The sequence below is a fragment of the Humulus lupulus genome, chromosome 2 (assembly GCF_963169125.1).
Source record: "Humulus lupulus chromosome 2, drHumLupu1.1, whole genome shotgun sequence".
Classification (NCBI taxonomy): Eukaryota; Viridiplantae; Streptophyta; class Magnoliopsida; order Rosales; family Cannabaceae; genus Humulus; species Humulus lupulus.
In genome coordinates, this window is record NC_084794.1 from 13,744,255 (window position 1) to 13,816,343 (window position 72,089).

At 37.9% G+C, this 72,089-nt stretch overlaps 2 protein-coding genes and 1 non-coding gene across 7 annotated transcripts; 1 reads left to right on the forward strand and 2 right to left on the reverse strand.

Annotated features, from left to right (window-relative positions):
* Positions 1-17,200: 17,200 nt before the first annotated feature.
* On the forward strand, positions 17,201-24,751 carry LOC133817334 (probable sugar phosphate/phosphate translocator At1g06470). The gene is made up of 13 exons (XM_062249821.1): positions 17,201-17,543; positions 18,058-18,869; positions 19,027-19,196; positions 19,412-19,497; positions 19,634-19,683; positions 20,814-20,881; positions 21,592-21,692; positions 21,841-21,853; positions 22,077-22,261; positions 22,462-22,548; positions 23,027-23,121; positions 23,829-23,987; positions 24,382-24,751. Exons 2-12 carry the CDS (start codon positions 18,358-18,360, stop codon positions 23,944-23,946), a joined length of 1,485 nt encoding a protein of 494 aa, XP_062105805.1. The 5' UTR covers positions 17,201-17,543; positions 18,058-18,357; the 3' UTR covers positions 23,947-23,987; positions 24,382-24,751.
* A 7,428-nt stretch (positions 24,752-32,179) lies between these two features.
* On the reverse strand, positions 32,180-39,482 carry LOC133817335 (uncharacterized). 5 transcript variants are annotated; one of them, XM_062249827.1, is made up of 16 exons: positions 39,337-39,482; positions 39,081-39,153; positions 38,381-38,659; positions 38,198-38,277; positions 37,704-37,804; positions 37,434-37,556; positions 37,190-37,259; positions 36,770-36,856; positions 36,617-36,682; positions 36,393-36,485; positions 36,080-36,136; positions 35,848-35,976; positions 35,662-35,752; positions 35,089-35,177; positions 33,656-33,849; positions 32,180-32,571 (listed from the first exon to the last, which is right to left on the reverse strand). In XM_062249827.1, the coding sequence occupies exons 3-16, from the start codon at positions 38,601-38,603 to the stop codon at positions 32,484-32,486; spliced, it is 1,491 nt and encodes a 496-aa protein (XP_062105811.1). In that variant the 5' UTR covers positions 38,604-38,659; positions 39,081-39,153; positions 39,337-39,482; the 3' UTR covers positions 32,180-32,483. The 5 variants fall into 5 exon arrangements, with proteins under 5 accessions (XP_062105811.1, XP_062105808.1, XP_062105810.1 ...); XM_062249824.1 differs by having other exon boundaries at positions 38,381-38,712; XM_062249826.1 differs by having other exon boundaries at positions 38,381-38,718.
* Positions 39,483-67,675: 28,193 nt separating this feature from the next.
* LOC133820493 (small nucleolar RNA R71) lies at positions 67,676-67,782 on the reverse strand. Its single transcript, XR_009886901.1, has one exon. It is a non-coding gene; the product is annotated as a small nucleolar RNA R71 (small nucleolar RNA).
* Between the last annotated feature and the right edge of the window lie 4,307 nt (positions 67,783-72,089).

Sequence of the window (72,089 nt, forward strand, 5' to 3'; positions counted from 1 at the left end):
TCATGCATCATATTCAACCACTTGACATGGCTCAACAATAGTCATGCATGCCACATTTAATAATCCAACAATCATCAAGAATAACCATGCATGTCACATATACATAGGGTGCAGTTTCCTTACCTAAGATTCGAGCTAGAATCAATATAAGAACGACCCTTGAGAACGATCAACCTTTAAGCCCTTAGCGGTCACCTAGTCATAACCAAATATGGGACACCATTAATAAAAATGATCAACATAGGTTTTCAAACCAATATCTAGCCTCCGAGACATCAATCCAAACTAATCCAAGTAGTAGGAACCATCCCGAGGCCTAAAACTATGTTCTCGGGGCCAAAACACACAAACGGACTCAACCCTGCTCAAGAGTCGCGGCCCTGGCACCTTGTGCCGCGGCCCCCAGCAAATCCTAAAGCAAGCGCCACGACGCCCAACACCAAGGGCCGCGGCACCCATCAAGAACAAAACCGCTCCACCTGCTTCTTCGAGCTAGGGCTGCGGCGCCCAAGAATAGGGCCGCGACCCCCAACCCAGAGCCATCCCCAAACACGATTTTCAACATCCCAAAGCCTCCAAAATCATGCCTAAACATTACCAAATCATCAAATCAAAGTTCCCAAGCTTCCCAATGGTCCAAAAGCATCAAAACCCAAAGCTCAATCGAACCAAGAACTCAACGATTCACAAAATCCAATTCTATGCTTAGAAACTCTAAAAACTCAAAACTTTAAACTTAGATTACCTTCGATTGGGTTGTTTTCCGTCGAATCCTTCGGTTAAGAAGCTTCTAATCTTTCCTAGGATCGCTATGCCTCGACCCTCGCTTGATTCTGACTCCTAGAACTCAAGATTCCTTCAAAAAGGCTTCGAACAGTAAAATGAACTAACAAAGGAGAGAGGAAATGTTTTCTAATGTATGTTTCTATCTGACAAGCTACTTCAAGCTTAAGTAACCTCAAATAAAACCTAGTGCTCGGGGTCCCAAAAACACTCCCAGGGACATTATAGTCAAAACTTCCAGAATTTCCTCCTAACCTCAAATACTCCCAATTTATCATCAAATAAACATTCTTATTACCCAATAATTGACACCGTTATAACAAAACCACTAACTCATAATATAAGATCGTCTCATGCCGAATAACTCGAATATATCTCCATAATGATGAAATCTCATTCACAAATTACAATATGCACCCAATTTTACAAATATGCTCTCAACATGCCAAATTACCAAAATGCCCTTATAATTATAAATACCCCCATATGCATGCATTTATCATCATATAATAATATAATTCACATTAACATGCATATAATCATTTAATACCATAATAAATCAATTATGGCCCTCCCGGCCTCCTAATCAAGGTCCTAACCCTTATTAGGAAATTCGATGCATTATAATTTTCTGAGAGAGTTTAGAGAGAGAAACTATATATTTTTCTACTTACACTTAAGAAACTCAGTTGGCTCAAGTTCATCTGATCTTAAGTGTAGGATATATAGACACGTTTTTTTAAGTGGTTCAAAGGTTAAAATCATTCTACTCCACTAGTCAGTATTATTGCTATATACTGGATATTTGATTACAGGGTCTTTTTTACAAGAGAGAATCCAACCCTTATTTACTCCCAGGGTCTCCATATTTATAGGAGAACGCACCTGGGAGTTGGTAAGAAGGTCATCCCGTGACCTTCTTACCTATTGTTATACCCAGATTTCGAGCCGTAGCAAATATGACCTCGAAAGCTGAGTTCGCATTAAATGGTCTCGTGAGGGTTAAGGGTATGCTCTACGATTGTAAATCGGAGCCTGCAAAGTATGGTACAGACCTCGAATATGGTGACCTCGAAATGATCTCGATCTCGAAGGATAGCTCTGTGAGCCCCTCATCTTCAGAAGCAACCTCGGAGCAGGGATCTCGAGCTCGATATGCCATCTCGAAAGAAATGTCAGCTCGGGAAGTGTCAGCGGCTCGCACAATGACGTGAAGCCTTGGAGATACGCAATGACTACCTTGAATATCTACAAGTGTTGTAGATATGGGATATGATCCTCATTTATTGATGTAAATCCCCAAAAATCGTGGGATATTATTTAGTCAGTTATGCGTTTCCTGATCTTTGGGGAACGTTTCCTTCTATATCTGATTATTGGCATTTAAGGCTATTTATTTTTATTCACAAAAGAGTAACTACCCAAAATATGTGGGATAGTATTCTGCATCATTCTCTATAAATAGAGAAGTGATGCACCATTGTAGAGGACCGATTTTCTGATTCTTGAGAGAAAACTCTGGAGAATTCATGCTAAAGGATTGTTCAGAGATAATCTTGAGATTAATAACAGAGACTCGTGGACTAGGCAGATTTAACTGTTGAACCACGTAAAAACCGCGTGTCTGACTCGTTTGTTTGTTTTAGCCATTGTCTTTAATTGTTTACGTGCTCTCTTCTTTTATCTGTTGGCGAAAAACGGCGTCAACAGTTTGGTGCTTTCATTGAGAGCCTCAAGCATCCATCCCTGAGAGATTCATGGCTACAAACAATCAGAACACTCCTGAAGAAAATTACCCAAGGCGTCCTGGAAAACAGCCAATGGAGAACCCGGACGCTGATGAAAGGAGTGGGTCCTCTGATTCCCGGGGACCACCTCCACAACCAAGGGATGAGGACATGTACTATAACCCTGAGCGTTATGTCCCTATTGTAGAATTGGAGAATCGGCAGCTGAAACAACTGCTGGCAGATGCCAACAAACGTAACGAGGAGTTGACTAGGATAGCCGCGGAGGCGCAGGTGGCTCAGCCCCCACCTCCGCGCGAAGACCGAGCCCCTCCTCCAAGGGACGTGCACGTTCCTCCCCGGAAGCCCCGTGGACGTCCACGAAAAAATGCTAACACAAGGAGGCCAGCTCAGCCTCCAGCACCAACAGAGCCATCTGCTCCTTCTAGGCCTCAGAGGAGTACTCGAGCTCGGGTCCCGCCTAATCCACCTGTGGAAGTGCCTGCAGGAACTGAGAACAACCAAGCTCCTGTCGAGGCTCGGACTCAGGTTCCTGGTAGCGCACCAAACGCAACCGGCCCATCTCGGGCAAATTCTGGACCTTCCAGGCCGAGGCAAGGACGGCAACCACCGTCACCTATACGGTTTCCTCCGTCTCCCATAAGATATCCTTCACCTCCCCGCAGGAACGCTCAACTTGGTCGAGATCAGGATCAAGGGCGTACAGGGGAGAGACAAGGAAACGGGGAGACGTTCCAGGGGCGGAAAGGCGCGCCATCCGAGAGAAGTCAGACGTCCCGATCTCGTACTGCAGTGACGAGGCGACATAGAAAGGATCCACCACGAAATGACCGATCGATGAGTTTCACTAGCGATGAGTCCGGAGAAACAAGGTCTGTCAGTAAACACGACCGGGGTCGTAAAAATACTGGGAATCACAAGAGCCATCCCGACCTGCGCAATCACCTGAATCAGAGCAGGGGAAAGGGAGATCAGACAAACCCGGATCTTAGGAATCATCTGAATGGGCGTAGAGATCCCTCACGGAGACGCGAGCCTGGGATCGCGATTAATGACTATCAATTCCAAACACCGCCTAAGGACCCAGTACAAGAAAGGATCGATCAGCTCGAAAAAGCCTTTAGGCTTTTGAAGAATGAGCGAGGAAACGGTCGATATGAGGACTCTGATGAGGAGCTCGAGCCGTTTGCTCCCAATATTTCTAACACTCAGTTCCCCCAAGGGTTCCGGATTCCTCACGTCCCAGCGTTTGAAGGAAAAACCGACCCATGCAGCCATCTGAGTACATTCAACACTATTATGAGAGCTAGTAACGTGGGTTACGAGCTCAGATGTATGTTGTTTCCAACATCATTGGCCGGGCCTGCCAAGAGTTGGTTCGAGAAGTACAAGAGACATTCTATAACTTCGTGGGATCAATTGTCTAGAGACTTCAAGAAGCAGTTCCGGGCTATGGTGGGAGTCAGACCCGAAGCATCCACTTTGACTAACGTCCGACAACAACCAGGCGAAACACTAAAGAGCTACCTGACAAGATTTAATCTAGAGGTCGCCCGAGCTCGTGACGTGGATGACAACGGGCACTTGATGGCCATCCGAGCTGGTGTTTTACCCGGGAGTGCACTTTGGGATGACATACAAGGGAAACCGGTGAGGTCGATAACCGAGTTTAACAGACGGGCGCAGAAATTTGTTAATTTAGAGGAAGCGAGGTCAACACTCAAAGCGACCTCGCAGACCGAAACTACAACGATAAACATTAACTCCGCCTCAACCTCGGTTGACCCTCTAGTTACACAGCCTGCCTCGGAGAATCCTTCCAAGAGAAAAAAAAGCGAGGGAAATAATCCCGAGGCTGATGGAGGAAAGAAGAAAAAAGGAGAAAGATATTTCTCCGTATATAAAGTGCATACCGAGCTCAACGAGTCCCGGGAAAACATATACCTGGCTAATGAAAACCGGGTCCCCTTCAGGCGACCGGATCCTATGAGGAATCAAAAGTCCAAGAGGGACTCCAGCAAGTATTGTCGATTTCATAGGGACACCGGCCACACAACTGATGAGTGCCGACAGCTCAAGGACGAGATCGAAGGATTGATCTCGAGAGGTTATTTCCGGCAGTATGTCAAAAACCAGAATACTGGACAGGCTACTGCCAGCCAGAGAGTAGCCGCGCTTCCGGCAACACAGAATAATAACTCTCGATCTCGGGATGAGGATAGGCCTCCACCGATAGATGGAGAGGACGTAATAACCATCTCGGGAGGTCCTCATCTCGCAGGAGGGGGCAGAAATGCTCAAAAACGATATGTGAATGAGCTGAAGACAAGGGACGGGTCTCCATATGAACCCGAACCAAGGGCACCAAAAAGCCAAAGGGTTGAGACTCAGCCTATAACCTTCACCGAGGAGGATGCCTCTCACGTCCAGTTCCCTCATCATGATCCACTCGTCATCACCCTACAGCTTGCCAACAAAAGAGTGCGCCGAGTTCTCATAGACAATGGGAGCTCAGTTAACATTCTTTATAAAGCAACCCTAGAGAAAATGGGGCTCTCCCTTCGCGACCTGAGGGCTTGTGCAACCACTTTGTATGGCTTTTCTGGAGAAGGAACCGCCTGTATGGGGTCCATTGAACTCCCTGTGACCTTGGGAGACTATCCAGTCTCGGTGACCAAGATGATGGAGTTCGTGGTAGTAGAGTTACCATCTGCCTACAATGTATTGCTCGGGAGACCCGCCCTGGTCGGGCTGGGGGCAATTTCATCTGTAAGGCATCTAGCCCTTAAGTTCCCAACTCCAAGCGGGGTCGGAACATTGAAAGGAGATCAACTGGCAGGAAGGGAGTGCTACAACATTTCCTTAAGGGGAAAGAAACAAACAAGCGCGCAAGCACTTGTTGTCATACAGTATAAAGACGGGACAGTTCTAAAAATTGACGAGGAGATCGATCCAAGGATTGAAGAGAAGATTGACCTCCAACCTTTGGAGGAGCTCGAAGAGGTTCAGCTCGATGAATCTAGTCCCTCGAAAAAGGTGAAGGTCGGGAAACACCTCCTAGACGAATCAAAATAGCAATTAATTTGCTTTCTGAAGAAAAACCAGGATGTCTTCGCGTGGTCCCACTCTGACATGGTGGGAATAAGCCCTAATGTAGCGAGCCACGCATTGAATATAGACAAAAGCTTTCCTCCGAAGCAGCAAAAGCGAAGGCAGCTGGATGAAGACCGAAAGAAAGCACTAAAGGAGGAGGTGGACAGGCTGAAAGCAAATAATTTTATAAGGGACGCTTTTTACCCTGATTGGGTGGCCAATCCAGTGTTGGTCCCGAAACCCAATGGGACATGGAGGACGTGCATTGACTACTCAGACCTCAACAAGGCCTGCCCGAAAGACTGTTTTCCCCTACCGAGAATTGATCAGCTCGTGGATGCCACGGCGGGGCATGGTCTGATGTCATTCATGGATGCCTATTCTGGATATAACCAGATTCCCATGCATGCCCCCGACCAAGAGCATACAAGCTTCATTACGGATAAAGGGCTCTACTGCTACAATGTCATGCCATTCGGACTCAAGAATGCCGGAGCCACGTACCAGCGGCTCGTAAACATGATGTTCTCAGAGCAAATAGGGAACAACATGGAAGTTTATGTTGACGACATGCTCGTAAAGTCTCAACTTAACAAGAACCATGTTGATGACCTCGAAGAGTGCTTTGGCGTGCTCAGAAAGTACAACATGAAGTTGAATCCTCAGAAGTGCACTTTTGGGGTGTCTTCAGGGAAATTTCTGGGTTTCATTGTCAACTCTCGTGGAATCGAGGCTAATCCCGATAAAATAAAGGCCCTGATCGATATGCCTTCACCTCGAAAGCATAAAGATGTTCAAAGCTTGACTGGCAGGATGGCAGCTCTGGGCAGGTTCATTTCGAAGTCAACGGACCGCGGTCTCCCGTTCTTCAACTTATTGAAAGGAAGTAAAAAGTTCGAATGGACAGACGAGTGCGAGCTAGCCTTTCAAGAGCTAAAAAGGCACTTAGCCGAACCACCTATCCTATCGAAACCTGAGACGGGAGAAGTACTGTTCTTATATCTCTCAACAACTGAACACGCGATAAGCGCGGTGCTCGTCCGAGAGGAAGAGAGAATACAGAAACCCGTCTACTACATCAGTAAAAGATTACTGGGGGCAGAGTCAAGGTATCCACTGATGGAGAAACTCGCCCTCAGTCTGATCCACTCATCTCGAAAGCTCCGCCCTTACTTTCAGGCACATCCTATCCATGTATTGACAGATCAACCATTAAGGCAAGTCTTGTCCAAACCAGAGGCATCTGGTCGACTCCTTAAGTGGGCTGTTGAGCTCGGAAAATTCGAGATCACCTACCATCCGAGAACAACCATTAAGGCACAAGCGTTGGCAGATTTTATAGTAGAGTGCACCGGTACAGCCGACGACGAAGTAACAACCACGGCCCACGAGCTGTGGAAACTTTACGTCGACGGGTCGTCAAATGAAAATGGAGCGGGGGCAGGAGTTATTCTGATCACCCCTGCAGGGAGCAAATTTCACTCTGCATTAAGGTTCGGCTTTAAAGCATCTAATAATGAAGCTGAGTACGAGGCTTTACTGGCGGGACTACGAATAGCAAAGGAACTCAAGGCCAGAGCTATACATTGCTACAGCGACTCTCAGCTCGTAGTTAATCAAATCTTGGGAGAGTATCAGGCTCGTGGCACAAAAATGGCAGCTTATCTGGAGAAGGCAAAGTACGCATTGGAGTTTTTTGAGTTTTATGCAATCGAACAAGTTCCCCGAGAACAAAACTCAAATGCAGATGCCTTAGCTCGGCTCGCCACTTCCACTGAAAATGAGGAGCTGAATGTTGTACCCATAGAACATCTGTCAGCACCCAGCATTACTGAGTCAGACAAGGAAGATGTGTGCATGATCGAGACAGAACCGACCTGGATGAGCCCGATCGTTGAATACCTCGAAAATGGAATTCTTCCCAAAGATCGAAGTCAGGCTCGGAAACTAATGTATCAACTTCCTCGTTACACCATCCTGGATGGAAGGCTATACAGAAGAGGGTATTCCATGCCATTGCTCAGATGCGTGACTCCCCCCGAGGCAAAAAAGATTATTAGAGAAGTTCATGAAGGGTTTTGCGGAGATCATACCGGGGGGCATAGCCTATCCAAGAAAATTATACGCCAAGGATATTTCTGGCCAACCATTAAAACGGATTCTTTCGAGTTCGTGAAAAAATGCGACAAGTGCCAGAGATTCGCCACGATACCCCGAGCTCCACCTTCCGAACTAACCATGTTGACGTCCCCATGGCCTTTTGCGGTATGGGGCATCGACCTCATAGGCTCACTCCCAACTGGCAAAGGAGGAGTAAAGTATGTTGTGGTCGCGGTTGATTACTTCACAAAATGGACGGAGGCTGAACCATTGGCGACCATAACTTCGAAGAAGATCCTGGATTTCGTGGTAAAGAACATCGTATGCCGATATGGAGTGCCAAGAAAGATTGTGTCTGACAACGGAACCCAGTTTGATTGCGACTTATTTTCCAACTTTTGTAACAAGAACGGTATAATAAAGAGCTTTTCGTCAGTGGCTCACCCTCAGGCGAACGGTCAGGTCGAAGCCGTTAATAAAACTCTCAAGAGTTCCTTGAAGAAAAAGTTGGAAGAAGCAAAGGGACGATGGCCTGAGGAATTACCCCAAGTCCTTTGGGGATATAGAACTACAGCTCGGACATCAACTGGGCATACCCCGTTTTCTCTAGCATACGGCTGCGAGGCAATGTTGCCCATTGAGGTCGAAATTCCGACAATTCGAACTCAGATTTACGACCAAAGTTCCAATCATATTCAGCTCGAAGAAACCCTAGACTTGATCGAAGAAAAAAGGGAAGAGGCTCAGCTGAAAAATGCTGCTTACCGGCAACGGACCACGAGATATTTCAATAAGAGGGTTCGAGACCGAAAGTTCGGAGTGGGAGACCTGATTTTGAGACGAGTATTCTTAGCAACCCGAGATCCAGCAGCAGGAGTACTCGGGCCAAACTGGGAAGGACCATACCAGATAGAATCAGTCATCCGCCCTGGCGTATACAAACTTGCAAGATTAGATGGGAGCCTCATACCACGAGCATGGAATGGCGAACACCTGAGACCATATTATCAATAGTGAAGGAAGTGTCGCCCGTAACCATGATTTTCTGTACTTAGTTTGTTTTTGAATTTCAAATAAAGGGTCTACTTTGTTTCACATGTAATTTATTTTTATTTTTGCAATCTCTCTTAATTTAATAACCTATGGTCACACTCATAGGATATTAAGGGGGCATCATTGGTATACATACACATACCTCCAGCTTAAAAAAAAAAAAAAACAAAACAAAAAAGAAAAAACAAAAAAGTATTTGGATATAACCAAATACGCGAGCTTAGATAGTTCGGACTTAACCGAGCGAGCTTAGATATTTCGGACTTAACCGAGTTATCAAAAAACATAATATTTGGAAATAACCAAGTACACGGGCTTAGATAGTTCGGACATTACCGAACTACCAAAAACCAAAAACGTTTGGAGTTAACCAGATGTGCAAGCGTAACAGGTTTGGAACAAACCAGCCAAATTATCGATCAATGATAAATGGGAGCCTAAACCCATCACGAAATATGTCGAGATCGAGGCTGGAACATCTTAAAATAGTTTCGAACTCATAACCTCGGAGCTAAGATACTAAGGATGAGGAAAAGTGACTAAAAGATTAACCAAATCATTCATATTACATGCCATATAAGTACTTTTTAGTTCATGGTTAAAATAATGTACGACCTTGATAAATAACGAGGTCGGAAACGGATAATTCGAATAAACTATGCATGAATGCATCGAATTTCGAGCCTAAATCTAAACTATGTTTGTATGAATTAAATAAACATAACTCATCAATGCAAGAAAAATGTAAAATATTTCGAGCCAAGAAATGTAAAGCATATAAAGAAATTGTGTCAGCCCTGTGGGCACAAATTTAAATAGTTACAAGAATGAGGGGACGCAGCCCCGATAGCTGATCTCTCCGAGAACGGATTTAAGAAAGAAGAGTATCCTTGGCCTTCTCAGCATCAATATCACCAGACCCTCCAGGACGAATAGCATGACTACCCTGCTGGGTCGCCTCTCGAGCAGCTGTACTTTCCAAAAGACGGGCATTCCACCGCTCAACATATGTGGCTTCGAGAGGACCCAGGAAGCTGGTGTCAAGATCGGCATTGTCGGCCCAAAGTTTGTACATGGCCTGATCGACCGCTTTCTCCCTCAGCTCCTTAGCCTCATCCAGGAGGCGAGTCTTCTCGTTCTCCATGAAATCGAAGGTTGCAGACTTCTCCTCTTCGAGCTTGGCTTTGGCCTTCTCGAGCTCAGCATTTGACTTTTCAAGCTCCTCGAGACGGGTCTTCAATCTTTCAATTTCAGACTTCTCCTCTTCGAGCTTGGCTTTGGCCTTCTCGAGCTCAGCGTTTGACTTTTCAAGCTCCTCGAGACGGGTCTTCAATCTTTCAATTTCAGACTTCGAGTCTTTGAGCTTGTCAATCATCTTCAGCTCGAGATCCTTCGACTTTTGAGCCAGATTTAAGCTCGTCTGCACCTCGTTGGTCAGCTTGTAGTTGAGTTGCGCTGAAACAACAAGGGCCTGAAACACAAAGAATGAATCAGAAATATAATCAGAGACATGAATACTCTAAGACATAAAGAGTGTTTGAGAAGGCTACCGCGGCGAAGAGCTCGATACTCTTCTCATAAAGAGTGTTGCAGTCCGAGGCCTTGCGCACGAGGTCCCAGTGGTCGGCACCAAAGCCAGAAAAGCTCTGACCTACCCGAGAAAGGACGTCCGAGCTGAGAAGCGCCCCTTCTGCCCCAGCGGCGCCATCAAGTACATATTCCTCAGTATGAGTTCGGGCCGTTGGCAGCTGAACCGTCGAGGTAGAAGGTTTCTTCGGAGGCCGAGCAACTATTAACCGGGTATCGGTGGGAAGCTGAGAGATGGATGCAGTTGAGCCTGACCCATCGACCTGGGCAGTCGGCTCCTTGGAGGTGTCTGCAGTGATCTGGGCCGTGGGAGTCGTCTCGTGACGTTTAGGTACCTTGGACTGTCGATCGGGCCTCTTTGGTATCCTCGGGCGTTTGCTTTTCTGGGCGCCAGCTCCCCCATCACTAAAGAGCATGGCGTCGAGGTCGGGATTCATGGCACCTGCATAATGACAGTGAGTTAAACAAAGATAATAACTTTGGGAAAAGGTGTAAACCAGTTGAAGAAAAAACCTAACTGGAACTTTCCCCCGAGCTTGAGCTTGGGGACCATGAAATTCCCCCGTCTTCAGAAGAGGCGGGGGGAGGGCCTTCCCTATAAGTTGGTGATAACCTCGAAAGGTCCCTATAATCATTGGTCCCATACTGCACAGCTATCCCATTCCACATCTCGTCCGTGGTATACATAGTGTCGTATTTCCCGAGCCCACTGTCAAACCTATGGACACAGTCATCTACCCAACTCCATATGTAGAAGTGGTATCTATCCTGTGGGCACGAGACTAGTCTATTGGGCTTGTGTTTTAATAAAGTGGGGGACCACATTCGCGAAGTAGGAAGGGTTTTACCTCCACCGGAGTCCGAGCTCGAGGCTTCATCATTGGCCTCGTTCCCCGACCGCGGACTTCTCGAGCGAATTGGGAGAGATGCTTTCCTTTCCCTCCTCGGGGGAAGGATGCCTGTGGGCAGAGGCACTTCCTCCCAGCGTTCGTATTTTTTACTGGACCAGTCAGAGGTTGACTGGCCCTGTCCCAACAAGCCACAAGCTCGAAGCTTGTCCTCATGTAACAGAAATGAAAGAGACCTCCTGCCATAAGGGAGTCGGAGCAGGCTCCCTCTGTGCTCCTTCATTGTCTCGTCGGGGGTGGGACGCTGAAAGTTAGCTGAAAGGCGAGATACACTTCAACTAAACATGGATACAAGGACTAAAGATTCGAGCTCAAAAATAGAAAGTAACGAGAATACTTACGAATTCGCCTAAACGAACGATGTCGAGACGGGAACAGACCGTCTGTCCAGAAAAAAGCCCTTTTGAAGTCAGGGGGATGGTTCGGAAGGTCTTCAAAGATTTTTGTCTCTTTGGGATAGCTCGAAAGATAGTAAAAACCATCTCCTCCCCGAGCTCGGGAGGGATTACTCTTCAAACAAAAGAGGTATAAAATCTCTTGGGGTGAAGGTCCTATCCACCCCAGCTCGTGGAATAAGGACCTCAGGGCAGACAGCACCCTGTATGAGTTGGTGTTGAGTTGGAATGGAGCCAACCCAACGAAATCGGTGAAATCTCTGAAAAAGGACTTCAGGGGCAGCAAAGCTCCTGCCTTTAGGTGTTCCTGGCTCCAGGCCGCGTACTTCACACTGGAATCACGGCCCCCAGGAGCGAAGCAGCTCCGTTCATGTCTTGTCGGAGCTCGGCAGTTCAGTGTGTCCAACGAGCTAAGGCCATGAAGGGCCAGGATGTCAGTTATCTGGTCGGAGGTGGTAACCGAGCTCTGGTAGAACTCGGCTTCAAACATCTCCCTCCTAGGCTGCGAAGACGAAGGCTCCGCCATTAAGGAAAACTGAAGTTCCCCCGGATGGTATGCTACTGTGACTTTTAACGCGGGGTCGAGGGGAACTGGCCTAGGTCCGGGGTTCGGCTCCGGATAGATGGCTTCCCGAAGGACCCTTCTCTTCTTTTCGATGACCTCGTCAATCTGGCGGCGATAGTGGGCTCGGATGTCTTCTTGCTCGCGTGCGATCTCGTACTCTTTAATCCGACGCTGGTTCCGAACAAAGACCGATTCCGGGCTCGGAGATTTGGGCTCGTAAGGGATTGCTCGTAATGACCCCCACCGTCTTTCCAGATTCTGTGACATCTAACGAGAAAGAAAAAATGGTGAGGGCCATGCATGCAAGGATCACGAACTCGATAAGATAAGCTCGGATAACTAAGGGCAAGAAACTAAATATTAAGACCCTCACTAAAGAGTCAGAGCGCGTGTTCCACAGGGAAGAAAAAGAACGTGGATGATTTTTTGAAAATCCCGAAGTTCAAGGGAAAGAAAGGTGGCGGTTAGCCAGGAAAGGGCTTTTCGGGTTTCGTGTAATTGTCAAGAATAAGGGTTTTTACCCGAAAACTTGGTGTACAAGAAACATAGCCTAAAATCTTCAAAACCCAGAAAGTTGAAACCACATTCAAACGATTGAATCTGAATATAAACCAGAGACGAACTTCCAGAGTGAAAATCCAGAAAGCCTAAAAACCTATCGGTTCAAACCCTCCTATCGCATCATGCTAATAACGTAAACTAACATACACAGCAAGCACAATATAAAAGGAACAACAAAAATGGCGTACTTACACAGTAATGGGGAGTGCAGCGAAATCGTCGAGTGGAGAAGAGGTTGCAGGAAAGAACTCACTGAGTAGTACAAACCAGGATTCTTTTGTTTCTTCGGCCTGGAAAACATGCAATGAGCATAAACTGTGGTAAGAGGTTTAGGGAGTGTTTCTTTTTTCTGGTCTGTGATGAGAAAATGTGAAGAAGACGAAGAGGGAGTATTGCATAAATAGGTGGGAAAACTGAATTAATCAGGAACGTTGATTGAAATCCTCAACAGATCGAATGGAGGGGAGTCGATGATAAGATAGCGCCGAAAAGCTGTCAGACGAACGATCGTGGGCATGTTCCCAAGGTACTCAAGTACCTAAAGTGAGCAATACCCATCTGGCACGTGTCCGTTTTTAAGAGTGTGACGGTATGGTTCCCGAAAAGAGTAGTTCAAAAGTTTCCTTCTCTTAGGATTCGAACAAATACTTTTGAGGGGGCAAAATGTTATACCCAGATTTCGAGCCGTAGCAAATATGACCTCGAAAGCTGAGTTCGCATTAAATGGTCTCGTGAGGGTTAAGGGTATGCTCTACGATTGTAAATCGGAGCCTGCAAAGTATGGTACAGACCTCGAATATGGTAACCTCGAAATGATCTCGATCTCGAAGGATAGCTCTGTGAGCCCCTCATCTTCAGAAGCAACCTCGGAGCAGGGATCTCGAGCTCGATATGCCATCTCGAAAGAAATGTCAGCTCGGGAAGTGTCAGCGGCTCGCACAATGACGTGAAGCCTTGGAGATACGCAATGACTACCTTGAATATCTACAAGTGTTGTAGATATGGGATATGATCCTCATTTATTGATGTAAATCCCCAAAAATCGTGGGATATTATTTAGTCAGTTATGCGTTTCCTGATCTTTGGGGAACGTTTCCTTCTATATCTGATTATTGGCATTTAAGGCTATTTATTTTTATTCACAAAAGAGTAACTACCCAAAATATGTGGGATAGTATTCTGCATCATTCTCTATAAATAGAGAAGTGATGCACCATTGTAGAGGACCGATTTTCTGATTCTTGAGAGAAAACTCTGGAGAATTCATGCTAAAGGATTGTTCAGAGATAATCTTGAGATTAATAACAGAGACTCGTGGACTAGGCAGATTTAACTGCTGAACCACGTAAAAACCGCGTGTCTGACTCGTTTGTTTGTTTTAGCCATTGTCTTTAATTGTTTACGTGCTCTCTTCTTTTATCTGTTGGCGAAAAACGGCGTCAACACCTATCGTATCAACTCTGTGACATTCATGATTATTTCCTAAACCTGACACATAAGTGTGGTCAAATCAATAGGTAAGGAGATAATGGGCCGCACGGCCCAACCCAGTCGTGGGTGTATGAATACGCACGTTCCTGCTGCGTTTCCGAGAAGTCAGGGGCATACCAGACACGTGATGTCTGATATATGCACGTTTACCTTGTGTGTGTTGACTTTACAAAGGTTCATAGCCTCCAACTCTAGCTCGTACCACGAGTTGGATACCTAACTCGACCTTCGGCCTTCTGAGTCCGGACCCAGTTCTCAGGCAACCTTGGTGAACCCTGGGGTTACCTCGAGCTAAGGAGGTATGATCTTATGATGACAGCTCCGGTTTTTGGTATGTCCACGAGATAACCATGATTAGGCCGCAGCTCAGCTCGCTAATCAGCCCGTGGGAAAATCAGGGCGTACAAATAGCTACTATGAGTGCTCTTAGAGCACTCCGAATGGAGGAGCTAAAATGTTTAATTCTTTATAATATAGAGAAAAAATTGTTAAATAGTCTTCCAATGATTGATGTAAACTTATATTTTTTTTACCTAAATGAATAGTATTTCCTTATATGTAGTGAAACACTATTCATCAAGCTATAAATATTTTATTACTTTTTTATAAACTTTTGTATATATATATATATGAGTGTGATACTATTATATTTAATTATTTTATTTCTTAAAATGAATAAAATATTTTTTTAAAAATATAATATTTAAATGATGTAGAGAAAAAATAGAGAAGCTAGTGTATAAGTATAACGTAAAAGTTTGAGGTAAATTATAAAAAAATATGTTTTGGTGATGTATTTTGTAATACACTTTCTCTTATTTAGTATATATTTGTTATTTCTTTTTTCTTTTTTAATTATTTTATTTTACTTTAATTAATAAAATATGTTTAAAGATATAATATTTAAATGATGTAGAGAAATATATAGAGAAACTGATGTATGATATAATGTAAAATTTAGAGATAAAATAGAATAATATGTATTTTGGGAAGATATTTTAAATAATAGAATAGAGCATTATTATGAGTGCTCTTAGTGTTATCTAATTTTATAATTTCCCTAAAATAAAAAGAAAAGGGGGTCTCCATCAAGTCAAATTGCCAATCAAGCAATAGCCATATTTATTGAAGGTTTATATTTTTATTTACTTTTCTGGGAAGATTATTTTATTACTCTTAATTTCCAAGAAATATAAAATATAATTTTTTATTTGTGAATTTAAGAATTTAGTAGAAAGTTATTATTCGTAAATTAACTATCTTTTCAATAGATAATATTTTTAGAACATTACATATTACAATTTTTACAATAGTAAATTCTAAGCCAAATACGACATTAACCATATAGAAATTTTAGGCGATTGCATATTTGATTTTTTCACTATTTTGCTGATAATATATCCTTAAAAGAAATGAGTGTCGAACAACCTAAAAGAGAAAAATAAAAAACGCTACCACAAAAAAAGACAAGACATACCACCACAAAAGTAACAATATACATAATATTATTTAGAAACCATGAGGACCACCACTAAGGTATGGTGGTCATTTTTTGAATAGACAATTGATTTATATAGTTTTCATAATATATAAATTACAATGCAAATGTTTGGTAAATAAAAAATTTAGAAAATTTCTGAGATAGTTAAGAGTGTGATTGGTAGTTGATTTTGAAATGATTTTATTATTTTGAAAACTTAAAATTTGTGAGACCTATCAAAATATTTGATTGGTAGATTGTTTTTTAAAACTATATTTAGAATTCTAATTTTGTGTTGTAATTTAGAAAACAACAATTTTGCGTTTTCTTTATTTTGTGATTTTTTCTTCAAAAACTTAAAATCAAAATCAGGATTTGTTTATTCTCTCTACTCCTATCCTTTGTATCATTGCTTGTATTTATTTATTTTTTTTGCCAATTTTTATGACTTGAGTATGTTCTCACTAGTAATAAGGTATTTATGGAACATTTTATGACATTTATGCACAATTCAAAAATAAGTTGTACTGGTATTTTTATAAATGACAATGCAATATTGTTATAAATTTAATCAATAATTATTATTAAATTTTAATCTATCAATATAATTAAATTTTACTTAATTAAATCTATTGATAAATCAAAATTTAATATTATACAACCTATGTATATAAAATATATAAAATTAAAATAATATTCAAATTCAACTGTTCCAATTACATATTCAGTTTATGTTATATTTTCAAATTTAATACCAATCACAGATTCATTTTTTTAAAACTCAAAAACAGTTTATTAACATTGAACCAATCACATTTTCAGAAACATGATTTTAGTTACTAAATTCAGATTTTCATTTTAGAATCTCACTTTTCAAAAATACAGTTTTCTAATCGCGAACCAATCAGACCCTAAGATTATCTAAATCTAGACAATAAAATTATTATTATTGTAGAAATATATATTTATAGGAGAATTCTCCTATTGGGTTTCATTTTAAGCCCTACCGGTAGGGCTCTCAGTGTTCCCAACCCGTAAATAATTTTCGACGCGATTTTTTTTATGACTATGTATATTGTAGCTATTTAGAGCATCCTGCAAATTTTCAGAAAATTCCTAATAGTTTACAGTACTAAAAACTAGGTTCAAATATGTTGTTGCACGCGTGACTAATTTTTGTTATGCGCGTGGAAAACAACATGTTTGAACCTAGTTTTCGGTATTGTAAATTATTCGAAATTTTCTGACAATTTGCAGGATGCTCTAAATAGCTACAATATACACAGTCATAAAAAAAAAGTTAGTGAATTTTCCAATATATATATTAATCTTTCTTTAAGAGAGAGAGAGAGAAAGATAGAGGGATTTGTTTGTTTTATATCGAAGGAAAAAAAAAGTTGTTAATCTATCTTAAACACAAAGCAAGCAGTGGTCAGATTTTGACCTACTAAAATTACGAACCCAACAACCGTATAAGAAAATAATAAAAATAAAATAGAAGCCTAAAAAGCCTAAGCAAATAAATAAAAAAAAATCAAAATTACTGTCATAAACTCGTAATAAGGAAGCATTAATGGTATATTTATCTGAAATTTCTATAAATGTGTTCTTACTGAAAAAAAGGACAACATCTAGAGCGACTCACCAACAGAAAACTAATACTTACAAACAAACAACATACCCAACCATTTCCCAGATCGGATCTCTCTCTCTCGCTTTCTCGGCATTAGATCTCTCCTTCTCTTTCGCCTCTTGTCTCTATCCCAATTTCAACTCCAGGTTATTTCATTCTCTCATTCACATTTCTGTTGATTCTCTTTATCTGTGTATTGTTTAATATGTTCATCGGACAACTTATGGCACTTATTCGCTTTCAATTCAACATTTTCAAGTATGGTGTTTCAAGTAATCACATTTTCACTGGAGCTTGAAAAATATATATGTATACGCGTGTTTTGATTTTACTTGTCGTGTGTTCTTTCCTGTTAATGTTTTTATTTTTGGATCAAAAAGGAGTCGATGGGGGAAATTTTGTTTTGAATTTGTGTTTATTGATCTGGCATTTTTTTCGTCTTATGTTATATTATTAACTCTTTGTTTGGTGACCGGTAAAACTGTGGGAAAAAGGAAAAGAGAAAAAGAGAAAGACTTATGAATACGTAGTTGATTGAATACATTTTCTCCAAGCAAAGAATATGATTGGATACTGTTTAGTGTTTCCCCCCACTTCGTTTATGCAAACTACTTTTATTTTTTTGAAAAAATTGTTGATAGAAATTTTTGGTATGTATAGGTACAATTTTGAGTGCTAAGATTGAGCTCAGAATAGTCAATGCCTGCATGTGAGTTTTGGAGCTGTTTATGAGCTTTATTTATTGAAATTCTGGAAGGGTTTTGTTGGGTATTGGATCAGTTGACATTGGAAATCCCATGCTCCAGGTCTCCTTCGTGCGGTAATATGTTTTTCGTATGTGGGTCATATATAAATCTATTGTCAAATTTTGTGGACAATGAATAAGGTTATAGACCATTGGGCAAGTTTGACAAGGTTTGGGGAGTATATTCATGGTTTTGAATTAGAGCAAGGAAGGAGATGGTAGAGGATGATTTAGATACAAAGAGGGTTGAAAATACTGGAGGCAAGTGCACTCAAAGTGGAAGCCTTCGAAGGGAGCCTTCATTTTCGCGTTGGTGTGATGAAGATGGGAAATTAGAGTCGGATCATCATTTGAGGAATATTGATGCAAGAGTAGAAGATTCTGATTTTGAATTGCCTTTGGTTCAACAAGTTGAGATAGAACCTACAATTGTAGATACACACAGGTATTTTATCACTGAATTTAAGCCAATGAGTATCCCCTTGAGTGGTGGGGATAGCATGGATGACACTTCTATCCATGTTGAGAGAGATAGAAAAGAGACATATGAGCCTTTTGATATTGAGAATGAATCTGCAAAGAAGATAAATGTTGCAGATGGCTCCATTTCTTGTCATAATCCTAAGCAACAGCCAGAAATTACGAAGAATCTTATTTATGCTCCTGATATTTTAAAGACATTATTTTTCATTCTTGTTTGGTACACCTTCAGCCTGTTTCTTACATTGTAAGTTCCTTCTTATCGTTCAATTATTATATGTACCGTACAGCTGTTATTCAAATGGTTTATAGATTCACAGATTATTTCTTTCTAAATTATTATCATTAGAATTATTATGATTTTTTTTCCCTTTTCTAGTCTTAGTTTGCAACTGTTTGACTAGGTACAACAAGAGTTTGTTAGGGAAAGACTTGGGAAAGTTTCCAGCTCCCCTATTGATGAACACTGTCCACTTTACAATGCAAGCTGTTTTATCAAAATCAATCACATGGTATTGGTCTGAGAGATTCCAAACTAGTGTTGTTATGTCATGGAGGGATTATTTTATGAGAGGTAAACTCATTATTTTTCTATCCTTGTCTTTATTTTGTTATATCTATTTGTAGACTTCATTGAATGCTTGATTTTATGCTTTTTTTTTCAATATATACTAAAACGTTGTTGTTCTCTAAATACTTTCAGTTCTTGTAAGCTGGCTATCATCATTTATTTTCTTTAAATTAACATTTCTATCAACTAATGCTACAGATGGAATTTGCCTTTCACAGTTGTACCAACAGCTCTTGGGACAGCAATGGATATTAACTTGAGCAATGCATCTCTTGTTTCTATATCGGTCACATTTGCCACAATGGTTGGTTCTTGTCTTGTCCCTTCTATTCATGAAATGTTCATTTTTTTATCTACTTTGTTTGATTATTTGTGAATATTCATTCCAACTTTCTAATCCTGTTTTGCTGTGTTGTTGGCTTTGAACTCTATTTCTGCAGTGTAAATCAGGCGCTCCTATATTTCTTCTTCTATTTGCTTTTGCTTTTAGGTGACTCTCTTGTCCAGTTAATTTGTAGTCTTTTTGTTTTTAATCATGTGCCATGCTTACCTAAAGATTTATTTGCTATGAATGCTAAAATTTTGCAGCTCTATGATTTTTTAAACTCTTTATTCCCCTAATTAGAGTACTATGCTAAAATTTATTCCGCAACACAGCTTATTATAGTTTTGAAAATTGAAATGGATGAGTTTGTTGTTGTATTATTTTGGCCCAAGAAGTAATTAACTGTGGCATAGTAGCGTTAGAGCATAATTTATGGGGATGCGCTGCTCCTACTAAGGGTGTTTTAGTGTATGATCACAACTCATTAATATATCTATATTTATAAAAGATAAGCTGATAACTATCTCTACAGCCCATGAGATAATGATGGCAACTGAATGGTCGTGAATGATTTCCTTGGTATGGGCCTTATTATGTATTCTTAGGGGAAATAATTACCACAACTTTAATCAATTACAATAAATTCCATCATGTAGTAAATCAACAAAGCCTAAAATGATTTCTCTTTCCATACCCAAGAGGAGTAGCTCAAGGTGTGAGATTCAAGTCCCTCCTCAATATTTACATAGCAATTGCTATAATTTTTTGTTCCTCAATTATTGTAGGGTTAGGTGAGGAGCCTAGTTTTGAAAAAAAAGTTATCCTACTTTCAAGTTTAACTACTACAATACCAGAGTGAATATTAACTCGGTACAATTATACTGGTACATAACACTTTAGCTAGTACACAAAAGTGAATACCATGATTATTTTGTTGTCTATCAGTAACTGCATGCATTGGATGTTGGAATTTTTAACAAATATGAGCCAGGCTAGTAACTGCAAATTAAATTGCTTTATTGGTTATAGAGTTAAACTAATTTGAGCAGAATATGATCACCAATGATTCATGTGTTCATAACAAAAAATTTACACAAATTTTTCATTGAATGCTGCCTTTTACTTCAGTAAGCACTTTCAATTTACATAAGATGCCTGTTTACTTTATTGTTCCTGCTATCTGTTTTCTAATATTCACATATTTTCTGAAATCCTTTTTTCCTGATCTGTATCCTTCGTGAGGTATTAATTTTAAAGCTTTATACTTGTTCTGATATTTGTTTTTTTCCTGGAAGGTTGGAGTCTCCAAGCATCAAACTTTCAGGCATAATTTTAGTGATTTCCCTCGGAATATTATTAACAGGTAAACTGCTTCTTCAGATGTGCTATACTTTTTAGGCAATATCAATAATTAAAAAGAAGATTTACATTTTATATCTATTTTTTTATTATTATTTTAAATATTGCTGTAGCAACACCTCTGCTATGAACTAATGCCACCCTAATTGTTCAAAACTTGCATTCACTATTAAATAATGTGTGTTTATCTTACCAAAGATCAGTAATGGATATTTCCATATTGAATAATATGATGCTAAGAAAGGAAAAAGAAAAAAATTATACGAAGAAGAATATGAAAGTTGAAAAACTAAATTATTCAGTTTTTCTGTCTTTCATTTTGAAAAAAAAAATCACTGAGGTTATAATTTACCATCTGCTGTACAAGTTTGACCTATTGAAATTTAGTGACTTTTTTCCTTGGCAAGTTCCTAGTTGATGTTAGTAGCTCAACTCTTTAATAAGTTTCATTTCTTTATGTGTGTTTTAAGAGGTTAGACCACATGCAATAATTTAAGGATTACTTTGATCATTTTCATTTTCTATATGTTTTGGACTTGGAAATTTGTTTAGCGCATTATGATTCTGTAGTATCTGAATATTTCAGCTTTACTAATTGGCTTTCTGTCTGTTGTTCCATTTCTCTATTTTAGTCTAATGCACTAGTACACTGTCGATTTTCTGAAAAAAGTTGTTACTGTAGTTATCGTAACACTTTATCTTTCCATTTGGCAGTTGCAAAAGAAACAGAGTTTGAGCTTGGAGGATTCATTCTTGTTATGCTTGCTGCTGTTATGTCTGGCTTCCGGTGGTGCATGACTCAAATTCTTTTGCAAGTATGCTTTGTGTGCTTGATTAAATTGCTATTCAAAATTACATATAGATTCATGTATTCACTGACTCACTCTTTTTTGTTTGTTTCTTTCTTTCTTGGGATGGTATCTTCCTTCTTGTCTATGCGGTTCTTACTGAAACCATGTATAGAAAGAAACCTACGGTATGTGCTAAACTCTGCTATCTGAAATGTTGATTGGAAACTCTTCATATGCTTATATGAGATACATGTTTGTTTTTGCTTAGTGCATTTTTATGAATATTGGACCATCACCTCTCCTTTTGTCAGAAATTATCTAGTCTATGTGCTCTTTCTATTATTTAGATTAAATAAATGCATCTGTTTGGCATAGTCATCTGTGTAATATATCCATTTGATTTTGCAGGTTTGAAAAACCCGCTGACCCTGATGAGCTATGTAACTCCAGTGATGGCAGTGGCAACTGGTATTCTCTCATTAATGCTGGATCCTTGGAATGAGTTTAGAAAGAATGATTATTTCAATAATCCTTGGCATGTCACTCGAAGCTGTTTACTGATGCTTCTTGGTGGAACACTTGCATTTTTTATGGTAAGAGTTAATGTTGCTGTTGTTTCCTGTTTGTACATGAGTTGGTGTGTGTTTTATTTATTTTTAGATATTATTGGGAACTGTAATGACAGAGGTATAGACCCTCTGCTTAATTTATTTTGCTGCTTATTTATTACAAGTTACATCGTTTTTTAATTTGATTTTGAAATTCGGATAACTGATCTCTACTGTTGCTACAGGTGTTAACAGAATACATTCTTGTCTCAGTAACTAGTGCTGTTACAGTGACAATAGCCGGCGTTGTGAAGGAGGCTGTCACGATATTGGTATTAATTGATTCTCATCTTGTTTGATTTAACATTATTGTCTTGTTCCTCTCAGTAACTAAGCTCTCTTTTCCTTTCTGTTATTCTTTTATATCAACCATACAATTCCACGAAATATATTCTTGTTATTGTAACAACTTAATCGTATGGGTACATACACCTGACCAAACAACTTTAGCTTTCTTTGCCAAGCTATTACTAACATGATTTAAAATTTTGATTTTGTTTTTAAAGTGTTAATGTGCATAGTGCATGAGAAATAGAATTAGGGCTGACACCCTTACCATGGATTTGAATGATTAAATTTGAAAAGTTATAGTCTTACACTGCATTGAACATTGAACTGATAAACACGATTTGGATATCATTTTTTGGTTTCCTCTGATTGATGTTCTACATTGTTAAAACACGGTTTTTGGGAACGATACCACTTTTCTAGTGCGTTTATTTATTTATATCCTATTTTATGTGTGCTCAGGTTGCTGTCATTTACTTCGGGGATGAGTTTACCTGGTTGAAAGGAGCAGGCCTCTTCATAATCATTATTGGTGTTAGTTTATTCAACTGGTACAAGTATGTCCTCATTCTTCATAGACTTTGATCATCACTACTATTTTGTTTTTGGTCATTGTGGTGTTAATCTTTATTAGTTTAATAATCAAGAACATTTTAACCAATTTTAAGTTTCCTTTTTAATTTTGATCACCACCCTTCTTCTCATTTGACTCTTTCAAGTTCCATCATCAATTACTATCAACTGAAAGCTGTTGTCAGAGCCTCCTGCAAGCCTTATATACTTATCTCAGCCAATACAGTGATTTAGAAATCACCATTTTTGCCCCTTCTCAACAGAGAAATTACAACAAACCATAAACTGAAAAACTCAGATTATGTCCGATTTTTATAACAACTCCTGAGAAACTTTATGTCTGCTTTCTCCTAGCCTTTTTTTACTAACTCATATTTGAGTGCACATATATTTTTTTTAACACTACATCTTTCTTAAATTTTACATTCCAATGACAATTGCCCACCTTGATCAACTGATTTTGAAAGTATGTAGATCTTGACAACTAGAGATCATTGAACAGTTTACCTGAACTAAAATTCTGGCTAAATAATTCTAATCATCTACTTTTTTTTTAATTACATGGGAAGTATTTTAGTAATTTTGATGTGCACTTGCTGTTTCTGTTACAGCTAAATCTGTCATGAAATCTTCTTCTTACAGTTTAACTTCGTGCTTTATCTATTAAGTTTGGTTCTATTTTATGTTTTAGATACAATAACCTTCAGAAGCATCATCACACAAGTGAAGACACGGAGTCTTCCACAACCAATGTTGCTGCAAAATATGTCATTCTTGAGGAGATGGATGAGCTAGACAATGCTAGCTGAAAGCCTCAGTAGTACGTTCACCTGAGAAATCACGCTTTCATGTAAGTCTGTCTTTTATTTTAAATTCATTTTAAGTCTCATTTTAAATTGCTTATGTGACAATGCACTATGCATTTTAAAGTACTTTCAAGTACATGTTTCAGCCCAGTGCATTGATATTATACATGTAAGAATGCAAATGGAAAGTTCTTTTTTCTTACCCAAAATTCTAATTTTTTATTTTGCTGGTTATTTTTTCAATGATTGTGGTTTACAGACAGAATGATAATCATCAGTCAAGTGAGTTAGTAATCATACTTTAATCAACATTAGTGTTGACTTTCTCAACATGGCAAGCTACATATTTTATAGAAATGTTACTATCCCTTATTTACCTATTATTTGCATATTCTTATCGTTCTAGTCTAACTCTAACCCAACAATTGACATGTATAGGTTTTCGGAAACAAAAACATAAAAAACAAAAAATGGTCATTCAAGTTCGCACCTTGGCGAAGATTTACAGGAAGCAGTTTTGATTAGTCTAAATTTTATAGCCACATTTGCTCTTATTTTGTTTTCTTTTTGGGGTCTTCCAACCAGGGGTAAAATTTATTATTGAGCTCTTCACAATCAGACAAAAGCTCATTGGTGAAAATTGACTGCTTAGTTTGTACAAGTCCCCTGGATGCCCCATATTTTAACTATCTGTAGTTAAAATAGGGGGCATAGATTCCAACTTCAAGCTGTAATCGATTGAGTGCTATTTTTAGAATTTTGTGCCATTATTTTGGATGTACATAATAAATTAATTGATCTTGTTTTATATTCCTAGTGTAAATGCTTGGCAGGGAATATTGACAATATATACCTACTCATTACAATAAAGTGCTGGAATATAAGTGTAAGTGTTGTGTCAACTAATATTGACAATATAACCATTATCTACCACTAATTTTCACAAGTAAAAATTAAATCTGAATTACAAATAAAAAATTTATAATGCTTTCTAGAATGTATTCATCTTCAAAAACAAAATTCTTTCTTCAACAAATAGGAAGAAGAATTAAAAAAAAAGTAAATAGTTCCCTGTATTTTATAAAAAATATCACTATGTTTTCAAAAATGTTTATCTGATATCTGTAATTTAAAATTGTACATGTTTAGTATTTCGGACTTAAATTTTATCAATATGATCAATCTGTCATCAATTAATCAATTAATGAATTTTAAATTCAAATTTAATTAGTTAATTACATATAATTGAGGACAATTTAATTATATTGATAAAATTTTATTGTTCACATTTGAGTCAAATTTACTAAATATGTACAATTTCAAATTGCAGGATACCAAATGAATATTATTAAAAACATAAGGTATAAGTCTGTGTTTTGATAAAACACAAGTTATCAAATGGTTATATTCCCAAAAAAAAATCTAAAATGTTGGAACATGGTTAGAAAAAAGTTTAAAAAATGGTTAGAAAAAGGTCAGAAAAATGGTTGGAAGAATGTTAGAAAAATGTCACAAAAAGGTTGCAACAAAGAAAACCTAAATCGCTGAATCTAAAAGAAAATTTGTTATTTCAACCAAAAATTATTTTTTAGGCAAGTTTTTCAACCTAAAATAGTTCAAAAACCATATATAAACTATTGTATAATACATCCATAATCTATAAAAAACAATAACACTCACTCATGATCAATTGCTTCAAGAATTCTTCCCCCATTAACTTTGTCAACTTTTAAGAAGAAAAAAAATCCCTAAACTATGGAGTTGTTCGTGAGATTCTCATGTTATTCGAAATCTTTATTGAAGGAGAGTGAGGATTTGATGTTTGTATGAGAATTTGAGAGATGAGAAAGTGAGAACATGACTTATTAGAAGAGAGAGAGATGGAGAAATTTGAAATATGGGTATTTAGGACTTTTTAGGTTGGGTTGAAATTATTTTGGTGAGAAACAAAAATTAGGATATATAGTTAGTATTTGTGGGACTATTATGGTCAATTGGTGGAGTTATCCAAATAGAAAGGGTTATAGAGTGGCAATTTTAATAGATTTAAAAACCTATTGACTGTCACCATGAATCATGAGGTTTTGCCTTAATTTAAAGTATTTCTTTTTATTTAAAAGAAAAATGACATGGCCTCTTTTTCACTATGGCCTTCATGGCAATGACATCACCCTCAACCTCAAAATAGTGGGAAGATAAGATAAGATAAGCTCAAGTATATTGTATTTATCAAAATATATAATATTCAAGTTGTCCATCACCTTCACAAATGAGTGTTTATATAGCCATAAATAGTATACTAATACTAGACAATAACAATATTAACACAAGTCAGATAAAAAAAAACAATATTAAGACAAGAACTCTTTTGTGTATATTTCTTCCTCGTCTATGTTTGTCGAAGTTTCTTATATCACATATTCATAAATTAAAATGAGAGAAACCATAATAAAGATAAAGCTGCTTTGGTTTGTTGTTCATTGGAGTCCCACTTTGTTTCAAATATTTTTGTTACAATAATTGATGCTTTGATATGCCTTTTAATTTTATATGTTATTAGCATTTTGGCATGCAAGTACCCACATATTGCGTTCTATGCTATCCACTATAAGCTAGTGTTGGATGACAAGCTAATTAAAAGTAAATATATATATATATATATATGGAGAAATTTTATAATTGTTGCGTCAATTTAGTCCCTATTGGTAGGGACATTTATGTTTTCGCTATGTATGAAAATTATAACTTTTTTTATTTTATATGATAATGTGTATTGTAGTTATAGTAGTCACCCACCAATTTTAAAATTTTTTTAAATACTTTACAATGCCAAAAACTAAAATTCAAAATGATTGGTTGCACTCGTATATAAAAAAAATACGTGTGCAATTCACTGTTTGAATCATATTTTGAGTATCGTAAATTATTCGGAACTTTTCAAAAACCGGTAGAATGTCTGTTATAACTACAATATATAGCGTAATATAAAAAAAATTGTTATAATTTTTCTACATACCGAAAACAAACTAGTACGGGCTAAATTAGCACTCCTACTATAAAATTTCCCTATATATTATTTTTCTATTTTAGAATTTTTCCACCAGATTTTTATTTGAGAGGATATGTGAATAAGACACACTTAAGGTCTTTTCTACTTTATTTTTGCATATAATGGTCGTATTATAATGTATCTAAAGTCATTGATACACTTATATTTCTTTAGTAAATAAAACCAAAATATTTACATATAAACGTTAATTTTTAACTTTATTAATTGATAATGTACTAAAAAATATAGGGGAATTCTCCCGTGCATCTCAAAAAGGAGCATATTGGTGCACCTTCTGCTGTTTTTTACTTGGGAAGTATTTTCGGTAAATTTCTTTATTATGGTCGTGTATATTTTAGTTATTTAGAGTTTTTTGTAAATTTTCAGAAAATTTTAAATAATTTACAGTGTCGAAAACTAGGTTCAAAGTAGATTGTTGCACGCGTGACTAATTTTTTTATGCGCGTGAAATGTAACATGTTTGAACCTTATTTTCAGTACTGTAAATTAGTCGGAGTTTTCTAAAAATTTGCAGGATGCTCTAAATAACTACAACGTACACAATCATAAAAAAGAAATCCACCGAAAATACTTCCGAGCCAAAAACACTAAGGAGTCCATCGATGTGCCACTTTTAGGAGATGCACCCGAAAATTTGACAAAAAAATATTGGCTACAGACGTAGTTTGGTAGTATTACACATCTTCTCACAAATAGGTCCAAGTAGGAATCCTCTTCCCCAATATTAAAAAATAAAAACTCAACAAAAAATTTATATATATATATATTAATTGTTAAAAAATTTGATAGATTTAATTGATCAATTACCAGTGTCTACAATTACAAAATAAATAAATATTAAATTATTATATATATATATATAATCCAATCCAATATTATAATGAGTAGAAACACATTTTTTTTAACAGGTAATTATTTTGATAGTTTAGTCCTTTACATGTACATATTTATACCAATTTTCTCCCTCTAACATATATATTTTTACAATTTACCCCTTAATTTATATATTTTAAATAACTATTTAATTTCCATCTCCAATAAAAGTAATAAGCACATCTTGTTTACATGTATATTAGTGTTTCATACCATAATAATAATAATAATAATAATGATGAAGAAGAAGATCAAGTCCTTATGTTCATCTCCAATGGTGGTTCATGATGATCTCGACAGCGAAATTCATGCTCACAACCTCTTTTATAAGGGTTAATAGGATGCCTTCGTCTTGCGCAATTCTCCGGATGGCGGTGGCTGTGGCTGTGGCTGCATCCCGGAATTTCATTTTTTCCAAATATCCCATAATTAATGAATTTTGCATTTATCAGCTCCACACTACATACAATCAATAAGCTTATCATACAAACAACAATTACTCCTCTTGACCAACAAATATAACCCATATTTAATTCATATATTTTTTAGTAGTATATATATATATGACCTGAGTGTGCTAATATTAGGCTGGGGTTGTTTTGACTAAAATAGTTATAAGGCCATAATAACTTGATTTGCTAGAAAAAGTATAATTAAGTTGAAATCTTGAAGATATAAATAATTAGAATATATTGGTAAGAAAAAAATCTCCCTTCTTTCACTCCTTACCATGAAACACTCAAAACAACATATATATATTGGTTTAAAACCTTTCCCTTTTTTTAATCACACACCATGCAACTCTCGAATAATATGATTTCTTTTCTTTTATATATATATATATAAAAAATTATATCATAGGCTAATTAGTGCAAACTTTGGCATGCTTAGTAAATATTTCTTAGTAAAATAGTCTTTTTCACAACACGATATAAACGGGCAAGTGTAAGGTTTAAGTGTATATAATGTGAGTTTTAACTTTAATTTATAGTAAAAAAAATTTGAATTATAAATGAACTGCAAACCCTATTTATGTACTCGGATACAATAAAAGCACAAGAGCATGAGTTGGGTTGAGCATGTCACTGTTTCAGAACATATAATTCAATGGAATATATATATATATAGAAATTATGATATAACTCTCAGCAACAAATACAAGGTGTTTTATTAAAATAAATGTTACAACTCAATACAAATAAATAGAAAGGAGGTAGAAGAAATAAAGGAGAAGAATATTAAGTAAAATAATACATGTAAATATAAAAAACAAAAATGAACGTGAAGAAAGAAATAAGAACAATAATAAATATAAAGAACAAAGAAGAACACGAAAAAAGAAATAAGAACAATAGTAAATAGAAAACAAATTAAAAATAACAAGAGCACTCTAACACTCACACAATCATAGTGTAAAGTAGTAGGATTACTAACTAGAACAAGGTTCAAGACCTTTGTCCAAAAACTTATTTTTCCTATTCTCTAAGTACTAAGGGACTCTCAAGTTTGGAAATAATTCTTTGGAATTATCAAGTCTTGGTTTATTTTCTAGTCAAGTGCTTTGTGGATAGAAAATAGTATATCTTGCAAGTGAGCATTAGACTCTTATTTATAGAGTTTTGAGATATCTTTTGAATTTCAAATTCCACCAACCCTTTCGCAGTTACCAATGTTTAATTGGACGTTTATGAAATTAAAATAAAGATTTGAAAGTTACTTGAGATGTTAAATCCGTTTAAAATTGAAAATTGGAAAAATAAGATTTGGCTGGCAGCACCCCAGACTGCGGCCAGGGACATTCACGGCTGCGACCGCTATTCCCTGACTCCCAGGCCACGGCCTGGGATGTTAGTGGTCGCGGCCAGTGGCCTGTTTCAGCCTCTCAATTTTTCAGTTTTTTCTAAAATGTCTCAAACTCTTTCTATCTTGATTTTGTAACATCCATACACATTATGAGAGTTAAAATCATATCTTCAACAGTCATATCACATTATGGCTTTGTGAAATTCAAATAAAATGTGTAACTCTCAATCTACACATCATTGAGTGATATTTGGGAATTACAAATTTATAGCTGATTTTGTAACTCCAAATATATTACACTTGAACACACATATATGTCCAATTTTGTAACTCTCAATATTATGTTACAAGGTGTGACAAATCACATTTATGTTATAAATCATATTTTGTCACATTATTTAATTTAACATTATATTATATAAAATAATATAACATGATTGGTGAAAGTGATTAGACTTACATAATTAGTGATGACTAAGCCTACACTATCCTAAACACAAGTAAACTGATACGCACAACGCAATTAACACCACTAATCTCAATAGATTAAGTTGTTTTGAACCACATTTTTCCAAATGTAAACAATCAAATATTTATATAAGGTAAAAACAATCTATTTAGTTTTATTTAGAAAATGCACTAATTTATTTTTATTGTGTTTTTTAATTGTCATATAAATGTTAAATAAATAAATAGTTTTATATACTATAGAAGAATAAATGACGTAAACATATTAAAAAAATAAATCAACTCAAAAGATTGTATATAGCCGTTAAATCAAGAATTCGTTATATATATATATATATATTTTCAGATATGGTGCATTATAATTTTAAAATTAAATACTTTTTTCTAACTTTTTTTAGAAAAAATACTTATGAATTTCAATATAATACAATATTAAAAAATTATGAATTTAAAAAGTTAATGTGATCAAATTTTAACTATTTGATTTAAACAATTTTAAAGACAACAAAAGGTTATATATAAATATATATTATTTAATTAATGTCTAGATCAATTAAAATAAGGAACTTCTCATTAAAAAACTAAGCTGCAAAAATAAGAAAATATGTATATTTTTGTATTATTTCACTATTAGATATATATTTGGATAAACAAAATATGTTAAATAATAAAATAAATAATTAATATTTTTCGGTTATAGTTTTCAAAATAGAGTAATTTAAATACTTTAATATGAAATTTTAAAATTTGTGATGATAAATTATTATGGCCCATTTATTACTTTTTGTTGTCTATGTTTTCTCCAAGTGACATATGTTAGTCATTAGGGAGTAATTAAGCTTCACGGAAGATAATGAAGTCCTTCTGAGCTCACCTAGAGCTCCTCGGGAGGATGGCGCTCCCCGTGTTGACTGAGCATCGCCTCCGGAGAAGTATGTCCTCGAGGAGGGATTACGTCTCAAGAGCTTCAGTAGGACATCCTCCATGTCCTCTCCATTCAAGTCTTCTAGGTATGCGAGAACCGTCCTCAAGACTTGAAGTACTATGCCAGGTGTCAAGCACAACAACCCTAGACCACAAACAGTTGCCTACCATTTTACTGTTACTAAAGTTGTGGTGTCGAGTCCGTACAAGCGACAAGCAGGATGTCCCATGATGCCGTCTGACACGGAAAAACGTGCAGCTACCCCCTAATAATGTCAGGGATGTGTTACCCAAAAAATTTGTTGGCTATAACCTTACTAAATGGATCCAGTGTGATATGCTTGGGCCCACCAACTCCTTAACTACAAGAATGTATATTTATTATCCATTAATATCACAATAAGGGAGAATGTTTGTAGTAAATCTCCATTAAGGGAATTAGTTGTCCTCGGCTATCTATAAATAGGACTAGAGCACACTTTGTAATGGATTCGATCCCCACTTTTTGTATTTAGAGCATTGCTAAAACGCTATACATGACTCCATAGAAGCTTGAGACCCCAAGTTTCGCAAATCCTAATATAAGTAACCCGTGGATTAGTGTTAATTAATAATCTGAACCACGTAAAAATATGTGTTCTCTACTGCATTTCTTTAAGCCTCTATTAAATTAGTTGATAACAAAAAAAGCAGTCAATCATTTTTATTTTATTTTTCAATTTATTTACCTTATTTAGATTATTTTATTACTTTTTGTTTATTTTTTAATTTATTTACCTTATTTATAGAAAACAATAAAAATAAATATAACAGAAAACATTACTTAAATAAAATAATGAAAAATTTCCTTATTTTTGGGATGAGTTTTCATTTTTTTTTTCCAAGTGAAACATACGTGTTTTATGCATTCATAACACACATTCCAGAAGTTAATAATATCAAAATTGCAATTGTTCTTTTTTGGAAGAGATGTTCCACAGAGGACCCATCATCAATGATTAGTTTGTAGAACAATTTCTATCATTAAAATAATTGGAGAGCACAGGCATGCATCAATGACTGCAAAAACTGTTTGTTACATTCACAAGTTTAAATTTATTGCAATTCAATTTGGACCTTATTGATTCCAAGAGGTAATGAGATTTTTACATCTTATTTAGTACAAACACAAATCTAGTTGGTGAAACCAATATTCAATGAGGCACCCTTATAAACCTTAGAGCTATAGCTTTCAAAATAAATAAAGAAATTAAACCTTAGCGCTACAAACAATTTTTTTAACAATGAACTAGCGCTACAAACAAATTGGTTTTACTAACATTGGTAACTTTTTGTATCTTTCTTTCTTTCTTTCTTTTTGTAAATGCCATTCCATTTCATATGCATTAGTGGCAGTTGATCCCTAGTTGGCAACTTCCCTCAATGACGATTTCTTCAATAACATGGCGGAATGTTGTTCCAAGTATTCCTTACTATTCATCTCTGTTAATCTGCAATCACGAGTAGTTTCACAATAAGTAACTACAATTGAGAATATGCGTGTACAAAATTGTAGATCTTCTGATAAAAGAACAAAAAAAAAAGTTGTCAAGGCGGAAAAGTATGTTTCGACGTAAGCAACTTCCATGCACAATGCAGCCAAAGTTATGGAAATGATGCGACTTCATCACCAAATTATCAAAGCACCAAGATTTTTTACTAGTGTAGAACTAAATCAGTAATATGTTACAACTGGCTAAACTCTATATGCATATAATTCTAATTAGAATGGCGAGTGAGAACGGAGGACACAGGTCTAACATGCTTTAAATACACGTTTCGGTTTCTTATTACATAATTGAAATTTTTTTTTACCAAGATTGGGTATAAGGTACTATTTTGTTCTATTTTGTAAAATACGAGGTCCAAATTGTCATTTAACAAAACTAAGGGTTCGATCGATAAATTTTATATTACATAGGGTCCAAAATGGTATTTACCCTTCTGAATTTAAATATTGCTTTTGAGAAAAACTTAATCAGGTGGTAACAGGTTAGGAAGAGATCATAGGATTGGGTTCAGATTTGGACTTTTTACTGACTAGGGAACAGGGAAGGAAATCAATTTGATAATAAAAAAGCAATAAAAAAACAAATAAAATAAAAATCAGTGAGCAATGTTGATGAGTCATCCTATTCTAGAAGGAAATGAAAGCCAGATAATTTGGAATTCCTACTATCTTCCACTATGGAGAATAATTACATAAACAAATGTTTCAAATATCATAAGATATTGTTCAAAAGGCTATCCTAGAAAAAGGCATCAACACTTTCTTCCATGCTTTCCAATCAATTGAGACTAGAGAATTCATCAAACAACCTACCTTTACATTTCCATTTTATAGTAAGGGTGTACCAAAGTTAGTCTATGGAATTTGTTTCTGGTATGAAGTGACTCAAGGAGAGAAATGGAAACAGGAACCGAAAAGTGTATTTAAATCAATAATAAGTTACTCAAAACAAATATTTATTAAACTTAAAAGTTATGAAACATGTGAAATTAACTTATAGAATGAAAAAAAATTGAGCATCATACCTGCTGATTATGCGATCTTTAGCGAAACCCAATTCATTGTCCACACAAAGGTCAGAGTCGTCATTCCTTCTTGACCTCGAAGAGGTTCTAGGTGCCATATTTTGAGCATCAGCGATTGTCACAATTCTTTCAAAAAGTTGTAATGGGGTCCCCTCTGCTGTACATAAAAGTCTGCCTTTGTTCTCATACATAACCTGTGACAATAATGTGGAATGACTCACTCGAACTTCATCAGGAATATTCAACATATATAATATTCACAGTTCAATAAAATTATGGCTCTTTCTTTATAAAAAAAAATTAAAAACAAAAGAAATGGTATAAAGCCCGGGAGAATAAGCATCCAGTGAAAGGCAGTCATCCAATGTCAACAGCATATAAGCCAAAGTCAGCTTCCACATTTATGATGTGCGCACAGGTAAGTAAATAGCTAAACTGTTGCTGGAAATTCTTCTAAAATGTTCATTAATCAGTAAAAAGAGAGGAATACAAGTAAACACCTAGTTTTCAAGGGACTTGGCACACTCCAACCAGAGCCTCAGCTCTCACAATTACAAAATCATCATACCCTTTTCTGTACAGCAACTGCCTTACTAATATCCAAAAATCCACACTATCACTAGACCAGAGAATATAACAAACTCTCAGCACCCCTACTAGAATATTGCCAGCTCAAAATTCCCAAAACAGTCCCTATTACGTGCCTCCAGATGACACTTGAGAGCTCCTCGAGTGAGTGTAGCGGATAGGAGTCTTATCAATTTATAAAATATTTACCTCACGAAAATGTTAAAAAAGAGAGAAATATATTCAGATATAACATGAAATTAACAGGAGATCTAAATTTTACCTTTAAATTTACCACAAATATCAGGGCCACGGACAGCCTTTAATAACAGAAGAACCAAAAAAGTGAAATTAAGTTGTTTCCCAAACTTTCTACTCCGTCTATTTGTGAAACATTATGTAATCCCCTTTATGTAATTAACAATGGCTACAGATTCCTTTCAAGGAAATTTTGCCTTTGTACTAACAACTATGTAGGTCCAAATGCTATTACCAGACTTACCATTCCACAAATTAAAGGGTGAAGGTAAAAGAATTTACCATAAGGCACACAAAAGTAGAATTATAAGAAAATAATGGATTAATTAATTTTTAAGATTAAGCCTGCAATGTTGCAAGTCCAAAAGGAATTAAAAGCTATAGTCTACTCTCTGGACAAGTCATCAACATTCAATATAATATTTCTTTTGCCTGATAAAAAAGTTCCACCAAAAACATTGCAAAACAATACTCATATTACCTCAAACTTGCAAGTTAGGGAAAAATTACCACAGTAAGTGATATCCATAGTATGGTTAGCATGCTTAAAGGACAATACTTGTATGTACATAAAAAGTCAAAACATATTATCGGTAAACGGGACATACATCAACCAAAGTGACAAACCGAAATGCTGCTGGCCTGTTGTAGAGACCAAAAATTGGAACACCATCCAATGCCAGAGTATGAAAGTTCTCTATAAAACAAGATGAATAAACTTGTATAAGTATTAATATTATGAATGAACATGTCTAAAGAAGCTAGTGTAGTTATGCACATGCACACAAAAAGAAAAAACTATAAAGAACTTGTTGTATCAGTACATGTTATGGAAACAAAAACATGATCTGTGAGAATGTCCTGGAAAAAGAAACAACAAAACTAGTGTCTCACAAAACTAGCATCTCAAGTCTCAACAACTTTTTAAGAAATAAAGATTCCAATTTATTATGTATCAGAAAAGAAATCAATAAACATAAAATGAAAACTCAAATATCTGAGCTATAAGTGTTTTTGGTCCAATGTCATCAACAGATTCTTTCTCTAAGGAGTATCGATCAACTAATTATATAATGAAGTTGCAAAGCCTACTCAGTGAACCAAAAATCTATTTTCAAATTATTTTGGCTGTTCAAATGCAGTGCATATCAAAATCCACTCTGATAAATAATACAACTTACTGAATAATCCAAAATAATCTGCAGCTCCTAGAGGTCTCTCACAGAGCTCCTCGAAAGTAAAATATGCACATCCATCTGCAGCTAGTGGAACCTGTTGAAGTAAATCATTAAAATATATATTTCTATAATATATAGGACCAAGTAATATGCTGTTAAATGCCTTAGAAAAATAAAGTTAGAAAATACCTGTAACGTCCTTCCCATTACTACTTCCACCTCTTGTGGACCAGCCTTGTGTTGCCCAATTAATTCTTCAAATCTTTGCTTAAGAAAGTCAGATAAACCTTTACCAACAAAGTAGAAACCTTGCTGAGACTGCAGCCAAGAGCAAACATAATGAAGTTGTCAATTAATATATCTCAACTGTACACAATTGCATTAAATGGAAAACAAATCTACAAGCAGTTAATATCATTACCGAAGTCATTTTCCGATAATCTACAGACGAACCAATTTGGTGGGCAATGCACCTCTCCTACAAGTTACAACAAAATAGTTTTCCAAATTATTGAATGAATAAGAAAAGCATGTTAAAGATGCAGACATAAACACTGGAGTAGAAGAGTATTGCCAAAAATTGTTGCATGTGATTTCGCATAAATGTAAAACACCTACAACCTTTCTCTTTTTCTATCCAAAGCTGTGCCAAATATATGCCAAAAGTTGCAGGTTGATTAAACATATACACAGCTCACCAATCCTGGTGAAATAAAATACAGTCACATACATACCTTCAGAGTAGAAATAAATGGTAGGAAAAGATCTCGTTGCAATCCACCTTCGTATAGGTTGTCTGGAGCACGATTTGAAGTGGCAACGAGAATCTAAACTTCCTCAAACATACAGAAAAATAAATAAACTGTTATGATGAAAAATGATTTTCATTAAAAAAATCACAAAACAATGTTGTGTTGTAAATGGTTGAGACGAGAATGCATAAAATTGAGCTACTTACAACACCATCGCTGAATAAATGTCCAAATAGACGATTCAGAATTAAGGCATCGGCAACATCAGTCACCTAAGAAGATCGCATCGTAAAGAAATGTGTTACCAATAAAAAAGAATAAAATTTAAAAAAAAAATTAAAAAAAAAAGTCTGGAATACCATGAATTCATCCAAACATAGTAAAATTGCTTCATCAGATATCTCTGCAGAAACAACTTCAAGCGGATCTGCCACACCCTTGTGCTTCTGTGATAATGAAAAATGTTTCATAATAAACTAAGCATCAGCATCATACATGTTAGCCACATACAAAATGTTCAAACCAAGATGCACTCAAGATTTAGAATGTTATGCAAAGTTTAAAACCATTTTGTTTTAGCACAGCCTATAAGCTGACTTATTAAAACATGTAGACTGGTTAACTGAATGAAGACCCACAGTATTTCATATGTCAAACAACTTAATGCAAATTAACTTTATATGATGTAATGCTTGGTTTTCACTCAAGGTATTTCCTTGTCGACAATAAAATTATTTAGTTGATAGTTCTATATACATTATCTTTAAATGCCTTCTTACTTGCAAGCGGCTATGCACATTCAACATGAAATCATGGAAATGAATCCGTTTTTTCCTCCAATTGGATGGCCTGGGGCAAAAACAAAGTGAAAAAAGATTAAGAATGCATTAAGAATACAAAGCTCAATTGAACTTGACAATCAAGAGAAAAAAGAATAAACGTTTTTTTTCCTCTCTAACAAAGGGCATGCACATAAACAATACATATAATTTTAATATTCTCATGTATTAGGTTTATACTAACAATTGGTTAAAAAACAAGTCCATCAACATAGTTTTTCCAGTTCCCACTCCTCCGTAAAGATAAAGACCCTTAACGGGTGAGTATGAAGATTGTGGCATGAAACGAGACCATAGCCACCTACTCCTGCAAGGGAAAGATAAATAACATGGTGAAACAGATAACAACTAATGCAGGAAACTTGGAAAGGAAATGAATACCAAGAACCACTTTATATCAAAAAGCAGTATGAAATTTGGTTAAAAACAGAGGTAACTGGAATAAAAGAGTTACCTTCCAACTTTCTCGGAAGCTGTGTACCTATCCAATCGACAAGCATTAGATGAATCAACAAGGTCATCGTAGAGCCTCTGAAGCTCTCTTAATGTGCCTAGCTGCAATTATCACTGTCAGTATTCTTTTCTAAGACAAAAACCAACTTCATATTCAGAGTTTAGTACTGCCACTTTCAACTATCATGTGATGATTATTATTCTGCTGTTGTCTATCCAAAGTGGCCACATTTATGTATTTTCCAAAAAATTATTGAATCAATGAGGTTTCACTTGTACAACAAATGCATCAGTGAATCTCAGACTTTCAATCAAGGAAAGTAGATTACTTCAAAAGCTCAAAACAATGTAAGGCTAAATTTCAAAGGTAACTGCCCCTTTTTTTGCATAACTAAACAAGATATTTGAAACTTTACAAATTCTGTCCACTAACATGCAATTTTATTTGTTTGAAAGCTTAACTAAGCAAAATCTGCTTTAAACTCTCAATTATACCTGGCACATGTCACCATCAACAAGTTCACCCGAGGCAGTTCTTCTTTCATACTCTACAAGAGGGCCTGCTCTACTTGTATCTAACATTAAACATTTAAATTTTGAAATCAGCAAAATGAGAAAGGTCAAAATTATGTTCTACAATATGACTATAGAAAATAGTGTGGTGGCAAGAAAAAAAACCTCCATTTGCAACTTTGACAACCTCTGTTGACAGAGTTCTAGAAAACATATAAGTGGGGTCTTGAAATTGATGAGTTTGAGCATCTTTGGTGAGTTTGTAAGTAGACCTAGAATGGATATCAAGCAACTGCCCTCTATAACAAGGTAAACTACTCGAGTACCTATTATTTTGAGGCCTAAAAATTGATCGAAAATGGCGAAAAGGTCGAGCTACTGCTCTCATTTTCTATCCACAGCCTCTGTACAGGCCACAACAAGCTCAAACCCACAACAGACTACCTGTCCAAGCAGAGCTATAGAAAGTAGTTTAAGGCCTCACAATATAAAGAGTCCTGAAACTTAAACAATAGAAATTGATGAGAAGAAATGTAAATCATAAAAGCCCATCAATACGAACAATCTAACACTCATCATGGTAATTGAAAAGAGCGATTTGTATATATATATATAAAATAAAAACAAAAAGAAAAGGATTAAATCGATAAGAACAAATGAACTCCCAATCCCACTTTAGCTTTCCAAAATTATTGGAACACAAAAGCAAAACTATAGCATCAATACCTTACACTCATCTGCATGCAACCTATTTCCATTAAATTATTGTACTTGTATAAATATATAACTAAAGATGAATAAACTCAAACAGAAAAGGAAAAGATTCAACAAAAGCAGTCCAAAATTTCAATCAAGAAAAACGCACCTTAATGACAGAGAAAATGGACGAAGCTGAAAATCCCAGAATTGGATTCCGGATTTTCCAGTAGAAAACTGATCTTCACGTGGGAAGATATAAAAAAATGGGAAAAATTTCAGATAAATTTGGAATTTACAAATAAAAATATGCTATTTTCTTGGGAAGCGGAAAAAAATAACCCCTTTATAGACAGAACAAAATCCCGAGATATAGTTTTTCAAAAAAAGAAAAAAAAAATCAAAATCCTGAGATATAGGCTGACCTCGAAACGGACGAGAGAGATGGCTCAGTTCGGAATTCGAATGCGTTTTGGTTAATTTGAAATTGACCTTTAAACTCTTTTGACTTCTCTCTCTCTAATCAAAATTAAATACTTTTGGAGTTACCTCAAAGCTCAAACTCAAACATCGTTGTTCTTGCTTTTTCTATTTTTTACGTTAAAAAAATGTACTTCAATTTGGTTTTTTTCCCTTTCCATTAACAATTTATTAATTATTATTATTATTTTATTTGTACCTAAAAAAATAATAATAAATAATTGTTAGGGTAGTGTGACCTGTGAAGGTGGGACCCACTAACATGAAGGTGACTCGTACTCATTGGGTGAGGAAAAAAGACCAAAAATGAGAATATACGGGAATTAAAACTATTAGATGGTTTTTGGTTTTGTTCAACATGAATATGATAAATCAAGTTTGGTCCACCAAGAATTTATTTTCTTTTTTTAGATAGTGAAATATATAATTCAGATTCGTTCAAATAACATTGTAGTCACATATTTATCTTTTTTTTATGATACTTTTATGAAGAAAAAAAAGAACTTGCAACATAAAGATGCTATACTTTTTTTTTTCTACCAATTGCTTATATTTTAAAAAATGGTTTAACTTTATTTTTAAAAATAATAATGAGACCGGTTGATAAATATGCTATTTTTGAATATTCTTCATTTCTAATCATCTTAAACAAAATAAAACTAACATTAGAAACACCAACATCTTGGACCAAAATTGTTCACTTATAAATCAACATAAACGCCACAGTCCCTACTTTAATGATATGATAAATCTGTTTGTTCGGAATGGGGATGCCTTACAAAACAAAAATAGCCAAGTAGCTTATTTGACTGTTGAAAATATATATAAATAAATTATCTTCTTTTTATAAAAGATATATGAAAAATAAATAGATGATTTATTTTTAAGAGGGCAAAAAAGAGAGAGAAAGTGAAGATTTTTCCACTTCTCTATAAATAAGAACTGGAGGAGAGCACTAATAAGCGTACAAAATATACGCTTATTTATAACATTTTCATATTGATTTGGTTGTTTTTCTTAAAAGAAAGTGTCTATTTAATCTGTTTGGTGAACTTGTGCAGTGTGTCGTTATAATTCTGAATTGTTCGAGAATTTGGATAAATATCTATTTTAGTAGTCGAAATTGCTTAATATTTGGAGATGTGGTGCAGGCGATATATCGCCTGTCTTGGGCGATATATCGCTGCTTGAGGAATTTCAATTTTCGGCTTAGCGGAAACGACATCAGAAACTTGCATTTTTATCGAGAACATTCAGTAGGCGATATATAGCAACATTATAGGCGATATATCGGCACAAGGGCATTTTTAGAAATTTTTATGGAAATTCGTAGGTTTTTGGATTTTTGTAAAAAGAATAAAAAGAAGATCGAAAGAAACAGAGAAAAGGGAAGCATTCTGACGGCAAGAGAAAGGACACAGAGAATAATCTACTTTTATTTTGTTTGTTTTTCTTTATGCTTTTGAATTTTAGATTGTGTGATGAAGTTTAATATTATGAACTAAATTCTTATTTAGAGTATTTTAATGTAATCACTGGATATTCTATTCGTCTTTAATGCAATTTATATGAATCTTTGAATTTATAACCCCGAGGCTGAAGGAGGAATGAAAAAGAAAGGAGAAAGGTATTTCTCCGTATATAAAGTACACACCGAACTCAACGAGTCTCGGGAAAACATATACCTGGCTAATGAAAACCAGGTCCCCTTCAGGCGTCCGGACCCAATGAGAAATCAAAGGTCAAAAAGGGATTCCAGTAAGTATTGTCGGTTCCATAGAGACACCGGACACACCACTGATGAATGTCGACAGCTGAAGGACGAGATCGAGGGGTTGATCTCGAGAGGTTATTTCCGGCAATACGTCAAAAACCAGAGTACTGGACAGACTACTGCGAGTCAGAGAGTAGTCGCGCCTTCGACGACACAAAATAATAACTCCCGATCTAGGGAAGAAGACAGGCCCCCGCCGATTGATGGAGAGGATGTAATAACCATCTCGGGAGGGCCTCATCTCGCGGGAGGGGGCAGAAATGCTCAAAAGCGATACGTTAACGAGTTGAAGACAGGGGACGGGTCTCCTTATGAACCCGAACCTAGGGCACCAAAAAGCCAAAGGGTTGAAACGCAACCGATAACATTCACTGAGGAGGACGCATCTCATGTTCAGTTCCCTCATCATGACCCATTGGTTATTACCCTTCAGCTTTCCAACAAGAGAGTCCGCCGAGTTCTCATAGATAATGGGAGCTCGGTCAACATTCTTTATAAGGCGACTCTCGAGAAAATGGGACTCTCCCTTCGCGACCTGAAAGCATGTGCAACTACTTTGTACGACTTTTCAGGAGAAGGGAATGCTTATATGGGATCCATTGAACTCCCCGTGACCTTGGGAGACTATCCAGTCTCGGTGACCAAGATGATGGAGTTCATGGTGGTAGAGTTACCATCTGCCTACAATGTACTGCTCGGGAGACCCGCCCTGGTCGGGCTGGGGGCAGTGTCATCTGTGAGGCACCTGGCCCTTAAGTTCCCAACCCCAAGCGGGGTCGGGACTTTAAAAGGAGATCAATTGGTAGGAAGGGAGTGCTATAGCATTTCTTTGAGGGGAAAGAAACAAACGAGCGCTCAGGCACTCGTTATCATACAAAATAAAGATGGGACGGTTTTGGAAATTGATGAGGAGATCGATCCGAGGATTGAGGAAAAAGTTGACCTCCAACCTTTGGAGGAGCTCGAAGAAGTTCAGCTCGAGGAAGCTGATCCCTCAAAGAAGGTGAAGGTCGGAAAACACCTCCGAGACGAGGCAAAATAGCAATTAATTTGCTTTTTGAAGAAAAACCAGGATGTCTTCGCATGGTCACACTCAGACATGGTGGGGATAAGCCCGAATGTAGCGAGCCATGCGTTGAACATAGACAAAAGCTTTCCCCCGAAGCAACAAAAGCGAAGACAGCTGGACGAAGACAGAAAGAAAGCACTAAAGGAGGAAGTTGACAGGCTGAAAGCAAACAATTTCATTAGGGACGATTTTTACCCTGACTGGGTAGCCAATCCAGTTTTGGTCCCGAAGCCCAATGGGACGTGGAGAACCTACATTGACTACTCAGACCTCAACAAGGCCTGCCCAAAAGACTGTTTTCCGCTGCCAAGAATTGACCAGCTCGTGGATGCCACGGCGGGGCATGGCCTGATGTCGTTCATGGATGCCTATTCTGGATATAACCAGAGATTCCCATGCATGCCCCCGACCAAGAACATACGAGCTTCATTACAGATAAAGGGCTATACTGTTATAATGTTATGCCATTCGGACTCAAGAATGCTGGAGCCACGTACCAGCGGCTCATAAACATGATGTTTTCAGAGCAAATAGGGAACAACATGGAAGTTTATGTTGATGACATGCTTGTAAAGTCTCAACTTAACAAGAACCATGTTGATGATCTCGAAGAGTGCTTTGGCATACTCCGGAAATACAACATGAAGCTAAATCCTCAGAAGTGCACTTTTGGGGTATCTTCGGGAAAATTTCTGGGCTTTATTGTCAACTCTCGAGGGATCGAGGCTAATCCCGACAAAATAAAGGCCCTGATTGATATGCCTTCACCTCGGAAGCATAAAGATGTCCAAAGCTTGACAGGCAGGATGGCCGCCCTGAGCAGATTCATCTTGAAGTCAATGGATCGAGGCCTTCCATTCTTCAACTTATTGAAAGGAAGTAAGAAGTTTGAATGGACAGAGGAGTGCGAGCTGGCCTTTCAGGAGCTCAAAAAGCACTTAGCTGAACCGCCCATCCTATCGAAGCCTGAGACGGGAGAAGTATTGTTCTTGTACCTCTCAACTACCGAACACCCGATAAGCGCGGTGCTCGTTCGAGAAGAAGAGAAATTGCAGAAACCCATCTATTACATCAGCAAAAGATTACTGGGGGCAGAGTCAAGATATCCACTGATGGAAAAGCTTGCCCTCAGCCTAATCCACTCATCTCGCAAGCTCCGCCCCTACTTTCAAGCACATCCCATCCATGTACTGACAGATCAACCTCTTAGGCAAGTCCTGTCTAAACCAGAGGCGTCAAGTCGGCTCCTTAAATGGGCTGTTGAGCTCGGACAGTTCGAGATCACTTACCATCCAAGAACGACCATTAAGGCACAAGCCTTGGCAGACTTCATAGTGGAGTGCACTGGTATAGCCGACGACGAGGTAATAACCACGGCCCACGAGCTGTGGAAACTTTACGTCGACGGCTCGTCAAATGAAAATGGAGCGGGGGCAGGAGTTATTCTGATCACTCCTGCAGGGAGAAAATTTCACTCTGCTTTAAGATTTGGTTTTAAAGCATCTAATAATGAAGCTGAATACGAGGCTCTACTTGCGGGACTACAAATAGCAAAAGAGCTCAAGGCTAAAGCTATACATTGCTACAGCGACTCCCAGCTCGTGGTTAATCAAATCTTGGGGGAATACCAGGCTCGTGGCACAAGAATGGCAGCTTATCTGGCGAAGGCAAAATCCACATTAGAGTATTTCGAGTTTTATGCAATCGAACAGGTTCCCCGAGAACAAAACTCAAATGCAGACGCCTTAGCTCGGCTCGCCACTTCCACCGAAAATGAAGAGCTGAATGTTATACCCGTAGAACACCTATCAGCACCAAGCATTACTGAGCCAGACGAGGAAGATGTGTGTATGATTGAAATAGAACCAACCTGGATGAGTCCAATAGTTGATTATCTCGAAAATGGAATTCTTCCAAGAGATCGAAATCAAGCTCGAAGGTTGATGTATAAACTTCCTCGTTACACCATTCTGGATGGAAAGTTATACATAAGAGGGTACTCCATGCCGCTGCTTAGATGTGTAACTCCTCCCGAAACTAAAAAGATCATTACAGAAATTCATGAAGGGTTCTGCGGAGATCATACCGGGGGGCATAGCCTGTCCAAGAAGATTATACACCAAGGATATTTCTGGCCAACCATTAAAACGGACTCTTTCGAGTACGTGAAAAAGTGCGACAAATGCCAGAGATTCGCAACGATACCTCGAGCTCCACCTTCCGAACTGACGATGTTGACATCCCCATGGCCTTTCGCGGTATGGGCATCGACCTCATAGGCTCACTCCCAACTGGCAAAGGCAGAGTAAAATATGCTGTGGTCGCCGTTGATTACTTCACAAAATGGACAGAGGCTGAACCATTAGCGACCATAACTTCGAAAAAGATCCTTGATTTCGTGGTAAAGAACATCGTATGCCGATATGGAGTACCAAGAAAGATTGTATCTAATAACGGAACCCAGTTCGATTGCGACCTATTCACCAACTTTTGTGACAAGAACGGTATAATAAAGAGTTTTTCATCAGTGGCTCACCCTCAAGCGAATGGTCAGGTCGAAGCCGTTAACAAAACCCTCAAGAGTTCTCTAAAGAAGAGGTTGGAGGAGGCAAAGGGACGATGGCCAGAGGAATTACCTCAAGTCCTTTGGGGATACAGAACTACAGCTTGGACATCAACGGGACATACCCCGTTCTCTCTAGCGTACGGATGCGAGGCAATGTTGCCCATCGAGGTCGAAATCCCAACGATTCGAACTCAAATTTACAATCAGGATACAAATCGCACTCGGCTCGAAGAAACCCTAGACTTGATCAAAGAAAAAAGGGAAGAGGCTCAGCTGAGAAATGCTGCTTACCAGCAACGAACCACAAGATATTTCAATAAAAGGGTTCGAGATCGAAAGTTCGGAGTGGGAGACCTGATTTTGAGACGCGTATTCTTAGCAACCCGAGATCCAGCAGCTGGAGTGCTCGGGCCAAACTGGGAAGGACCATACCAGATAGAATCAGTCATCCGACCTGGCGTATACAAACTTGCGAGATTAGATGGGAGCCTGATACCACGAGCATGGAATGGCGAACACCTTAGACCATATTATCAATAGTGTAGGAAGTGTTGCCTGTAACCATGAATTTCTATCTGTACTAGTTTGTTTGTTTGTTTGTCTGTTTCTGAATTTCATCAAATAAAAGGTCTGCTTTGTTTCACATGTAAATGTATTTTTATTTTTTGTAATCTCCCTTAATTTAATAACCTATGGTCACATTCATAGGATATTAAGGGGGCATCATTGGTATACATACCACCAGCTTAAAAAATAAAAAATATATATAAAGTATTTGGATGTAACCAAGTACGCGATTTAGATAGTTCGGACATAACCGAATTATCAAAAACATAAAGTATTTGGATGTAACCAAATACGCGATCTTAGATAGTTCGGACATAACCGAATTATCAAAAACAAAGTATTTGGATATGACCAAATACGCGAGCTTAGATAGATTGGATATAACCATCAAGAACCTAAAACATTTGGAGTTAACCAGATGTGTAAACACAACAGGTTTGGAACAAACCAGCCAAATTATCGATCGATGATAAATGGGAGCCTAAACCTATTGCGAAATATGTCGAGATCGAGGCTGGAATATCTTAAAGAAAAATAGTTTCGAACTCATAACCTCGGAGGCAAAATACTGAGGATGAGGAAAAGTGACTAAAAAGATAACCAAATCATTCATATTACATACCATATAAGTACTTTCGAGTTCGTGGTTAAAGTAATATCCGACCTTGATAAGTAACGAGGTCGGAAGCGGATAATTTGAATAAACTATGCATGAATGCATCGAATTTCGAGCCCAAGTCCAAACTATGTTTGTATGAATAAATAAACATAACCGGTTCATCCATTTAAAATATGCAAAATATTTCGAGCAATGTAAAGCATATAAAAGAATGGTAAAAGAAATTATATCAGCCCCGTGGGCATATATTAAAATAGTTACAGAAATAAGGGGACGCATCCCCGATAACTGATCTCCCCGAGGTCAGATTCAAGAAAGAGGAGTCTCCTTGGCCTTCTCAGCATCAGTGGCACCGAACCCCTCAGGACGAATAGCATGGATATCCTCCTGAGCTTCCTCCGAAACGGTGCCCGGAGCAGCCTTTTCCTTCTCGAGCTGCTCAGCCTTCTCCTTCTCAAGCCGTTCAGCCTCCTCCTTCTCGAGCTGGGCATTCCATCGTTCAAGAAACGGCGCCTCGTGGGGACCCAAGAAGCTGGTGTCCAGCTCTTCATTATAAGCCCACATCCGGTACATGGCTGAGTCGACCGCCTTTTCCTTCTTGTCTTTGAACTCGGCAGTAAGGCGAGCTTTGACATCCTCTATGAAGTCGAAGGTGGCGGCCTTGTCCTCTTCGAGCTTCTTGTTGGTCTCCCGAAGCTGGATGTTATCTTTCTTTTGCTCCTCGAGTTCAGTTTTCAGCTTTTCGAGCTCCTTGGCCATTTCCTCACGCTCCTTAACCACTGCCTCGAGCTTAGTATTCGCCGCCTTCAGATCGTCGTTCGCTCTAAGGTGGAGGTCCCTCTCCTCTTGAGCATGAGTCTTGCTCGAATGGATCTCGTTGTTCAGCTCGTAATTGAGCTGGGCAGTGAAGGCAAGAGTCTGAAAAAAGGAAGAAACCACCATTAGCCTCAGGATAGTATGAATGTAAGCAAAAGGAATAAAGAAGGATACTTACCGCGGCAGTGTGCTCGATACTCTTCTCGTACAGGACAGTGCGGTCTCGGGTGCCAGTTAGGCACTGCCACTGAGGAGCCTCGAAACTGCCGTAGCTCTAGCCGATCCGCGACATGACATCCGAAATCAGCGTAGATCCATGAGGTCCGGCAGCGTTATCCACCACATATGAGTCCATATGGGTGGAGATGGTTAGCTTCTGAGCTCGAGAAGCAGAAGGTCTCTTGGCGAGCTGAGCAGAAGATGTTTGACCCGCCACAGGAGGTTGGGATTCGACCACGGCAGGGATACCAGCCTGCGAGGCCGGTGCCACCGCAGAGACGACGGCCTGCGAGGTCGTGGGGGCGCTGATTTGGCCAGTCGACGTAGCAGCAGAGCTCGAAGCCGGCGGGGGAGGAGGAGGCGTTTTCTTAGATCTCTTGGAGTCTTTCCCCGGCTGGCTGGTCTTCACCGACCCTGCCCTGGAGCGTTTGCTCCTCTTGGCGCCTGCATTGTCGATAAGGGCGTCGAGGTCGGAGTCCATCTCGCCTGCACAAGTCACAACACTGAGTCAGTAAAAGAGAAATTTACAGCGAGTAATTTCGGTATCAGACACATAGAGTGATATGGAGGAAACCTAATTGGAACTCTCCCCCGAGCTCGAGCTTGGGGACCATGAAATTCCCCCGTCTTCAGAGGAGGCGGGGGAAGTGCCTTCCCTATAAGTAGGGGATAACCTCGAGAGGTCCCTATAGTCATTGGTCCCATACTGCACCGCTATCCCATTCCACACCTCGTCCGTGGTGTACATGGTATCATATTTCCCGAGCCCACTATCGAACCTATGGACACAGTCGTCTACCCAACTCCATATGTAGAAGTGGTATCTATCCTGTGGGCACGAGACTAACCTATTGGGCCTGTGTTCTAGTAGTGTGGGGGACCACATCCTCGAGGTAGGGAGGACTTTACCTTCATCTGAGTCCGAGCTCGAGGCTTCATCATTGGCCTCATTCCCAGACCGCGGACTCCTCAGACGAACTGGGAGTGTTGGCCTCCTCTCTCTCCTCGGAGGAAGGGCGCCTGTAGGCAGGGGCACCTCCTCCCAACGTTCGTATTTTTTATTAGACCAGTCAGAGGTTGACTGGCCTTCTCCCAACAACCCACAGGCTCGGAGCTTGCCCTCTTGAAGAAGATACGAAAGAGACCTCCTGCCATAAGGAAGTCAGAGCAAGGCCTTTCTGTGCTCCCCCATTGCCTTGGTGGGGGAGGGACGCTTAAAATTAGCTGAAAAGCGAAACACATTTCAGCTAAGTACGGTCTTAAGGGCTAAAATTCCGAGCTCAAAAAAATAATAATAAAAGTAACAAGAGTACTTACGAATCCGCCTGAACGATCGATGTCGAGACAGGGACAAACCGTCTGTCCAGAAAAAAGCCTTTTTGGAGTCAGGAGGGTGGTTTGGAAGATCTTCAAAAATCTTCGTCTCTTTGGGGTAGCTCGAAAGATAATAAAAACCATCTCCTCCCCGAGCTCGGGAGGGGTTACTTTTCAAACAAAAGAGATATAAGATCTCTTGAGGTGAAGGTCCTTCCCACCCCAGCTCGTGGAACAAGGACCTCAGGGCAGACAGCACCCTGTATGAATTAGTGTTGAGTTGGAATGGAGCCAACCCAACGAAATCAGTGAAGTCTCTGAAAAAGGACTTCAAGGGCAGCAGAGCTCCTGCCCTTATATGTTCCTGGCTCCAGGCCGAATATTTCACACTGACGTTGCGGCCCCCAGGGGCGAAACAGCTCCGTTCATGACTAGCCGGAGCTCGACACTTCAGGGTGTCCAACGAACTAAGGCCATGGAGGGCCAAAATGTCAGTTATTTGGTCGGTGGTGGTAACCGAGCTCTAGGCTTCGAACATCTCTCTCCGAGGCTGCGAGGACGAAGGTTCCGCCATTAAAGAAAATTGGAGTTCCCCTGGATGATATGCAACCGTGACTTTTAACGCAGGGTCGAGGGGAATTGGCCTAGGTCCTGGGTTGGGCTCCGGATAGATGGCCTCCCGAAGAACTCTTCTCTTCTTTTCAATGACCTCGTCTATCTGACGGCGATAGTGGGCTCGAGTGTCCTCTTGCTCGCGCGCAAGCTCGTATTCTTGTATCCGACGCTGATTCCGGGCGAACAGCGATTCTGGGCTCGGAGATTTAGGCTCGTATGGGATGGCTCGCAATGACCCCCACCGTCTTTCCAGATTCTGTGACATCTAACGAGAAAGAAAAAATGGTGAGGGCCATGCATGCAAGAATCACGAGCTCGATGGTATGAGCTCGGGGATTTAGGAACAAGAAATTAAATATTGAGACCCTTACTAAAGAGTCAGAGCGTGTGTTCCACGGGAGAGAAAAGGAGCGTGGAAGATTTTTTGAAAATCCCGAAATTCAAGGGAAAGAAAGGTGGCGGTTAGCCAGGAAGGGCATTCTCGGTTTTCGTGCATTTGTCAAGGACAAAGGTTTTTACCCGAAAACTTATTAGACAAGAAACATGGCCTAAAATTTTCAAAACCCAGAAAATTGAAACTTTGCTCAAACGTTAAAACTGGATATAAACCAGTGATGCGAAATCCAGCAGGGGAAGTCTAGGAAACTTGAAAGCCTATCGAAATGAAACCCCTTATCTTATTATGCTAAGAATGTAAACTAGCATACACAGCAAAAACAGTATAAAAAAACAACTGAAATGGCATACTTACACAGTGATGGTGATTGCAGAGAAATCGTCGACTGAAGAAGAGGTTGCAAGAAAGAACTCACTGACTCGAACAGACCAGGATTTCTTTGTTTCTTGGGTCGAGAAAACATGCGCAGGACAGAAGCTTCTTAGGAGAGTCTGGTTTTCTGGTTGTTTTTCTTTTCTTGCTTACGATGAACAAACGTGAAGAAGAAGATGAAGAGGGGGGGGGGGGGGGGGGGTCTTGTATATATAGGTGGAAAAATGGAATTAATCAGGAGCGTCGAATGAAATCCTCACTAGATCGAACGGATGGGGTTCAATGACAAGAAGGCGCCGAAAAGTTGTCAGACGGACGATCGTGGGCATGTTTCCAAGGTACTCAAGTGCCTAAAGTGAGCAATACCCGGCTGACGCGTGTCCATTTTCAAGAGTGTGACGGTACGGTCCCCCAGAGGAAGTAGTTCAAAAGTTTCCTTCTCTTAGAATTCGAACAAATACTTTTGAGGGGGCAAGATGTTATACCCAGATTTCGAGTTATAGTAAATATGATCTCGAAAGCTGAGTTCACAATAAATGGTCTCGTGAGGGTTAGGGCATGCTCTAGGATTGTAAATCGAGTCTGCAAAGTACGATACATGACCTCGAGTATCGTGACCTCGAAATGATCTCGATCTCGAAAGGTAGCTCTGAGAGCACCCTCATCTTCAGGAACAACTTCGGAGCAGGGGTCTTGAGCTCGACGTACTATCTCGAAAGCCATGTTAGCTCGGGAGATGTCACTGGCTCGGGCAATGATGGGAAACTTGGGAGGCAAGAGCCTTAGAGATACGCGATCGCCGCTTTGAATATCAACAAGTATTATAGACATGAGATGTAATCCTCATTTATTAATGTAAATCCCCAAGAATCGTGGGATATTATTTAATCAGTTATGCGCTTCCTGGTCTTCAGGGACGTTTCCTTTTTTATCTGATTATAGGCATTTAAAGCCATTTATTTTATTCACAAAAGAGTAACTACCCAAAATATGTGGGATAGTATTCTGTATCATTCTCTATAAATAGAGAAGCCATGCACCATTGTAAGGGACTGAAATTCTGATCCTTGAGAGAAAACTCTGGAGAATTCATGCTAAAGAATTTTTCAGAGATAATCTTGAGATTAATAACAGAGACTCGTGGACTAGGCAGATTTAACTGCTGAACCACGTAAAAAATCGTGTGTTTGATTTGTTTGTTTTGTTTGGCCATTGTCATTCATTGTTTTTGTGCTCTTCTTTTATCTGTTGACGAAAAACGACGTCAACAAAAAGAAAAGAAGAAAATGATGAAAGTGTTGTAATCTCTCTCTCTAATTGTATAAAATGGTGATTTTTGGTGTGGTGAATAGAAATTCGGCTGGTTTCGAGGTTTATATGCTTATGGTAATTTTGAGCCTAAATGACTATTTATCTACCTTTACCTAAGCCTAACATTATGAGCCTATCAAAGTCCTTTTGATCTATTTGATACATATTTTATATTAGTGGAGACAAGTTAATTGAGCAAGCTTATGGTGAATTTTGATGGGTTTGTGGTATGAATGAATGTTGATACTTGTAAAATTATGTTTTGTACGGTATTTGTTAAATGAAGTGTGTATTTGCATGAATGACAGTAGTTGGAGAAATTATTGATATGTTGAAATTCTAGTCACATGATCCGAAGCATTGGTTGAGCGATTGAAGAAGAATTGGAATTTTTGAGAAAAATTATGCCCCTAGTCTAAGTTTAAATTTTTCTGTGAAGTTAAGTCATCCAATAGTTTTTTTTTAGTTTTGGATTGTTTCTTTGTTCTTTCTTTTGTTTGCTTGAGGACAAGCAACCAGTCAAGTTTGGGTGTGTGATAAGCGTACAAAATATACGCTTATTTATAACCTTTTCAGATTGATTTGGTTGTTTTTCTCAAGAGAAAGTGTCTATTTAATCTGTTTGGTGAACTTGTGCAGTGTGTCGTTATAATTCTGAATTGTTCGAGAATTTGGATAAATATCTATTTTAGTAGTCGAAATTGCTTAATATTTGGAGATGTGGTGCAGGCGATATATCACCTGTCTTGGGCGATATATCGCTGCTTGAGGAATTTCAATTTTCGGCTTAGCAGAAACGACATCAGAAACTTGCATTTTTATCGAGAACATTCAGTAGGCGATATATAGCAACATTATAGGCGATATATCGGCACAAGGGAATTTTTGGAAATTTTTATGGAAATTCATAGGTTTTTGGATTTTTGTAAAAAGAATAAAAAGAAGATCGAAAGAAACAGAGAAAAGGGAAGCATTCTGACGGCAAGAGAAAGGACACAGAGAATAATCTACTTTTATTTTGTTTGTTTTTCTTTATGCTTTTGAATTTTAGATTGTGTGATGAAGTTTAATATTATGAACTAAATTCTTATTTAGAGTATTTTAATGTAGTCACTGGATATTTTATTCGTCTTTAATGCAATTTATATGAATATTTGAATTTATGGTTATTTATTGTCAATAGAATTGTCAATAGTAAACTTGCTATAATCATAGATCAAAGAAACATATTAGTTGTATTATTGATTGAATAGAATTGAAGGTTGATAAAATTAGAATGCTCTAATATTTCGCTTATATTAAATTTCGTTAATTAAATTTTGCTTTCCTAGTTTATTGTTCATTGTTAATTGTCATTAAATTTTAATTAGTCAAATAGAAATAAAAGTTTGCTGTTGGTAATTATTAGATCAATTCCCTGACGGAACGATACTTATTTCCACTACTATTACTTGTTTATTCGATTGCGTATACTTGCGCAGTAAGAAAATTTCGCAACAAGCACCCCAACCAAGTGATCTAGTAGTAAAGTGACATGTATGACCTAGAGGTTAGAGGTTAAAATCTTAGTGACTCACACTAGGGCGTGAAGTGATAGTCCAATGAGTCTTTAATGTGAACACCATATGCACCAGCCCAGTCACTCTTGCCATCTCCCTCAAAATCCCTTTAGCACTAACTGGTTAATGGGGCTCAGGTGACGCACCCCATCGTAGGTGGGGGCGATACGTCGAGTAAGGTCTTTGTGAATATTCATTAGTAGGGTTGGAGCTCTCATGGTAATTCCCAGAGAGGGGAGCCACACTGATAGCCCCCTCCCATTTACTGCACCAAAAAAGAGGAGAATGCTAAAAGGAATTTTGACAAGAGAGACAACAAACGAGGAAAAAAAACTAGGGAATTTGCATTCCTCCTTTACTTTATACTCTTTTATTTTTCTCTATTTTTTTTTTTTTGTTCACTAGATTTGGACTTGATGCCTCCAAATCAACATGCCATACATAACCAAAAGAAAAAGAAAAATGATATTATTTTCTATGTTGTTATGCTGGTAAATTAACTATTAATTTTTATTTTTCACTTGAATATAATTAAAGAATAAAATAAAAAATTTAAATAAATTTGGACTTAAAATGAAAAAAAAAATCATCTAAGTTGTGAAAATCTAATGCAAAATCGAATATATAGAAGGGTAAATACCATTTTGATTCATGTGTTTTACAAAAGTTACCAATTGGACCTTATGTTTTGTTAAATGTCAATTTGGACTATGTATTTTGTAAAATAGAACAAAAGAGTACCCTAAACCAAATTTTGGTCAAACTTTTTTCAGTATGACCAAAATGCCCCGTTTTATAAATTAGTGAATTTAATAATCTCAAATAAAACATTATTGAATTAAAAATTAATAAAAAAAACTTATAAGAGCATTTTGCTCATATTAAAAAGAAGTATGATCAAAACCTGGTCTAAGGTACTCTTTTATTCAATTTTGCAAAACGCATAGTATAAATTGTCATTTAACAAAACACAAAATTTGATTGGTAAATTTTATAAAAAGAAGGGTCCAAAATAGTATTTTCCTTATATATATTTATAAGATGAATCATATCCAAGCCAAACAAACCTAAGCATTTAGTTTGACACAAGGAAAAAAAAAAAAAAAGGTCAGAAAAGAGGATCATCTAAAACAAAGGTCATGGCAAACGTGAGATAAAACAAAAAAAAATATTTTGTCATATTTATGGTTTTTTATTTTGATTTACAAAAATGTGGACATTTAATTTTTCCATCTTTTTATGGCTTTTTTTATTGAGATATTTATAATTATATAACTAGAATCTAAAGTATTTATAAAAAATATATTCAACCAAATTATTTACATAAATATTAGTGCCACGTCAGCATATTATACCGAATTTTGAAAAAAAAATAGGAAATCCTGCTTCCCAAATTTTTTTGTTTTTTCTAGGTTGTAAAAAGTTATATTTTGGTTGTTTAAGATACCGATAAGATACCAATTAGTCACTTTTTTTTTATTAAAATCTTTATTTTTAGATCATATTGTTTTAGTACCTTTTGGTTACCTCTAAAACTCATTTGTAGACATCTTAATATACTAATTAGTTATTTTTATGCTATATTATGGTATCTTACTATTTAAGATACATTTTGGTAACTGTTAACACCGTTTTTCGTCAACTTTAAATATAGAGCACGTAAACAGTAAACTATAGCAAAGAAGAATAATACAGTAGAACAATGAGAGTTTTTTACGTGGTTCAGCAGTTAACTCAGCCTAGTCCATGAGTCAATTTTATTAGGACTTTGGAATTTTCTAGAAATTCTTCAGGGATGAATTCTCCAGAATTTCTCTCCAGATTACAAAAATTCGGTCATTTACAAGGGTACATGACATCTCTATTTATAGAGGAGATCTCATAATCCAATCCCACACGTTTCGGGAAGTTATTATGTAAATTAATAAATTTAATTACTTTAAAGTTTGTAACTCCCATATACAAGGAAACGTCCCCTGAAGACCAGGGGGCATATAACAGACTAGTTAATATCCCTTTAATGTAGGGGAGTTACAACAATAAATATCTTTTAAACGCATGGACTGCGTCTCATCAGATGACCCATTAAGTTGTTCGAGATTGGTAATCTGTATCATGCCGGACCAGGTCTTTAGGTAAATTATGAGCTAGTCACTTTACCCCAAGACCAGCTCGGAGTGGGTGAATACCGCCGAGGCCATTATATTCCAAGCTTATACCCTTGCCGAGCTCGGGCTACTTGATCTGAAGACACCTAACAACGGATATACTCCGACACTACATCTTTCGAGCTTAGACATCATTCCGAGGTTACATATCTTCGAGGTTGCCACCTTGCTTCGAGGGTTTGACACCTGGATCACGAACATGCACTTTAGACATCACGAGCTTACACCTGACGTCCAGCTTTCGAGGTCACACCCTCAGGTCTCGAAATCTGGGTGTAACATTTTGCCCCCTCAAAAGTATTAGTTTGAATCCTATGAGAAGGAAACTTTTGAACTACTTTCTTCGGAAACCGTACCGTCACACATACTCAAGTATGGACACGCGTCAGCTGGGTATTGCTCACTCAATGTACTTGAGTACCTTAGAAACTTGCCCACGATCGCTCGCCTGCCACCTTTACGGTACCATCATGTCACTTATCTTTGGCCGTCGGATTTGATACGGAATCTGGCCAATGGCCCAGATTAATCCGACCCTTTGCACTCCCTCAGACCTATAAATAAGACTCCAGTTGTCTTCCTCCTTTCATTTTTACGTTTATCAAAGGGAAAAAAAGGAGAGAAAACCAGAGGCAAGCCCAGAAAGAATTTGCTTTGCTTTTACATGTTCTCTCAGCCAAAGAAACAAAGAACCATCAGCTTGTTCAAGACCGTGAGAATATACTTGCAGCCCCTTCTTCAGTCATCTATTTATCTGCAACCACCACCTTCAGTGTGCGTTTCTGCCTCTGTTGCTTTTTAGTTTCTGGGATTGTGCTGGTTCATTCTTTAGTTTAATGCACTAGGATGCTTCGATTAATTGGTATTAGATTTAGGTTTCTACACTTACTGGTTCTAAACCTAGTTCATGTGTAGGAAGACCCAAATATGGTCTTTTTTCTGGGTTTCCCAATTTTTGGAGGACGTATCTTGTATACCAAGATATTGGGTACAAAATCTGGGTTTTGAAGAATGCACGATTCCGAAAAATGCCACTTTTGAATAACCGCCACCTTTTTTCCCTGATATTTCGGGATTTTCAAAGATTAAATCCACTTTCCTCCCTTTTTCATGAAATACACGCCATGACACTAATCGGGTCCCCATGACCGAGCTCATTTCGTATCCAAGCATTTTCGATCTTGAACCATCTAGATCATTATTCTTGATTCCTTACGTGCATGGCCCTCACCATTTTTTCTTTCTTGCTAGATGTCACAGAATCTGGAAAGACGGTGGGGGTCGTTGCTTGCCATCCCGTATTCGCCAAAAAATCCGAGCCCAGAGTCGTTGTTTACCCGGAACCAGCGTCTGATTCGCGAGCACGAGCTAGCTTGTGAACAAGAAGAAACCTGAGCTCATTACCGACGTCAAATCGTCGAGGTCATAGATAAGAAGAGAAAAATCCTCCGAGAGGCTCTTTATCCGGATTTTGACTCCGAGCCTAGACCGATCCCCCTTGATCCCAGGCTGAAAGTGACAGCCGCGTACAAGCCGGGAGATCTTCGATTATCACTGATGGGGGAACCCTCCACTTTGCAGCCAAGGAGGGAATTCTTCGAGGTCGAACACTATTGGAGTTCGGTCACGTCGCTGGGACAGATATCTGATATTCTGGCCCTGCACGGCTTAGGGCTGTCGGGCTCGCTTAGGTGCCGAGCTCCAACTGCCCACGAGCGGAGTTGCCGTGATCCGAGGGATGGAAACCTTGACAGCAAGCTGAGGTATGTAGCTTAGAGCCAGGAGCACATGAAGGCGGGAGCTATCCTTCCTTTGAAGTCCTTCTTTAAAGGCTTCTTGGACTATGTTGGGCTGGCTCCCTTCCAACTCAATACCAATTCTTATAGGGTTCTATCTACCCAAAGGTCGCCTTACCACGAGCTGAAGTGGGAAAGGCCTTCGCCTGAAGAGATCTTATATCTCTTTTGTTTGAAAAGCAATCCCTCCCGAGCTTGGGGAGGAGATGGCTTCTACTATCTCTCGAGCTATCCCAAGGAGAAGAAGATGTTCGAGGATCTTCCCAATCATCCTCCTGACTTCAAGAAGGCCTTCTTCTGGACAGATGGCCTAGCCTCGTCTCGATACTACTCGTTCAGACGGATTCGTAAGTATCTCAACCTCCTTCTTTTCTATGATCGAACTTTGGTTTTAGGCCCATACTTAGTTGAAATGCGTTTGATTTTCCAGCCAACTATCATCGCCCTGCTCCCATTGATGAGATGAAGAAGCATAGAGAGACTCTGCTCCAACTTCCTTACGACAGGAGATCCCTCTCCTATCTCCTGCATGAAGACAAGCTCCGGGCATGTGGGCTCTTAGGGGAGCTCCAACCGATAACCTCCCCCCGAGAAGAGATGCGAGGCCCCCATCTCTAGCTCGCCATAGGAGTCCACAATCGGGGAATGAGGCCAACGATGAGGCCTCGAGCTCGGGCTCCGATGAGCAAGGTACAGTCATCCTTAGCTCGAATATGTGGTCTCCCTCACTGCTAAAACATAGACCTAATAGGTTAGTATTATGTAAGGATGATAGGGACCATTTCTATGTATGGTATTGGGTAGATGATAGGGTACATAGGTTTGATAGCTGGCTCGGGAAATATGACACCATGTATAGCCTGAACGAAGTGTGGGATGGAGTAGCCGTTCAGTATGGAACTAATGACTATAGGGACCTTTCAAGATTGACTTCCACCTATAGGGAAGGTACTCCCCCAGCCTCCTCTGAAGATAGAGGGATTTCTTGGTCGCCGAGCACGAGCTCGGGGGAGAGTTCCAGTTAGGTTTTTCTTTACTTATTCTTTTATTCTTTGTCTATTAGCACCATGCTAAATCTTCGTTGCAATTGTGCAGGTGCCATGAATTCCGATCTTGATGTCGTGCTCGCTAATGGCGAGGGGGCTAAAAAAAGTAAGCGCCTGAGAGGCTCGCGGAGGTCGGACCGACCCTCCAAAGTCCTCAAGCGCACTGAGAAGACTCCTCCACCAGCTCCGACTACTGCGAGCATAGCCGAGGACCCGACCGCCCAGGTCGAAGCATCCATCTCGGCCACTTCTTCCATGCCTCCCTCAGTCACAGTCCACCCAGCACTCGGCCCACCCCCGAAGAAGCCCTCAACTTCCAAGTCACACATGCTATCGATCCGTACTCATGTTGATGAGTTCGTGATTGACAATGCTGCTGGGGCCCACGGAGCTATACTCGGCTCGAATATCCTGTCTCGGGTGGGACAGAGCCTTGGTGGTTTTGATGTTGCGCATTGGGAGTTTTTGAATAAAGCTCGGGACTGCAATACTCTTTATGATAAGAGTATTGAGCTTACTGCCGTAGTAACTTTTCACAACTTACTTTTAATTGTTTATGTGCCTTAGCATATGTTCTAATTCAATCTCTTTGTGTGTCAGGCTCTTATTGTCTCAGCTCAGCTTAATTATAAGCTGACCAACGAGGTGCATTCGAGCATGTCTTTTGTCCAAGAGTCGAAGAATCTTCAGCTTAAGATGGCTGATGAGCTTAAGGCTGCGAAGGCAGAGGCGGAGGCTAAGACAGTCGAGCTTGAAAAGGTGAATGCTCGGCTTGCGGAGTTGGAGACGACCAATGCCAAGCTTGAGGAGGAGAAGGCTGCCACTTTCGAGATAATGGAGAATGAAAAGGCTCGTCTTCTTACTGAGTTTAAAGAGAAGAAGGACAAGGCAGTTGATCTAGCCATGTATAGGATCTGGGCCAGCAACGCCGACCTCGACACCAGCTTCCTAGGCTCTTTCGAGGCAGGATTCATGGCCAAATGGCATGCTCAGCTTGAAGCGGAGGAGGCTGCTCGGGAGGCTCAAAAGGGTAGTCATGCTATTCATCCTGGTGAGTCTAGTGTTGCTGGTGCTGAGAAGGTTAAGGAGACTGCTCCTTCATAAATCTTACCTCGGGGCTGCGTCCCTTTATTTTTTGTAATTGTTTTTCTTTTAATTTATGCCCATAGGGCTGGCACAATTTTTCTTTATATTTGACTTCCTTTTAATATATATGCTTTACATTTCTCGGTTTGAAATATTTTGCACATTTTATATTAAAGAGTCATGTATGCTTGTTTAATCACACAAACATAGTTTGGATTTAAGCTCGAGGTTCAATACATTCATGCACAGTTTGCTCGAATTATCCGCTTCCGATCTTGTTATTTATCAAGGTCGGATATTACTTTAACCATGCACCCGAAAGTACTTGTATGGTGTGTAATGCAAACGGTTTAGTTATATCTTACTTTTTAGTTACTTTTTCTCGTCCTCGGTTAGTTCTCCGAAGTTATGAGGTCGAAACTATTGTTTTGCAAGATACTCCAGCCTCGATCTCGGCTTAACACGAAGTGGATTATGCTCCAACTTACTTCCGATTAGTTTTAGCTGGTTTGTTCCAAACCTATTAAGGTCGTGTTAGGTTTGTAATCCATACACTTACATTTTAATCTAGTTTGCATATTTGGTTACATCCAAACATTTTATTTTTTTGCTAGCTTGGTTATATCCAAACTTATATAATCTCGCGCATTTGGTTATTTCCAAATACTTGTGTACTTTTTATTCATTTATTTATTTTGTTTGATAGCTTGGTTACATCCAAACTATCTTAGCTCGCGCATTTGGTTATATCAAAACACTTGTATGCATTTCGTATATGTTATTTTATTTTTTTGAAGCTTATGGTATATATACCACTAATGCCCCCTTAATATCCTATGAGTGTGACCATAGGTTATTAAATTAAGAGAGATTGCAAAACATATAGCATATTAAACGAAATCAACCTTTATTTGACAGAATCCAAAAATAAAAAAACAGTACAGATAAACAAGCATGGTTACAGGAAACATCCTTCCTATACTATTGATAGTACGGTCGTAGGTGTTCGCCATTCCATGCTCGCGGTACTAGATTTCCATCCAATCTCACCAACTTGTAAACACCGAGTCGGATGACTGACTCTATCTGGTAGTGTCCTTCCCAATTTGGCCCGAGCACGCCAGCTGCTGGATCCCGCGTTGCCAAGAATACAAGCCTTAGCACTAAATCTCCTACACCGAATTTTTGATCCCAAACTCTTTTGTTAAAGTACCGGGTAGCTCGCTGTTGGTATGCAACATTTTTTAGTTGAGCTTCGTTCCTTCTTTCTTCGATCAGGTCAAGAGTTTCTTCGAGCTGAGAGTGGTTCGAGGCTTGATCGTAAGCGATGGCTCGAATTGTGGGAATTTCGACGTCAACTGGCAACATAGCCTCGCAACCATACGCCAGAGAGAACGGGGTATGTCATGTCGATGTACGGGTCGTAGTCCTATATCCCCATAGGACTCGGGGCAATTCTTTAGGCCATCTTCCTTTTGCTTCTTCCAACTTTTTCTTCAGCGAGCTTTTTAGAGTCTTGTTCACAGCTTCGATGTAATGCCCCAAATTTCCTAATAAGGTTTAAGACCTTGATTAGGAGGCCGGGAGAGCCATAATTGATTTATTATGATATTTAATGATTATATGCATGTTTATGTGGATTATATTATTATATGATGGTGAATGCATGCATATGGGTTCATATTTTAATTATAAGGGCATTTTGGTATTTTGGCCCGTTGAGGGCGTGATTGTCTATTTTTATGCATGGGGGTGAATTATAAATAATACCACATGATATGTGGATTGGTTCGAGCCATTCGGCATGAGACGATCATGGAAATGCAAGCTTTCGATATAGTCATAACGGGATTAAGTTCGGGGCTCGGGGTGAGTCTCGGGATGTTTAAATGATTAGAACGTTGCCGGGAATTAAAAGGGTAACGGGATAAGAATTAATGGCATTTGAGAATATTGTGAATAGCGGGAAATGGAGGGTGTTAATTATAATTAACGAGATAGGCGGGGAAGGACGTTTTTACCCTTGGGATGACTTTAGAAACCTTAAGTGACCTAGGGGAATTTAGGTCATTTAGCAAAGGATATGTATCATTTAGATGGCTGTAGAAAACAGAACAAAAACAGAGCAAGAACTTCCTTTTCCGTACATCATTTTCCCTTATTTCTTCTTTGGAGTTTTTGAGCTCAAAGGGTGGAATTAAGCTAGGAAATCAAGGGGCTGAGTTTGTAGACTTGGTTCAGCCATTGGAGAGGGTTTAATTCCAGGTTTGAGGTAAGTTTTATCCATTAACTTTCTGGTTATACTCTGTTTTCTTTTAGTTTTTTCAGCCTATGATTTCTTGATGATAGTTTGGATTTGTGGAGGTTTTGATTGAATTTTAGCTTGGGTTTTGATGAGGGTGAGTTATAGGTGATGTAACGCCCTGGTTACCCCAGAACAGTTACGGTGAACAGTGAACTAGAAATTTGACTCGCTACCCGAGTCATTTGGTTAAAAACGCGATCTAAGTGTTATTATTAGGTTAAGGTGGAAAACCAGTAAAAAGGAAAGGATAACTTGCATTAAATAAATAAATTGCTCATGAGCCTTTAAAACGTTTACAAGTTGTTCATAATAAAAAAGGGTCACTACTGTTGCGAATTTACAATCCCCGCCGGCCTAAGCAGCAAAAATAGGGTAAACCCCTAGTCCCTCTGAGAACTCCCTGACCGTGGTGGTCAAGCGGCCAAATATGTACACAACACTGCCAAGGCTCTCCACTCAAGGTTGGGCGAGCTTCTCTTTCCCTTTACCTGCACCACATAGCACCCATGAGCCAAGGCCCAGCAAGAAAACACAATAAGGCATGACATAATATCAACACCGATCATAATAACCATTCAGGACTATCAGTCCAAAACAGGTAGGTGACAGTAGCCAAAGTCACAAATGATGGGTACAGCTCCCTCTAGCCTTGTGACGATAGGGTCACCAAGGCTTAACTGATAAGTGGTTCTTTCATAAGTTTAATCAGGATAGGTGCATGGTGATTGGTCACCAACATAACCTTCCTCCCGACCCTAGAGTCGTAACTGTGGACAACGTCCCCTAGCCATGTGACAAACAGTCACCGGGGTCATATACCTTGGCTAAGTATATCTGGTCTTAGACCAGGCAAGCGCTTATAAGCTCTTCGATCTTAGGGTCAGTCCCACATTAATGCCATGGAGCTATTCAATGCGTGATCATCGACTTTAGAGTCGCTCCCTGACTAGTCAGTGCCATAGACAGGTAATCAGCGTTCACTAGCATTTAATATGCAATCCATGTCCACAAATATCAACCAACATGCTTCAATAGCAAACCGTGCATGTCATTTACCTATACAGGGTGCAACTGTGTTCATACACTGTTTTCTTACCTCTGGTTTGAGTGAAATTTATTATAAGAACGACCCTTGAGAACGATCAATCTTTTAGCTCCTTAGCGGTTACCTAGTCACAACCAAATATAACCTCCATTAATGAGAATCCACATAAATAGGGTCTTAACCTAAGCACCACTCTCGGGACCTCGAAACATGCCCACACGGTGAGTAGATTCGATCCCGGGCCTTAAGGATTGAAACCCCAAGTCAAAAACCCTTAAAAACACTCAAAACGGGACTTAGAAGGAACAGGGTAGCGCTACAGCGCTCAACCCCTAGCGCCCCAGCGCTATACTCAGAACCACCCATATGCCAAAAAGCCTCCTGAGGAGCGCTGTAGCGCCCTAAGGTGGGCGCTATAGCGCTACCTCCAGACCCAAACTCCCCTGAACCGACCTTGTTCAACTCCTTCGATTCTAACTCAATTTCCAAGCTTCCAAATCCTATTCTTGATGACAAATGAACCCAAAAACCATCCTAACACACCCCAAACATATCAAGCATGGGAACCCTAGCCAAAACTCCCAACAAAACCAAGAATTCACCCTAGAAATCTCAGCTGCAAAATAGAACCAGAACAAGGCAAACCAGAGAAATCCATGGTTAGAAGCTTACCCAAAGTTCAGCTTATGATGCTCTTCAATGATGGAACACACTCCCAAACTACCAAGGCTTGCTTCCTAAGCTTGAATCCTCAAAATTGGTTCAAAAACCACAAAGAAAGGTGAAGAGAAGAAGGTACGGGAGAACTCTTAGACATACTCTGTTTTTCCACCATCTTCTTCAGCTATCAAAGGATATATCTATCCTAGGGGTGAAATGTCCATTTTACCCCTAGGTCATTTAATAGTTTCTAAAGTCTCCCAAGGGCATATTTGGTACTTCCCTCCTATCTCGTTAATCATAATTAACGCTCTCCAATTCTCACTATTGTCAATAATCTCAAACGCCAATAATTCACAACCCGTTACCCTTTAATACCCGGTAACGCTCTAATCATTAAAATCACCCCGAGACTCAATCCAAGCCCCGACATTTACACCTGTTGTGACTAAACCGCTAATCAATATTCTAAGATCGTCTCATGCCGAATAGCTCGAACAAACCCACATTATAATGTGGTCTCAACACATATCATCGACATGCATACAATTATACTCTCAATGAGCCAAATGACCATCACACCCCTGTAATTAAAATGCGGCCCACATGCATGCATTTAACATCATATTATAATATAATTCACATATACATGCATAACACATTTAATGACGTAATTAAGCAGTTATGGCCCTCCCGGCCCACTAATCCAGCCATTAAACCATATTAGAGAATCTGGGGCATTACAGGTGATGTTTAGAGGTTGAATTGAGTGTTTGGAGGAGGTTTGAAGCTGGTTTGAAGGCTTGGTTCCAAGGGAAAACGCAGGGGAAAGTTTGCTGGTGCGTGCTGTCTTTTTGGCAAATATGGGTATTGAGCTGCGACATGGCTGTGGTGCGCCGCGGCTCATGGTGTCTGGCAGAGAGGGCTGCCTCTGTTTGAGGGGCGCACCGCGGCGCAGCTGGGGAGGGTCGCGGCCCTTAGTGGTTTTTTGGCCAGAAATGTGTTTTTATCTTGGGGATTCAAGCCTTAGGCCTCGGGGTCGAACCTACTACCCGGTTGAGTAGTGTTTGATGTCTCGGAGGCTAGGTTTTGGTTTGGGAACCCTTTTGTTATTCATTTTATTGATGGTATCCTATATTTTTGGTTATGACTAGGTGACCGTTAAAGGACCAAAATGTTGATCGTTCTCAAGGGTCGTTCTTTTACTAATTCTTGCTCGAACCCGAGGTAAGAAAACTGCACCCCATGTGTGACATGCATGGTTATGTTTGATGCATGTTGAATGTTTAAATGTAAACATTGATAGCATAATGAATGCTTGGCAATCTTGCCCATTTGCATATGATTATTATTGAGGCATGCTGGATGATTAAGTGTGATGCACGAGAAACATGTGATTAGGGCATGCCATGAATGATGAATATGAGATTGGTCAGAGATTGAGTCTCTGAGTTTGTGCATGATCATAATTATGCTAGCAACTGTTTAGTAAGCATGCTGAATGCCCTATTCTTGGATAATTGGCATATGATACACATTGATAGCGTTGCTTACCTGTGCATAGTACTGACTAATTAGTCAGATTTGGCAAATGTGCTAGTGTCAACTGTGAAGCTGTGACTCATTAGTCAGGTTCGGCAGTGGTACTGGGCACTAGTCACGTTGCACTGACTCATTAGTCAGAACGGCCTTAGCGTGTATCACGCAAGCCAACAGAGATTAGATCTAATCGACTTTCTGCATTGAATGACTCAAAGAGCATTAATGCCAGACCGACCTCAAGGTCGATGAACATTATAAGCGCTTGAAGGCTAGAGGCTTACCCAACAACCACCCTTCCATTTGATTAGTGACTTGCTTGTCAGTCACTGATAACTCTACAAAATAGAGTTATTTTACCATGTTTTACATGCTAATTGTTGCTTAGTTCATGAGTTTTTAATTAACTTATTAAGTTTTTATGTAATTTTTAATTTATTAGTCTTATTGTAGTTTTCTAGATTTTTATATGTTTTTATAGATATGTTATTATAATATGTTGTAGTTTAATTATTTAAAATTAGTATTGTTAGTTTGAATGCTAAAAATATGATTTTATTGAAATTAAATGTTATGTAAATTAAATTTTAATTAATGTTTTCATGGGAGTTATATGATATATTTTATTAATGAAAATATTTAATTTTAATTTAGTTTATAATTTATTGTGTAGGAAAATTATTGCCCTTGAAAAGCAAGAAAATCAAAGGAAAGATGGTAATTTTGAAAGAAAGTAACAAGAAAAATGGTGTTTCTCCAAAAGCCCAACCACGTGAGGCCCACTCTAGGCCCAACCCGTGGCCCCCCCTCCAACACCCAACCACCACATTGCTGCCATTTCCCTTATTGAGCCCAACAAAAATGCATTTTGTCCCTTTGTCCCCTATGACAAAAATGCCAACTTTTTACCCTTTTTCCTACACATTTTCACCACAACATCATCATTACACCCTATAATTTACCTCTACATACCATATTTATTTTATTTAATTAATCTAATCAATTTAATTAATTTAAATTGATTATTTTAATAAACTCACTTTGGCTATAAATATGGACTTTCAAGACCATTTTTGGGGTGCTTAATTTTTTGGTTACCATCTTTTTCTCTCATTTTCTCTCTACCATTCTCTCTTCCATTTGGGTTTTTCAAGAGCATTTTGCAAGTATGTATGTCATTTATTTTGTAATTTCTATTCTAGTTATGTGCTTCTAATCTTTTTCATAAGATTATTAAGATCATGATGAAGCAACTTGTAACTAGGTAATATTTATGTTGTATGTTGATTTCCCTTGTAATGCAACAAAGTCTATGGATTTTTCTTCTTCATATATTTCTTTCATCTTAAATATCTTGTATTTTAGATTGTTAGAACATTTTTACACTTTGTTCTTCATTAGTGCATAAACATAATATTCTTTGTGTAAGATGTGTCATTAAATTGTACACATCCATGCTTAGAACAAAAATATTATGTTTTGCCTTATAAATAATGTTCATTGATTTATTTGTTATTTCATTAGATTGATTTACACTAAATGCTTTGAAATTATAATTTTGAAAAGTGAAGAAAAATCCTATCTTTTTATAAGAAAATTGTGCTTAAAATTATAAATATTTTTGGAAAATGATAGTTTAAATTATTTTAACTATCACTAAAACTTGGGAATCAATATACTAATAAATATTATTAAACTTACATTTTGTGGATTCTAGTATCTTAATAATCTTTTCTTTTAATACTTATTTTCAACTCATTATTGGTTTATTTTCATTATCTTAAAAAGCTTTATTTTTCAATATTTCATTTTATGTTCATACTATTAAAACTCATCAATCTTTGGAACTAGGTTAGAATTTATTACTTTTGATTTAAAATAGTTTCATTTTCGATTTTAGACAACTCCTTTGGGTTCGACATCCTTGCTTACGATCACTATTCTATATGGACGATTCGTGCGCTTGCGATATATAAATTTTTAAACATACCCGTTTAGGGTCTATCAAGTTTTTGGCGCCGTTGCCGGGGAGTTGCAAGAGAAAAGAAACGAAAATTATCTCAAGGTTAGTAAATTCTTCTACTAGTTATTTTAATTTTTGCACTTAAAAAAAAACTAAAAAATATATATACTATAAAAAAAAAAGATAAGAAGAAAATTTGGGACGGTTCAACCACCCATAAAAAATATATACTTATATTTCTATATTTATTGTTTTTTTTTATTTAGTTGACGGCACTTGTGCCTCCTATCTATCCTTTTAAATTTTTATAGTCGATGGCACTTGTGCCTCCTAATTTTGTTGTAATTTTATTTCTTTTATATCTTTGTTAGTTGACGGCAATTTTTGCCTCCTAACCTTTGTGTAATTTTCTTTATTTATTTTGTTGTATTTTTATTTTATTTAAATTCCGCAAATTACTAGTTGATGGCAATGTTGCCTCCTAGCTAGTTGATGGCAATTTTTTCCTCCTAGTCATCTATCTTATGTTTAAGTTGATGGCACTTGTGCCTCCTAGTTTTTACCTTAATTTTGTTATGGTTGATGGCATGCTATGCCTCCCTACTCTTGCTTAAATTTTAGTCTTATTTAATTTTTGCCTTATTTTTCTTTGTCTTCTTTAATATTTTAGCGTAATATTGTGAAAAATACTTGAAAAAAAAAAAGAGAAACCTAAATCTTGTCCTTTCACCATAAGCAATTCTTGCTTAAAGGAAATTTGACCAAAATTCCCATCCGCCTCTACTAATTAACCTCGGGGAGTTGTTAGTAGTGCGCGAATAAGTGGAATCAAATAGGCCTGGGGACAAGTAAACCATAAGAATTATTGTTGTGAAATCTCTAAAAATTCTAAGTATGCTCTGTGGTTGCGGTTTTAACTGATCTTCCACATCAGAAAATTGCTTGTTTGAGATTATCATTGTTGCCTTGTTTGTGAAAATTGTATGCATCATTGGGAACGTAACTCTAAAAAACGATTAGTAAAAAGACGTTTATCTTTGTTTGAAATTGAAAGTGTTAGTAAAAATTTGAGCATCATGGAACCTTTTGCTAATATTGTTGATGAAAATGCTGTGCCTGAAAAAACTTTGCTTGAATACTTTGCACCTATTTCATCTAATGCTCCTTCATGCATTGTTTTACCTACAACTTCTGCTACTCATTTTGAGCTTAAACCAGCAATCATTCAATTGTTGCCATCTTTTTATGGGTTAGATAGAGAGGATCCTTACATGCATGTCAAAGATTTCTTAGAAATTTGCTCAACATTTAAATTTCAAAATTTTTCTGATGAGTCGGTCAAACTAAGATTGTTTCCTTTTTCATTAAAAGACAAATCAAAAGCTTGGTTAAATTCCCTTCCCACTGGGTCTATAACTACTTGGGATCAACTTTATAATAAATTCTTGTTGAAATTTTTTCCAATGTCTAAAACTGATAGTCTAAGGAGAGAAATCTCCGAGTTTTTTCAAAAAGATAATGAAGAGTTTTATGAATGTTGGGAAAGATTTAAAGATTTATTATTAAAATGTCCTCATCATGGTTTTGAAAAATGGAGACTTGTAAAATATTTTTATGATGGTTTGACTCCCTCTAATCGTCAAATGATTCAATCTATGCATACTGGAAAATTTTTAAAATTTCAAGGACAAGAGGCGTGGGACGCCCTTGAAGATTTATCTGTCAATTCACAACAATGGAATTATTTTGATCCTAGGTCTAGGTCAACTAATTCACCAAAAAGAGGAGGAAGGTATGAAGTAAAAGAAGAATTAGACTTAAGAACATCCTTAGATAAATTAGCGAGAAAAGTAGAAGCTTTAGCCATAAGCCAAACTATAAACTCTCCAATTCAACCTAGAAAAGATGTTTGTTCTATATGTTCTAGTCCTTGCCATAATGCCCAATCATGCCCTTCCTACCAAGAAGCCTTTTCTGAGGAGGCCAATGCACTTCATACTTATGGGAAACCAAATGATAGCCCATTTTCGTCCACCTACAATCCAAATTGGAGAAACCATCCGAACTTTTCATGGAGACAAAACCAACCCCAAATGAATCAAGGGCACCAATACAACACACAAAACCAAGCTCATGCCCCACAAAATCAACCATATCCGCAACAAAGAAAACCTTCCTTAGAAGATACTTTACAAAAATTTATGCAATCCACCCAACAAATCCTACAAAATCAATCTCAATCTATTACCAAACTCGAGACACAAGTAGGACAACTCGCCACTGCTTTAGCTGATAGAGAAAAAGGAACATTCCCTAGTCAACCTATCCCTAATCCAAAAGGTCAATATGAGATAGGAAAGTCTAGTCATAATGGAGAAGTCAAATCAATTTCAACTCTTAGGTCTGGAAAGAAAATTGTCAAACCCGATTACATACCCGAGGTTGAAAATGAAAAAGAAAAAGAAAAGAGTCAGCCTCCTAGTTCTAATCTCAATGACTCATCAAACAAAGAAACTCCAATCCATCCTTTCATTCCAAAAGCCCCATTCCCACAAAGATTACTTCCAATTAAAAAAGGCAGCCAATATAATGACATCTTAGAAGTTTTTAAACAAGTTAGTATCAATATCCCTTTCTTAGATGCCATTAAACAAATTCCTGCCTACTCTAAATTTTTAAAGGATCTTTGTACTGTTAAAAGAAACACTAATGTTCCTAAAAAGGCGTTTTTAACTGAACAAGCTAGTTCCATTATTCAATATAAGAGTCTTGTTAAATATAAAGATCCTGGGTGTCCCACAATTTCATGCATTATTGGTGATCATTTTATTAACAAAGCTTTACTTGATTTGGGTGCTAGTGTAAATTTATTGCCTTATTCTGTTTATAAGCAACTTGGTCTTGGTGAGCTAAAACCTACCTCTATAACTCTTCAATTAGCCGATCGTTCTGTAAAAATTCCTAGAGGCATTATAGAGGATGTTTTGATAAAAGTTGATAAATTTTATTTTCCTGTTGACTTCATTGTTCTTGATACTCAACCTGTGGAAAATATGCATGCTCAAATTCCTATCATTTTAGGTAGACCATTCTTAGCTACATCTAATGCAATCATAAATTGTCGTAATGGTGTTTTGAAATTATCTTTTGGAAATATGACTGTTGAATTGAATGTTTTTAATGTGGTTAAATCTGTTGAGTGTGAAGAAGTGCATGAAGTTAACATGATAGATAGTATTTGTGAAAATGATGGAAATGACTTATTTGATTTTTGTGAAAAATACTTTGGTATGAACTTGCATGTTGATGACTCTAATGATGATGTGAATTCTTTGGTAGAGCCTATACCCTTAAATGAAACCAAAGTTGAACCTTTTTCACCCTTAGGTCATGTTCAATCAATTTCTGAGTCTCCAAAGTTAGACCTTAAACCTTTGCCAGAAAATTTAAAATATGCTTTTCTAGGAGAGTCTGAAACCTTACCTGTTATCATAGCATCCGCTTTAGATAAAGAACAAGAAGGTAAATTGTTAGATGTCCTTAGAAAACATAAAGAAGCCATAGGTTGGACCATTGGAGACATTAAAGGAATTAGCCCATCCATATGTATGCATAGAATCCATCTAGAAGAGAATGCTAAAACCTCTCGGGAATGTCAAAGAAGATTAAATCCAAATATGAAAGAAGTAGTTAGAGAAGAGGTCATAAAATTGTTAGACGTAGGTATCATTTACCCTATTTCTGATAGTCAATGGGTTAGTCCAGTTCAAGTTGTGCCTAAGAAGTCTGGGATCACAGTTGTTGAAAATGAGAAAAATGAATTAATCCCTACTAGAGTACAAACAGGGTGGAGAGTGTGCATAGATTATAGAAAGTTGAATAATGTTACTAGAAAAGACCATTTTCCATTGCCTTTTATTGATCAAATGCTTGAACGATTAGCTGGCCATGCATATTATTGTTTTCTTGATGGGTATTCGGGGTATAACCAAATCCCCATCGCCCCAGAAGATCAAGAAAAGACTACTTTTACATGCCCTTTTGGAACTTTTGCATATCGTCGCATGCCCTTTGGATTATGTAATGCACCTGCGACTTTTCAAAGATGTATGATTTCGATTTTTTCTGACATGGTTGAAAGATTTCTTGAAGTATTTATGGATGATTTTTCTATGTTTGGTTCCTCTTTTGATGAATGTTTGCACCATCTTTCACTTGTTTTAATTCGTTGCAAAGAGAAAAACCTTGTGCTTAACTGGGAAAAATGTCATTTTATGGTTAAAAAAGGAATTGTTTTAGGTCATGTAATCTCATCTGATGGAATAGAAGTTGATAAAGCTAAAGTTGACCTTATTTCAAAACTTCCCCCACCTAAAGCTGTGAAAGAAATTAGATCATTCTTAGGCCATGCCGGTTTTTATAGAAGATTTATAAAAGACTTTAGCAAAATTTCTCGGCCTTTATGCCATTTACTTGGAAAAGAAAATGCTTTTGTCTTTGATAGTAATTGCCATGTTGCCTTTGAAAAATTAAAAAATTTGTTGACTACTGCACCCATTATTCGACCTCCTGATTGGAAAATACCTTTTGAAATAATGTGTGATGCTTCTGATTATGCTATAGGTGCTGTCTTAGGACAAAGACTTGAAAAAATACCTCATGTAATTTACTATGCTAGCAAAACTTTAAATGATGCTCAATTAAATTACTCCACAACCGAAAAAGAATTGCTTGCTGTTGTTTTTGCATTGGAGAAATTTAGATCTTATTTGTTAGGATCTAAAATTATTGTCTATTCTGATCATGCTGCATTAAAATATCTCTTATCGAAAAAAGATGCTAAGTCTCGTTTGATCCGTTGGATCCTGCTTTTACAAGAATTCGACTTAGAAATACGTGATAAAAAAGGATCTGAAAATGTTGTTGCTGATCATTTATCTAGACTAGTTGTTGAAACTATACATGATTCCACTCCTATCACTGAAACTTTTCCTGATGAACAATTAATGCATATTTCTTCATTACCTTGGTATGCTGATATTGTTAATTATTTGGTCACTAAAGAAATACCATCTCATTGGTCTAAGCATGATAAATCTAAATTTTATTCTGAGGTGAAAAACTTTATTTGGGATGATCCTTACTTGTTTAAATACTGCCCTGATCAAATAATTAGAAGATGCATTCCAAACTGTGATCAGTCTAAAATCATATCTTTTTGTCATGATCATGCATGTGGAGGACATTTTAGTGGTAAGAAAACAGCTGCTAAAGTTTTACAATGTAGTTTTTATTGGCCTACTATCTTTCATGATACATATGTTTATTGTAAAGCTTGTGAACGTTGCCAAAAGTTAGGAAGTTTAACTAAAAGAAACATGATGCCTTTAAATCCTATTCTTATTATTGACATATTTGATGTTTGGGGCATTGATTTTATGGGACCATTTCCTAACTCTTTTGGTAATCTTTATATTCTTGTTGGAGTCGATTATGTATCTAAATGGGTTGAAGCTATTGCATGCCACACTAATGACCACAAAGTTGTGCTTCGTTTTTTGAAAGAAAATATATTTTCCCGTTTTGGTTCACCACGTGCTATAATTAGTGATAACGGTACTCACTTTTGTAATAAGCCATTTGAACATTTGATGAAACAATATGGCATTACACATAAAGTCTCAACACCATATCACCCAGCGCTGACTCATTAGTCAGGACGGCCTTAGCGTGGATCACGCAAGCCAATAGAGATTAGATCTAATCGACTATTAGCGTTGAATGGCTCAAAGAGCATTACTGTCAGACCGACCCTGAGGGTCGATGAATGAAATAAGCGCTTGGAGGCTAGTGGCTTACCTAGCAGCCACTCTCCCTCGCTAAGATTATGTG

Coding starts and splice junctions, on each gene's coding strand:
- LOC133817334 (XM_062249821.1), top strand. CDS start 18,358: ATGGTAGAGGATGATTTAGATACAAAGAGGGTTGAAAATACTGGAGGC. Junction 22,262..22,461: donor GAACACTTGCATTTTTTATG/GTAAGAGTTAAT, acceptor CTGTTGCTACAG/GTGTTAACAGAATACATTCT. Junction 23,122..23,828: donor AGTTTATTCAACTGGTACAA/GTATGTCCTCAT, acceptor TTTATGTTTTAG/ATACAATAACCTTCAGAAGC.
- LOC133817335 (XM_062249827.1), bottom strand. CDS start 38,603: ATGAGAGCAGTAGCTCGACCTTTTCGCCATTTTCGATCAATTTTTAGG. Junction 36,486..36,616: donor ATTTATTCAGCGATGGTGTT/GTAAGTAGCTCA, acceptor GAGGAAGTTTAG/ATTCTCGTTGCCACTTCAAA. Junction 33,850..35,088: donor GGTTTGTCACTTTGGTTGAT/GTATGTCCCGTT, acceptor TTATTGTCACAG/GTTATGTATGAGAACAAAGG.